Below are 70,079 nucleotides of genomic sequence, written 5' to 3' on the forward strand. Positions count from 1 at the left end.
CAAGGGGGTGAGGCGAATAACCTTGGCCGAGGCACCCTTGGTCAGGTTTGGGGGACCCTTGGTGGCAGGTACCAGAAACCCTCCTCTTCCCTTAGGCCCAATCTGGACAGCAGCTGGGCTACCCCTACTGCCCCCTCCTCCCACCCACTAGCAAGAACCTATGCACAAAACCGTGCCACCAGCACAGGGGAGGTGTTTCTGGCCCCAAGAGCTGGAGATTATGAAAAGGGAAGCAGCTGGCCGGCTGGGGGAACACCCACTGTGGGGGCCGGGGTCATACCCACTTCATTCATAGGAGGCTCTCACCCTGGCAACTGGATTGAGTCTCTGAGTCCCAACAGGGCATTAAGAGAACACCAGGAAGTAAGATAGCTCAAAGCTTCCCTGGTGGCTCAACCAGTAAATCTGATCACAATGTGGGAGATCCAGGTTTGACCCCTGGGTCGGGAAAATTCCCTTGAGAAGGGCATGGTAACCCATTCTAGTATTCTTGCCTGGAGAATTTCATGGACAGAGAAGCCTTGTGGGCTACAGTCTATGGGGTCACAAAGAGCTGGACATGACTGAGGGACTAACACACACATAGGAAGTAAGAACAGGGGTCCTCCAGCCCCACTGCCAGTGAGCCACTGGATGCCTTCCTGGTCCTTGGCTGCCATGCTGGCTCTCGCCTGTCCCCAGACAACCCCTGGGATGTACGGCTCCAGCTGGCTCCTTCCACACTCCCACCAGGCTTTCTTCATTTCTGCCTCCCCACCTAGGGCTCCTCAGTACAAATCCGGTCTCTTCCCTCCCTCCTTCTCAGTCCCAAGCTGCTCCAAGCATAGCAGTGGAGGGTGTGAAGACTGTACCAGGCTGAAGAATGGATCCTCCCGTTCCGGGCGGAAGTTCACACGGGCAAAAGCCAGGAGCATGTTGCACAGGTGTGGCAGAGTGATGCTCTGGGCTCTGTCCAGGACATGCTAGGCCGATCAGGGAGGACAGAAAGGCAGGATGAGAGGGGCCCGGTGGTACGCAGACCTGGCCCTCCCCCAGAACCCATGAGCTCCCAGCCCAAAGGGGTAATTTACACAGGGCGATGGGCAGAGGGCTAGCCCCTGTCCATTGCCACAGGGCAATCATACACACACAAAAGGCCCCTGACAACAGCTTCAGATACTCTTCAGCCTATAGACACAGCTGCAACCTGCTGCACCTAAACCTCAACGCAAACATCCTCTTTCTTCACAACTCCCATTTTGCAGCTCTTGGAAGTTTAGGGAGAGTTTTGAGTGGATTCTAGGCCTAGCTCCCTGCACAGTCACCCAAAGACACACACAGTCTGTCACCTACAAAGTTTGGTGAGAGAATGAAAGGGTTTCAACTATGCTTTCTTTCACAACTGAGTCATACTGCTTCTCTCCAAAGAAACTGGAGTAAGGACTCCATTATCTGCCACTAGCAAGTGTTCTAGACTGGCCGGGCCTCCCGTCTGAAATGCCCATGGAGTGTGCCTAAGCAGGGGGTCAGGCAAAGAGGGCCCTCAGAACCCAGGCCTCATGCCTGTGCCCCAGCTCACCTGGACGAAGGCCTCAAACAGGGGCAGGTTGAGCCACTTAAGGAAGGCGAAGGACTTGGTGCAGCGGGCTACCTCGCTGGACGTCATGCTTGGCGTGTGGGGCAGCAAATCGGCTGCCAGGCGCTGGAACACCTGGGTCTGGTGGAAGCCGAGTTTGCCTTGGGGACAGAGCCTGAGATTTAACTGGTGAGAAGTGGCAGGCCGCCCTCAGGGCCACCCCACCACCCACCCCGGTCTTAAGGAGTAAGAGCTTGGTGTCTGTAACCAAATTTATCCCTGAGGCCTAGCACAGAGGATCAGGGCCCATGAGTCACAGTATTTCTGTAGCAGCCTTTTGGGCCAGTGCCTGCCATGGGTGAGGTAGGCAGTGAATTTGACACAGCTGCAGCCAGAACCCTCCCCCTCCCAGCCTCACTCCCCGTGCACAGGGCTCACCATAGGCATAGGCCAGGTCCAGGAGGATGCTTTTAGTCAGGGGGAAGGGCTTCTGGACCAGGTGGTAAGAGATGGCCCGCAGCAAGGGCACTGATCTCCGGTTCTGAGCTGCCAACGTCACCAGCACCTTCCGCAGCTCCTCAGGGCCAAACTGCTCCACCAGCTCCAGGCACTGTCAACCACAGCCCGCAGGGGTCAGCTTGATGGCCCGAGGGCCAGGGGTCCCATGCAGTGCAGGCCCTGTGAGACAGCAACTAGGCCTGAGCTTACTAAACATATGTCCCATCTGGGCAGGGCCTGCCTCTGTTCCCACCCCAGCGAGTCCCTAGACCGGGCATACCATGTCCGAAGCCAAACTTATCCCCAGGTCCCAGGGCAGGGGACCCAGGGCCCATGAGCTGCGGAGTTTGCTGTGGCAGTCATCCGGGCCAGCCCCTGCTACCACGGGAACAGGGCTGAATTTGACTTGACTGCAGGACTGAGGCAGGGGTAGAGCAGGGGCGGCAGGCGTGATGTCTCTAGGAAGCACTAACTAACGCTGAGCCAGTGGGGCAGCGAAGGCCACACTTCAGGAGCTGCTGGCCGTGCTGTTTCCAGGTCACGTTCAAGATGCAATTTTGGAGGAACTCCAATTTTGTTCAGGCTCTGCAACCCCCTGGATCCTTGAAGGAACCAGTGGGCACAAAGTACTGCCTGCAGCTACCTGAAGTGCCAGTCCTGCCAGTGCCATGCCCCGGACTATGGACAGAAGCCACAAGGCTCTTGTCCCTTAGTACCTTGTCCTCCAGGCGGTTCATCAGAGACTCCGAAAGGTGCCCAGTTTTCATCATCATGGCCACCACCATGCGTCTGTCTTCAATTTCTGCCCAGCGCCGCTCAAGGTGCACAAGCAACTCAGCCAGCAGCTCCCGGGAGCCCTGCTCCTGCATGTAGGTGGCGCTGGACTCGGCCAGGAAGGCCAGATGCTTGTACTTGAGCCTGCGCATGCGCCAGCGAACCTCCTGCTCCACAGACCGCAGGTCCTTGGAGGTGGCGGGGAGCCCCAGTGTGTAGAGGCTCCGGAGCAGCTTCACGAGGGTCCCATGCCAGACTACAGTTATCTAGGTGGGGGGTGGGGCGGGGCGGGAGAGACACAGAGGCAAAGTCACACCTGGGACCTTATTGATCCTGACCCTCAGGGAAGGCAGTATGTGGTAAATGAGAATGGCTCTGCTGTCTGCTATGCTAAGGCTGTTAACTCTGCCTTAACTCTGTTAACTCTTAACTGCTGTTAACTGTTAACTCTTTTAGTCTCCAGACTCTTCTGTGAAATGGGGCTGCATTGCCAAGAAAGGGAACTGAAATCATACACACGAGGTGAGGGGCAAACAGAAAAGCAGCTGTGTGAAGGGCTGGGCAGAAGGAGAAAAGTATGGGGGATTCCCCGGCAGGACAGTGGTTAGGACTCCAGGCTTTTACTGCCTGGGTCCTGGGTCCAATCCCTGGTGGGGGATCAACAATCCTAAAAGCCAAGGTGCGGGGGGAAAAAAGTATGAGTTTGATCTCAGCATCACATGAGCCTTCAGTGACTTCTGCTGCTTCTGCAGAATTCCCAGACAGTAGGGCTCTTTAAAAGAAAGCTTGAACAGTTTATATTTCTAAATCCTGGTTCATTATTGGCTTGTAATTTTGCTACAATATGTTTGCTGCTACTGCAGCTAAGTCGCTTCAGTCGTGTCCGACTCTGTGCGACCCCAGAGACGGCAGCACAGCAGGCTCACCTGTCCCTGGGATTCTCCAGGCAAGAACACTGGAATGGGTTCCCATTTCCTTCTCCAGACAATATGTTTAGTCTGTCTCTAAAGCTTTTGGGTAAAAGGTTTAATAAATAATGAGTAGAATGATAGTCTTAGAACAAGAAGGGATCTAATTAAGATAATTTTATATGAGCTCTATTCTCAGTAAGAAAAAAATCTGTACCATGACCCCAACACACGGGCTCACAGTACAGATGTGTCTTTCAACTGAAGACAAAAACTTCCATGAAACAATACTTCTCTTACTATCTGTGAATGGTTTCCAATATTACTCTATTTCTACATCTACTATACTCTCATAACCTGCAGCTGAAAAAACTCATTTAACTCAACCCCTCCCTTGAGCTGTGAGTCTCCTCATCATCCCTGACAAGCGGACATGGCCTTGCCTTTCCAGAGCAGCCGGGGTGAGGGTCTGTACCTCTCTTCTGTGTCACAGGCCCTTTGGTTCCAGCAGACCCCAGGGTGCCTGAAGTCTGCATGGAGTCCTTCTTCACGCTGAACAGGAACTGGGTTGAGTTCTTCCTGCACCCACCCCTGCCACACACAAGTCCCTTCTCTCCATGTTTCTCCTCTAAGGATCTGACTGGCTGGGATAACACCCATGGTCAGTTCAAGTTTCTGAGACTCTCCTAGTCACCCTTCATCTCCTCCAGTTTCAAGAGTGTGTCCCCTGTCAGCCAGACACAGAGGAGGGGCCACATCAGTCAAGACTGCACGGTGAGGGGGAGGCCCCCGATGCACTGAGAAAAACCAGGCTCAATCCTTTTGTTTGCATTTACTGTGTCTGGGATGCCTGTAAGATGAGGACAGCAATATGCACCTAACAGAGCTGTCAGGAGGATTAACAGAAGTGAAAGCACATTACAGTATTCTGGAATCTATAAAATGAAAAAACAGCACAGGATGTGGATGGACGAAGCACACAGCAGAGTTTCTGTCTATACTGGGAAAGTGACTGGATCCTTTGGATTCCGTGGCCTCTGCTACGTTCTGCTTGCCGAACCTACAGAAAAGGCTCCAGAACCCACCTGGCTGTTGACAAGATGGAGAAGTTGCCAAAAGCGAGCATCCTGTATGAGCGCGGCTTTGTCTTTTGGCTTTTCAGAGAGCAGGCGAGAGAGCTGGATAAGCGCGAGGGCGGCATGGTTCTGCTGCAGACAGTGACCACTGCCCAGGAGCTCCAGGAGCTCCTCAGGCTGGGTGGCCTTCTCAATGAGCTGCTCCACCTCCTGGCGCCCAGTATAGGGAGTAAACACCTGTTCCTTCTCCACAAACTCTGACAAGAGACCTGGGAGGCGGGAGCTGGGCGAGGTAGCTGAGGAAGTCAGCGGCTTCTGGGTTCCCTGGGGGAGTCTCAGCTGGCCGACGGGGGACACAGCAGGGGCCAGGCGGGCGGCCTCCCTTAGGAGGCATGTGCATCGCCTCACCAGCCGAGTGGCCATGGTGGCCCGAGCAGCGGGGAGGGGAGCCTCCTAGCAAGTGACTCCAGAGCCCTGAAGAGAAAAAGGAGAGAGAAAGGGGTGGTGCAGGGGCAGTTCCTGGTTCACAAACACAACAGAAGAACCTGACAAACCAAGGAAGCCACAGCCACATTCTCCATAGGGCAGCCCAAACTCCTCCTTTCTGACTGACCACCCATAGGCAAAGGCGTGTTCTGAAGCAAAAATCTCAGAGGGCTTTTGTTTCAGTACAGAATGTAACCCAATACTGAAACTCAGGAGCATTACAGTCTGGGCTGGAGGGCTTCTAGTCCTGGTTGTGGAATTACCTTGGAATGGTTCAACACTTCAGAACCCCAGCCTGGTCCAAGACCTCTTGAGTAGGAGTTTCTGCAAGCAGGGTTTGAATAGCATTCCACCCACTCCCCCCAACTCCCTTTTAAGTTTTAAAAGTACCCAGGATTAAAAAATTATTGGCTTACAGAGAAAATGAGACAGAATATTTTAAATTAGACTACTCCTAGAAAACCCTGGATATATAATCCGTATATACATCCCACAGCTTCTGTGGATGTATTTTTAATAACTTTATGTGAGTGAGCCTTCCCAAACCAACTCGCACTATTACATCACTAACCTACTAAACACACATACACCCCTTCTGAGAGCAAAATCCCTGAACCAATCATAAAAAGCAGTTCACAACATGGCGCGGAATTATTTTCCCAGTTTTACCTTTTCTTCCTCCCTGGAGCACACTCCCTTATTCTCCAGGCCTTCTCAAAGGCCTTGCACTTTCATTACACCTGGGCAGGGCAGGGCAGGGGAAGGCCTGCTGGCTCATTTTTTTTTACCCGCCATCATAGGGCTCAGGAAATCACCCTCCATCTTTCCTCACTCAGATAAAACATTACCTCCTCCCAAAATGTTACATACCCGATGCTACTGCTTTTTAACAACTCTGTCTCGCGCACTAGCGTGATTAAACGACCTAGGGAAGGCAGACCATCGGCACACGATAAAAGGTTAACCCGGGCTCCCTTCTGCCAAAGCAGAGAGCGTGTTTGACCTTAGATTTCCCAGAACTTGGTCCGGAACATTTTAACATGAGCTGATTGTTGCAGCTGTAAAAAGTTTAGACTCACTGTACACAAAACAAGAGGCTCAGGAAGGAGAAATACTGGCCCAAGGGCAACATCCACATACATCCACAAAGCCCCAGCAGCGGGGAAGCACTGGAAACGATCCCTACTAAAGACAGTCCTACGAGCTAGTGAGGAAACGAGTTCAACTCAAATGGACTTAAGGATCCTTAACACCAACCCGGAAGTTCGGCCCTCATACGCAGAAAAGAGAATCACCTTTACAAAGAGCACGCAGCGACCGCGCCGAGGGTCAGCGCGGGGATCGTAGGCTGTCACGCGGGACCTCAGAAAAGGGGCGCGTGCGCACGAGCGGGCAGTGCTTTACACCGGCCCCGGCCCCTGCCACCCACCCCGATCCACTGCGTCCCAGTGCGCGCTCCAGGTCTCCTCTCTCAGCCATGACCCCAGGTTTTCAGGACCCCCTTTCTCCCCTGGTCCCGATACGTACGGCGCCCCCGCCGCCGCCGCTACCGCGAGCTCCGCCGCTGACCTCCATGCGCCCCAGTACAGACCTCGGTCCACGCTGCGCGGCGCGCTCGTTTACGTCACTTGGAGCGCCGCAGGAAGCGAGGCTCGCCGCCTGCCGCCCGGCCGGAAGTCATTGCCGGTTCCTATATCCGGCCGGGTGCCATCTTTGCTGAGATCGGGAACTAGGTGGTGGTACGGAGAAGGCAATGGCACCCCACTCCAGTACTTTTGCCTAGAAAATCCCATGGACGGAGGAGCCTGGTGGGCTGCAGTCCATGGGGTCGCGAAGAGTCGGACATGACTGAACGACTTCATTTTCACTTTTCACTTTCATGCATTGGAGAAGGAAATGGCAACCCACTCCAGTGTTCTTGCCTGGAGAAACCCAGGGACGGGGGAGCCTGGTGGGCTGCTGTCTATGGGGTCTCACAGAGTCGGACACGACTGAAGCGACTTAGCAGCAGCAGCAGCAGGTGGTGGGAAGTGAATTAGATGTGTTGAGCGATTTAGGAAAAAATGGAAGGGAGAAAAAACAGAAAAGTGTCTAGAAACTGAGGCTGGGGGTCTTGAGCGCCAGCCTCTGGTTAGTACCTAGTTTTCATAAGGCGTATAGGAAGCGACCCTTTGTCGTCAATCGGCCCCCGCGGCCCACCGCCGCGCCTTCCCTGTCGGCCTCTATGTCTCTATAAAGAAGTCCTGGCTGTAGACTGTCCAGGAGTGGGCTGGGCAGTGACTCGCTGGGGAGGCCTCTCAGCCTAGGTCAGCGGAAATGTAGGGCACCATTTGCCGAGATCTTCCAGTTTTTCCAAAAAAGAATGTGGGATTATGGAACTGTATGTGCAATCTCTTGGTTTTTAAGTGTTTACCTTTAATTACAAAAGCAACTGCGGGGTAAGCCAAGCAAGATATATTTGAGATCTGTATGTGGACTTGATTAATTTTTTTTCTTGCACAAATTTCAGTTTCCATGAAATTAACTGCTTTTTTGGGGTTTGATTAAGATTCCATGTATTTATCACAAATTCTCCAAATCCTTCACAGCTTCAGAGTCTAAATCTCTCAAGATGTTCTGACACTTAAGATAGGTCACCAGGTTAATCTTACCGAAGGAGTCTCTTTTTTGAGGCATATGACCTCCAGTGTGGATTATCACCTCTATGCTCTCGGCGCAGGTGTCATCCTGGGATCTGTCTCCCTTTACCATGTGCTCGGTTCCTTTTCCTTCCCATGATGCTTGCTCTCTTATTTCCTGTCCTTTACCTTATTTCCTGGTTTATGCCCTTGTTTGGATGGAGCACATCCTCCAGTACTTCTACGAGAAATGATGCCAAGGAGGTTATGTTTCTAAAGGCCTTGCAGGTCTAAAATGCATTTTTTTGTATCCTGCCTGATTGGTAGTTTGACTGGGTACTGTATTTTAGAAATCATTTTCTGATTTTGTAGGCTTAGTCTGTGAGCTTCTAGCTTTCATGCTTCTGGTGTTTGTGAGGAGTCTAGAAATTGTATGTGAGATTTTTGTTCACCTGCCCTCCTTTCCTTCTTCCTTCCTGTCTTGTCCTTCCATCCGTTTTTTATTTTTCCCTCAAATTTCTAAAAGTTTGTATCTTCTCATTATGCCTAGGGTTATGATATTTCACAGTGATGTTACTCGGTGTGAGTCTATGTCTTATTGACTGAGCACAAGAAGAGCCTTCAATCTAAAAACTCATTTTCTCAGCAGTGAAACTTGCTATATATTTTGTTGAATATTTCCTTTCCTCTGCCTTCTCTGTTCTCTCTTTCTGAAACACCTAGATTTGAATATTGGCTTTTCTGGGCTGATACCTGATTTTCTCTAGCTTTCCCATTTTACTTCTTCTACTCTTTATCTTTTTATGTGTTGATGCTCTACTTTCTTGGAGATTTCCTCAACTTTGGCTTGCAGCTCTTCTGAAAATTTGATTTCTGCTGTCATACTTTTACTTTCCAAAAGCTCCTTTTTGGCTGTTGAATGTTCCTTTTTTATGATATGTATCTTTTTTTGTTCTTTCATGATTGAAGTATTTTATCTCTGAGGATTTTTGTGATAAAGATTTTTTCTCTAAGCTTTTCTTCTCTCTGTAGAATTGCTGTTCTTTTTTCCTTTTGTTGGTATTCATATTTGGTTTTTATCCTCAGATATCTACTTATATTTAAATATGGTAAGAAGGAACTCATCTTTTGCTGGTGGGAGTGCAAAAACGTACAGCTACTTTCAAAGACAGTTTAGTAGTTTCTTAAAAAACAAAACATACTCTTAAACCGTGTTCTGTGAACTGAATGTTTATGTTCCCCAACACTCCCCCCCCACCCCGCCTCCCCACCCCCCGCAAATTCATTGAAACCTATTGCCCACGGTGATAGTATTAGGAGGTTGGGCCTTTGGGAGGTAATTAGGTAATGAGAGTGGTGGCTTTGTATTGGGATTAAGTTCTCTTATGAAAGAGACCTCAGAGAGCTCCCTTGCTCCTTCCACTGTGGAGAACATTGTGTGTGTGTGTGTTTATGTATGCACAGGTGCTCAGCTATGTCTGACTATTTGTAACCCTATGGACTGTGTGTGTGTGTGTGTGTGTTTGTGTATGTGTATGTATATGCACAGGTACTGTTATGTCTGACTCTTTGCAACCCTATGGACTTTAGCCCTCTAAACTCCTCTGTCCTTAAGATTTTCCAGGCAAGAATATTGGAGTGGGATGTCATTTCCTCCTGAGGGGATCTTCCTGGCCTAGGGACTAAACCCACTTCTCCCACATTGCCAGTGGATTCTTTACTGCTGAGCCATTGGGGAAGCCCAGAAGAACACAGTAAGTCTATAATACAGAAGAGAGCACTCACCCAACTGTGCTGATGCCTAATCTTGAACCTGCAGCCTCCAGAACTATGAGAAATAAATTCTTGTTGTTTTTGGGCCACAGAATGTATGGTATTTTTGTTACAGTGGCCCTAATGGACTAATACTATCCAGAAGCCGTGCTCCTTGTTATTTATGCAAAGGAGTGGAATACTTACATCCACACAGAAACCTGCACATAGATGTTTATAGCAAATTTATTCATAATTGTCCAAACTTGGAAGCAATCACGATGTCCTTCAAGGACCTCTTTGGTGGTCCAGTGGCTAAGATTCTGCCCTCCCAATGTGGGGGGCCCCAGTTCGATCCCTGGTCTGGGAACTATATTGCACATGCTGCAACCAAGACCTGGTGCAAATAACTGTTTTTTTAAAGTGAAGTGAAGTCGCTCAGTCTTGTCTGACTCTTTGCGACCCCATGGACTGTAGCCTACCAGGTTCCTCTGTCCATGGAATTTTCCAGGCAAGAGTATGGTGTGGGCTGCCATTTCCTTCTCCAGAGGATCTTCTCAACCCAGGAATTGAACCCGGGTCTCCCGCATTGCAGGCAGACACTTTACTGTCTGAGCCACCAAAAAGATATCCTAAATAAATTGTGATAAATTCAGACAGTGGAATATTTTTCAGTGTTAAAAAGAAATGGAGGAAACTTAACATGTCAGTTACTAAGTGAAAGAAGCCAATCTGAAAAGGCTGTGTGCTGTATGATCCCAACTATAAGACATTCTGGGAAAGGCAGAATTATGGAGACAGTAAAAAGGTCAGCGGTTGAGGGGAAGGAGGGATAAATAGGTGGAGCACAGATTTTTAGGGCCCTCCAAATTGTATGATACAATAATGGTGGATACGTGTTACATACTTGCCTAACCCATAGAGTGACTCCTAATGTAAACTGTGGTCTTTGAATGATAATAATGTGTCAATGTAGATTCATTGATAATACATGTGTCACTCAAGAGGGTATGTGTGTGCATGTGTTTGAGGGCTATATGGGAACTCCTGTACTTTTCATTCAATTTTGCTATGAAGTTAAAACTTCTCTAAAAGAAAACAAAGAATACTAATTAGAAAAAAGAAATGAAAATCCGATTCACGTAAGGACATACATGAATCTCAAGTATGTCGAATAAAAAAACTCATAACAATAAAATGCAATAACCCAGTTTAAATATGGCCAAAAAATTTGAATTGACATTTCTCCAAAGAAAATACATGAATATCCATGAACAAATGAAAAGATTAGGAAATGCAAATGAAACAGCTACTTCATATCCATGTAGGATGGCAGAAGTTAAAAGCCCAGAAAATAAGTTTTGGTGAAGGTATGGAGAAATTGGAATATGCATACATTGTTGGTGGGTGTAGAAGTGGTGCAGCTTTGGGAAACAGTTTGGCATTTTCTCAAAACAGAATTACTGTGTGACTCCTTAGTATGTAGGAAATGGAAAACGTTAACACCAAAACTTGTATGCAAATGTTCATATGAGTATTACTCATAAAACCCCCAAAAGTATAAACAGCCCATATGATAACCAATGGATGAGTGAACAAAATATGGTATATTCATAAAATGGAATATTAGCCAAAATTAATATAGATGAAACTTTAAAACATTATGTTATGTGAAAGAAGTGTGAATGAAGAATGTTCCCTGCTGTATCAGTGAACAAAGGAGTTTGCAGCCATCAAGCCACTACAGCTGTGTGCCTCCCACCCCACCTTCATCCTCAAGGAACTCAAGTTGGAGACAAATGGGCTGCCCTGGGCTGCCTGGCCCTCAGCTGCTAATAGCCACCCCTCAGTGATGCACCCTAAGGGGACTCAGAATGGGAAAGACTGGGATACTGGCCCTAGGTAACTAAGGTGCATATCAAAGGAGTGATTTCAATGAGCCCAGACTCTTGCATCTTCCCATACACAGAATCTAGCGCTAAACTAATTAACTTGAGATGCCAGGTTTTCTTTGATTAACAGTAACCTTTTGATGGTCTGACTACATAGTTTTTGTCACAAAACTCCTACATATCCTGACTCCTCTTTTACCTCTTCAGAGTCATCCTCAGAGCAATCTGAGAGTCTGCTCCCCTAGTCTTGAAGTCCTCAGAAAGTCCACCAAATAAAACAGAATTCTCATCTTTTAGGCTGTGCATTTTTTTTTTTCAGTCAACAGAAGCCAGTCAGATGAGACTATATATTATGTCTTCATTTATATGTAATGTCCTAAAGAGGCAAGTCCATAGACTCAAAAGTAGATGAATGATTTCCAGGGGCTGGGGAGATGGTGGAGGTGGTGATCTGGGTGGTGGTTGGGGAGTGGTGGTGATGTAAAAAGGGGAGTGATGGGTATGGGATTTCTTTTTGGCGTGGTGAAAATAATCTGGAATTAACTGAATATATAACAAGTCACTGAGTTCACATTAAAGAATGAACTTTATGTTAGGTGAATTATACCTCAATAAAGCTGTTATGTTAAGAAAAAAAGAAGAGTGGGCTAAAAGGAAGGAACTCTAGCACATGAGTAGAACAGATTGGAAAAATAGTAGAATAACCTTGCCATCAGGTCATTTTGTTGGGTCATCTGCTGTCATCTTTTTAGGTCTTCCCTCTTGGGCTGGTGAGATTTTGCAGAGGCGTTTCCAGAGTTGCCAACATTTTGGGAGCCTGGTTGAGGAGGACAGTAGGCTAATGAGCCTTCTGCCCTCGTGAATCCTGAACACTGCCAGCTGCTATGGCCCCACACCCCACAGAATGACTTGTCCAACCTTCCCTTTTGCCCTTCTTTCCACCATGTTCATTGTACCTTTCCATCCCCCCACCCCTTGCCCACTCCCCCACCTCCGGCAGCCTTCCACCTTGTCCAGCAGCAAGTCCTGCAGAGCCCTCCTGGTGCGGGGTGGAGAGGTGCGCAGTACAGCATGCAGTACGGGGCCTGGGGGTGGCAGCCCGTGGGCCAGGTGCTGAGCTGCACTAATGGGGCCCTTCTTACATTCTTTCCTGGCTTCCACTTGGGCTCCTGCTCTGGGGGCTGTTGGCACTGAGGACCTGTGTAGCAGGGGACAGCCTCTCCAGGCAATATTGGGGTGCTGAAACTGTGGGAGGGCCAGGGGATCAGCCTAGTAGGGAGCTCTGGGGTGGGCTGCTGTGAGCAAACCTTGAGAGGTGGTGGATGGGGAGAGAATCCCCTCACAGCCTCTGGTTCTCTCTGGGAAGGACGTCTAGCTCCCAAAGTGACTGTATTAAAATACAATGTGTTAATAGAAAATCTGAGATGACTCCCAGTGAAGATAGTTTATTACAGTTCCCAAGAGAAGGAGACACATCACTCCACGAAGGACCACAGGGGGAAGTGAGGGTCTGCCAGGAGATGGGGGGTGGAGTCCAGGAGAGGGGAGAAACTGGCAGGAGCCTTTACTGTGGTTTCCTTGGGAGGAGCGGGAGAGTCAGGATGAGCAGGCTTAGGACTGGCTTGTGTGAATAATGTCAGTGTGTTCTGGGGTGTGGGGGCTGTCCCCAGTCGTCTGGTCCCTGGCCTTGCACTGGGAAAGTGACCTGGAGTATAAGACCTCCATAGAGGAGGTGGTGGTCTCTGGGTTGGTTAATTTGCACACCCAAGGAGGGAGGTGGGGGAGGCAGGAGGGAGCCGGCATATCATCGAGGTGTCCAGTATATGCCTGTAGGGCAGGTGTTAAAGGTTATAGAAGCTGGACACGTGGTTACTGAAAGGACTGGGGTGTGATGAGTGTTCTCTACAGGGAAGGAGTCTCCAGCATGGAGATGGGAGGCTGGTTTAATGTGGGAGACCTGGGTTTGATCCCTGGGTTGGCAAGATCACCTGGAGAAGGGAAAGCCTCCAGTATTCTAGCCTGGAGAATTCCGTGAACTGACTAGTCCATGGCGGTCACAAGGAATCGGACGCGACTGAGCGACTTTCACTCTAAACACAAGTCAGGGTGGGCTGGGTACTGTCTAGGTTGGGCTCAGTATCCTCCAGAGATCATTCAGGGCTCACCTCTCTTCCCAGAAGCTCTTCCAGCACCTTCCCAGCACAGGCAGGGGTGGGGGAGTATGTGCCCGCTGTCCTCTAGCTCCTGGAAGGGGCTTCCAAGAGGCGCAGTGTCACTGCACTGTGAGGCCCTTTGCGTGGTGGGTGTGGCTCCCCCAGGACCTGCAGTCCCATTTCTCAAATGGTGGAGTGGCCCTTTACCTGCCCAGCATTCAGGCCTCCCTCTGTGCATCCTTCTATAGCACCTCCTCAGAGAGGGTCTCCTCTCCTCTCCCGAGCTGTGCTCCCGGTTGTGCGTTACCCAACTGGAGAGCTTCCAACGTGGCCTCCTGTGCAGTCCTCCTACCACCTGGCCTCCGATGCACCCCTGACTTGGGAAGGCCAGCCGCCTTTCTTTTTCACTTCCCCTGGGAGCAGAAACACAGAATTCCAGACCTTTGGAATCAGAGTCTGCATTTTGGTAAGATTACTGGAAATCAGGAAGCCCTGCAGCCTCACCTTCTTGACTTCCCGGAGCTGGTGGAGGGCCCCACTGGCCTTTCTGACCCAGTAGGTCTGGGTGGAGCTAACACCCCAGGTGATGGTGCTGCCTTTTTGGGACCGCACTTTGGGAACCGCCCTAAATTGGCTGTGCTTTAAGCCACCTGAGGTAGCAAACTGGTCTAGATATTTACCCTGACTGGACAGACAGAAAGGGGCTCACAGGGAGGTGCCGAAAACTAGGCTGCACACGTAGAAACTAAATCTGGTCTTTGGCCCTGGCACACGGTTTCAAAAATTCTTCACATTTCTTGAGTGAAAGAGATAGAAGTCTTTTGTTTGTAAAGAGCCCCCTTTCTGTATCTGTGTGTGTGCGTGCTGGGCCGTGTCCGACTCTTTGCGACCCCATGGACTGTAGCTCGCCAGGCTTCTCTGTCTGTGGGATTTTCCAAGCAAGAACGCTGGAGTGGGTTGCCGTTTCCTCTTCCAGGGGACCTTCCCAACCCAAGGATTGAACCCGAGTCTCCTGTGTCTCCTTCATTGGCAGATGAATTCTTTACCACTGAGCCACTGGGGAAGCCCTTTCTGTACCTGAGTTTACGCTAATGAGGTGACTCCTGGCGTGGGGGTGCCTAGGTAGCTTGGGAGTGGGGCTGGTGGCCGGAAGAAACAACTGTGTGATTCGAGGACTCGGGCTTGAGTTAATCACTGATTGCTGGTGATTTTCTCATAATGTTTTTAATAAACTTTATGAGAATAAACACATTAAAATAATAAACATTATTTTTAATAAACAGACGCCTTGAGGGAAACTCTGGATGCAGAAGCTCAGGGGTCATCTGGGTTGGTGATGGTTAATGTGCTGGGACAGAGGCTCCTGTACCCTCTCCCCTCCTCACCTTACATGTCTCTTCATTTGGCTCTTCCTGGTCTGTATCCTCTGCTGCTGCTAAGTCGCTTCAGTCTGTCCAACTCTGTGCAACCCCATAGACCGCAGCCCACCAGGCCCCGCCGTCCCTGGGATTCTCCAGGCAAGAACACTGGAGTGGGTTGCCATTTCCTTCTCCAATGCATGACAGTGAAAAGTGAAAGTGAAGTCGCTAGTCGTGTCCGACTCTTAGCGACCCCATGGACTGCAGCCTACCAGGATCCCCTGTCCATGGGATTTTCCAGGCAAGAGTACTGGAGTGGGGTGCCATTGCCTTCTCCCCTGTATCCTCTATAACAGAACTAAAACAAGCATTGTACTTTCAGAGTTCTGTGGGTCTTTCTAGCAATTTATTCTGTACCTGAGTTTACTCTAGTGAGGTGACTCTTGGCGTTCTAGCAATTTATTCTGTGGTGGGTGTGGGAATCCCCTGAATTTACAGCCTTGTGGGATGAGCCCTTAATTGTGGGGCCTGACTTGAACCTTGGGTGGTTTTCCCTTTTTATTTTTTATTTTTTTTTGGCTGACCCGCACAGCTTCTGAGATTTTAGTTCCCAGACCTGGGACCTTGGCAGTGAAATTGAGGAGTCCAGTCGGACACGACTGAGCAACTTCACTTTCACTTTTCACTTTCATGCATTGGAGAAGGAAATGGCAACCCACTCCAGTGTTCTTGCCTGGAGAATCCCAGGGATGGAGGAGGCTGGTGGGCTGCCGTCTATGGGGTCGCACAGAGTCAGACACGACTGAAGCGACTTAGCAGCAGCAGCAGCAACCACTGGACTGCCAGTAAATTCCCCTCTGGGTGGGTTTGTCAGAACTGAAATGAATTACCGGGCACTCATCAGGTGTGGAGTGTACATACTTCACTGGAGGTTCTAAAGCAGGCTGCCAGGGACTTCTCTGTAGCCCCGTGGTTAAGACTCTGTGCTCCCAATGCAGTGGCCTGGGTTTGATACCTAGTCAGGGAACTAAGATCCTGCATGCTGCAACTAAGGCCCAGTGCAGCCAAAAATATAAACTCCAAAAACCCAGGCTGCCTGGGGAATGGCCTGTAACCCTTTGCCCTCCATGTGCCCCCTGAGCAAGTCAAGGCTAGTGAAATCTGGTGACTTCTACACCCCAAGCCCTCCATGCAAGCTCTGTTCCTGTTCCCCAACCCGAGCCCAGAAACACTTCCACAAGGGGTCAGACCAAAAGCCTGGTGGACAAGTCCCTCCCAGCCCAGAGCCCCAGCTCCCAGCTCCTGGCTCTGCCTCCATACACACTCATCACCAGGTGGAACTGCCTGTTTCCAGGAGCTTCCAGGCAGGCCTGCTGGGGAGCTCCTGGAGGCAAGGCCTGTGTGCTTCATCCCTCCCAGCAGGTGCCAAGGACAGACAGAGGATGGAGAGTAATGAGGCTGAGTGTGGGTTTTATTAGCAGCAGGTAGGAGGCATCTTGAGCTGTCTGGATCCGAGAGAGAAGGTTCCGGTTGAGCGGACTCAGACTGTCACTCCTGGCAGCCAGGGGCTCTCAGAGCTGTCCCTCACTGCAGAGGGTCCCCTGCAGGGGACACGGAGGCCTCAGAGGAGGAGGAACACAGCCACGGTGGAGGCAGGGGAGGGAAGGATGCTGTGGGAGGGCCAGTGAGCCCTCCACACCCACCATCCGAGACCCTCACCATCGCCTGGCAGCTCACAGCTGGTAGGGACTGTTATTTGGGAACCATGACTCTGGACTCCTAACGCAGAGCTCCTTTCCAGACTAAGTGGCATAGGAACAGACGTTGCTGGCGGGCCTAGCTGAACCATGTACCACCAGGCATGTCTCTCGGTTCCTCTGAGCCCCCTTGGCTGGTTTGAGACCCACTGTGTAACCCAGTGGCGTGAAGGCTTTGCAGAAACCTGCAGCTGGTGCAACTCTGGTCACTGCCATCTGAGCCCCTGCCCTCTTCTGTATCGTACTCCTCTTGGGGCCCTGTGGAGGCCCCCAGGTCAGGGGAGGCAGAGAGAGGAGCCAAGCCCACCAGCCTCAGGGTGGTGTCTCAGGGTGCTCACCTGTGGTGGGGATCATACACCTCATGGCACATGAGCTGAAGCAGCACTTCAGGTTGTCCCTACATTGGTCGTCCCTGGAGCACTCACTTCTTTCCAAGCAGAGCTTTGGGGCCAGTGGCGCCTGCACTCAGGGGCAGTGGCCAGCCTTCAGGACAGGTGCTGGTGGAGAGATGGGCCAGGGGTCACTGCCTGCTGGCTCACTGGGTCTGCTCAGCTGCTGGTCACCGGGAGACACCCCCATCCCCCACCACCACACACCCCCTTGGTGGCCTGGAGCCTGCAGGGCCCAGGCTAGGAGAGAGACAGCACTCACTCGTACATCGTACATTGCTGGGCAGGGCCCTGGTGATGCTGGGAGGAGGAGGGGGAGCCTCAGCTGGGCCTCAGGTCAGTCCAGCTAGTGAAGTCCTGTTATGGGCGGGCTGAGTTCACGGGGCTGCTAGGGGGTTCACTGAGAGAAGGGTGTGGAGTGCAGGGCTGAGGGGACTCTTGACAAAGCTGGCCCCTCCCTTCCTCCAGTTTATGGGGCTCCGCTGCGGTGCAGGGTCGGAGGCCTTACCCATGAGGGGGACCACATAGGACTGGCCGCAGGGACTCTTGGCACAGCACTTGGTTCCCTGGGGACAGCTCTCATGGTTGACACAGGAGGCAGTGCAGGAATCTTTCTCTGAGGAGCTGAGCTCTGGGCACACAGCCTGTTCTGCACACAGGATGGGCCGGGGGTGGGGGGTGGGGTGGCTGGGTCCCTCCTCCCATCTCCCCTTGGCTTCTCAGGGAAAAGGAAGATGGGGCAAAGACAAAAACCATGGGGAACCCAGTCCCCAGCACCCCAATGCTCTGCTTCTAGGAAGGAAAAAACTCTCCCAGAAATATGATCCGGCTGGCAAAGTGTAAGTCAGCTGTGAAAATTAGGAAACAAGGCTGCAGGCCCATGGCAGGGGGTAGAGTTAAGCCTCTGAGGGGCCAGGACAGGCTCTCTCCATGCCCAGTTAAGTGCCCAGTCACATTTCGCCCCAGGACATGGCCTCGGCCCTGCAGTTCTAGGCCTCCAGCTCATGGGCATTTCTGGGCAGCACCCTGTTCTGCCATAGTTACTGGCCCTCCCCAGGGTGACCTTCCCCGTTCTTTCCTCTGGTCTCAATCACCAAACTGCCAGGTCTGGAAGTGTTTCAGGGGCACACCTGCAGTGGAGGGAGATCAGGATGACCCTCCTGGGCCTACCTGCGAGCTGAGGGCAGGGGCCAGGGCGAGGGCAGGCTCCAGGGTGATTAGGGTCAGAGCCAGGGTGGCAAGACACCGCATGTTGGCGGGTGGCAGGCAGGTGGCAGGTGGTGGCTTGTGGCCCTGGGGCACTTTTAAAGGATGTGGCGGGGGGAGGACCATGGCAGGGCTGGCGCTGGCCCAGTGGGGCTGAAGGGCTTCCGGTTTGGAGAGACCTTAGGCTGGGCAATCGCTGCCTTGGGCCACATTTGTAAACAAAAAAAGAATTCCTAATACAGTGTACCATTTTTTTTTTCCACTTTGAAAGTAACGCATGCTTACTGTAAGAATTAAGAAAATGAAGGGCAGAAGGAGTAAGAAATATCCACCATGACCCAACATGGTGTTGTTTTCCATGGTCACAGAAGGGCCCTTCAGGGACAGGGAGGGACCGGCCCAGTTCAGTACGTGGTCCACAGGTAACGGAGAAGGAGAAGGAGCCCAGGGATGGGGTTATCTGGGAGGGCGTTGTCTTTCTCCCATGGTGTCTTTTTTTCTTTTCCTGAATGTTCTACAGCAAGAAGGACAGACAGAAGGAAGAAACACGACCTTGTGTTTATAGGCTGCATGCTCTGTGAGAAGAATGTTAGGGATCCGAGAAAGGGAGGGGCAAGTTCAGTGTCGGGGCCATTTCCTCGCAGCGTGGACACTGGGAAGGCCTCTTCCCAGAAGGGCCCCTCCTGTGCCCTGAGAGCGGGGCCCGGGTAGGGCGGGATGAACACCCAGGTGACGTGCCCCTCCTTCTCTGGGGAAACTTCCTCCATTCTTCTGCCCTGAGGGCCTGGACAGGAAAGGTGGCCTTGGCGTGACCACATGTGTTGAAGGCCAGTGCCCACCCCTGGTCCAGACTGCACTCCTCTGCCTGGCCCACGGCCTCTTGACCTTTAACACAGAGCCCCTCAATGCTTCTTGGGTGCTCACATTTCCAGACGTTCTAGCCCAGAACACCCTGCCACTTTGACAAGCAGCTCAGGTCCCCATGGCTCTCCCTGCCCCCGGCCTTGTGTAGCACTGTCTTGGTCCCTATGACCCCTCAGCAGGGTTCTTGGACCTCTCCGCCCAGGCTCTTCCTGCGGTGACCAGCGCCAGTCTTCAGGGATGGGGGTCTGAGGTCCTGGCCACTGGTGACTTGCTACTTCCTGGTGCCTCTCGACGCTGCAGCTCACAAAATGTTTCCCTTTCAGCTGTTTCCCTCCTGCAGCCTGAGAAGAATGAAGTGCACAGGCCAGAGGGGGCTCTGAGGTTCAGAGAAGTGAGGGGTGGCCAGGCCAGGGCCACTCGCTGCCTGGCCCTGCTGGCCTTTCTCTCCCTGTTCTCTATCCCTCCCTGTACACCACGGCTGGGAGGATTCAAGCTCCTCCTTGCTCAGGTACTGGGTCTGAGGCCAGGCTGATGACACCAGGAGCTCAGGCCACGGGGCCATGTCCTCACACTGAGTCGCCAGCCTCTGACTCCCTGGGACAGTCTATGAGACCTGCGGTCATAGGTTTACAAGGCCTGGCGCCTTCCTCCCTGACCATAGGACTGGCCACATACTGTGTGGGGTGTTTTGTTCAACAAGCGAGAAAAAAGTGTTGGTAAAGATACTAAACACAAAGTGAAAGTCGCTCAGTCGTGTCCAACTCTTTTCGACCCCATGGGCTATACAGCCATGGAATTCTCCAGGCCAGAATCCTGGAGTGGGTAGCCTTTCTCTTCTCCAGGAGATCTTCCCAATCCGGGGGTTGAACCCAGGTCTCCTGCAGTGCAGGTGGATTCTTTACCAGCTGAGCCACAAGAGAAGGTTTTCCTTTTTTCCATGTCTTTCTTTTGTTTTTAAAAATAGTGTTTTAAAAATTGTCACTCTAGGGACTTCCCTGGCGGTCCAGTGGTTAAGAATCTGCCTTGCAGTGCAGGGGACACAGGTTCTATCCCTGGTCCAGGAACTAGGATCCCACATGCCTTGGAGCAACTCAGCAGGCACGCTTAGTTGAGCTACTGAGCCCACGAACCACAGCTAGAGTCCACACACAGCAACAAAGATTTGCATGCTGCTGCCAAGACCCAAGGTGGTCAAATAAATATTAAAAATGTTACTCCAGTTAAACCACAATTAAATGTTTGTTTATTATTATTATTAGTGTTATTAGTGTGAATATTATTAGTGTGAATATTACCACTCCTCTTTATATTGTGCAATGCCAGTTTAAATGCGAACACAAGAGCATTTGACTCTTATGTGGAATCACCAAAATCACACCCTTCATGTTCCTGGCTGGGATGGGCATGTGTATTCCATTCGGCACAAAACTCACACTGCTTTGTCTTCCCATTTTTTTTCCCTTTTATTTTCAGATTCACTCTTGTTCTGAGGAATCCATTTCCTTGGAAGCATTATTATTTTCCTGACACAATGAACTGGTTGACTGCTTTTGTCAGACTAGACTCTCCATCAACAAAACCACTTGAACTCTTGATGGTCCTGACCACCCCCGAAGGCAGGAGGCCAGACGCTGCCTAGAGGTCTGGTTTGCTTCGATGGCCACTCATTTCTGTGTGTATTTTTATACTAGTGAGGATCAATTTTTTTTATTTTTATAAAAATATAAATTCTCTGTTTTTATCTTATTTTTATTTGTGTGTGTGTGTTAGTTGCTCAGTCATGTCCAACTCTTTGCAACCCTATGGAAAGTAGCCTACCAGGCTCCTCTGTCAATGGAATTCTCCAGGCAAGAATACTGGAGTGGGAAGCCTTTCCCTTCTCCAGGGGATGGTCCTGATCTAGGGATCGAACCTGGGTCTCCTGCATTGCTGGCAGATTCTTTTCTGTCTGAGCCACCAGGGAAGACCCATTTTTATTTTTCACTAAGATTTACTCCCCATGTGATATAATTCACCCTTTTAAGTGGTTTTTATGTATTAACAGAGTTTTGCAACCAACTCTTTAATTCTAGAACATTTCATAATTCCTAAAAGAAACCCTGTCCTCACTAGCAGTTATTTCCTATCCCTCCTCCCCCAAACCCAGCAACTGGCAACCACCAATCCACTTTCTGTCTCTGTGGATTTGCCTATTTTGGACATTTAGTGTATATGGAATCATACACTATGTGTCCTTTGGTGTCTGGCCTCTTTCAGTGAGCAAACGATCTTCCAGATGCATGCACACTGCAGTGTGTGGCAGTGCTTTCTTCCTTTTTACGGCTACATGATATTCCACCATGTGGATGGACCACATTTTATATAACCTTTCACCCCACCAATGGACGCTTGGGCTGTTTCTGCTTTTTGGCCTTGTGAGTAATACTGCTGTGAGTATTCATTATTTTACTTCATATGTTCACAGTCTGCCCACATGCCACCTGGCCGACTGGGAGTCTGCCAATCTGAAGGAGAAGTAGCTCCTTCCGTCTCTCCCTTTCCTCCTCTGTCATCATTTTCTGAGTAACTGTTGGGTCCTATGGGGAAGAAGCTAGTTAGAAAGAGAAGGTGGGGTTCCTTGATCTCTTGATTTTCTTAGAAGCCCCTGCCCTCTCTCAGCATCTGAGGTCTTCCAGGGCCCGGGGTGGCCTCTCACCTCCATCTGGGGTCCTGTGGGACATCATGAATGCCGTGTGCACGCGGGGTGGCTGGGCACGGAGGACACACGCATCTCCCTGCCTTCATGCAGGCTCTGTGTCTTATCAAGTATTCCACTGAGTATGAGGTTAGAAAACCTGGGGACACTTTAAAAAAAACATTTTCAAAACCTGAAGTATAGTTAATTTACAATGTTGTAAGGCACCCAGGAGAGGAAAGTGAAAAAAGTTGCCTTAAAACTCAACATTCAGAAAACTAAGATCATAGCATCCGGTCCCATCACTTTATGGCAGATAGATGGGGAAACAATGGAAACAGTGACAAACTTTATTTTTGGGGGCTCCAAAAGCACTGCAGATGGTGACTGCAGCCAAGAAATTAAAAGACACTTGCTCCTTGGAAGGAAAGTTATGACCAACCTAGACAGCATAATAAAAAGCAGAGACATTACTTTGCTAACAAAGGTCCGTCTAGTCAAAGCTATGGTTTTTCCAGTAATCATGTATGGATGTGAGAGTTGGACTATAAAGAAAGCTGAGCACTGAAGAATTGATGCTTTTAAACTGTGGTGTTGGAGAAGACTCTTGAGAGTCCTTTGGATTGCAAGGAGATCCAACCAGTCCATCCTAAAGGAAATCAGTCCTGAATAATCACTGGAAGGACTGATGCTGAAGCTGAAATTCCAATACTTTGGCCACCTGATGCAAAGAACCGACTCATTTGAAAAGACCCTGATGCTGGGAAAGATTGAAGGTGGGAGAAAGGGATAACAGATGAAATGGCTGGATGGCATCACGGACTCCTTGGACATGAATTTGAGTAAGCTCTTGGAGTTGGTGATGGACAGGGAGGCCTGGTGTGCTGCAGTCCAGGGAGTCTCAAAGAGTCGGACATGACTGAACTTAACTGACGAAGGCACCCAGAGCTCCTGGGTGCCTGAATTTCTTCTATTGGAGAACAGCCTCCCCAGAACTTGTTAGTTTTAGAGGAAAGTGATTTAGTTAGTTAGTTTAAGTGTAGAGGAAAGTGATTCATTTATACTCACATCCATATTCTTTTTATAGAGAAGGCAATGACACCCCACTCCAGTACTCTTGCCTGGAAAATCCCATGGACGGAGGAGCCTGGTGGGCTGTAGTCCATGGGGTTGCTAAGAGTTGGACACGACTGAGTGACTTCACTTTCACTTTCCACTTTAATGCACTGGAGGAGGAAATGGCAACCCACTCCAGTATTCTTGCCTGGAGAATCCCAGGGATGGGGGAGCCTGGTGGGCTGCCATCTACGGGGTCACACAGAGTCGGACACGACTGAAGCGACTTAGCAGCAGCAGCAGCAGCATATTCTTTTTAAGATTCATTTACTTTATAGATTATTACAAGATATTGAGTATACTTTCTTGTGTTATATAGTAGGTCCTTGTTTATCTTTTTTATATATAGTAGCACGTATATGGAGAAGGCAATGGCACCCCACTCCAGTACTCTTGCCTGGAAAATCCCATGGACGGAGGAGCCTGGTGGGCTGCAGTCCATGGGGTCTCTAAGAGTTGGCACAAGTGAGCGACTTCCCTTTCACTTTTCACTTTCATGCACTGGAGAAGGAAATGGCAACCCACTCCAGTGTTCTTGCCTGGAGAATCCCAGGGACGGGGGAGCCTGGTGGGCTGCCGTCTATGGGGTCCCACAGAGTCGGACAGACTGAAGTGACTTAGCAGCAGCAGCAGCAGCACTATCCACTTTGGTGACCCTAAGTTTGCTTTCAATGTCTGTGAGTCTAATTTCTGCTTTGTAAACAGGTTTACTTGTGCTGTTTGTTTGAATTCCACAAATAAGTGATATCATATGATATTTGTCTTTGACTTAATTCACTTAATGCGATAATCTCTAGGTCCATTCATATTGTTACAAATGGTGTTATTTCATTCCCTGGGGACACTTTCATACACATTATATTCTCCTAAGGGTTTGGGAGTCTGTCCTGTCTCCTTTTTGGGTGAGATGAGTGACCTCTGTGGGTTGGAAGGCTTCTTTCTGTCTTTTTCTCCCTCTGTCTCTGGCTGCTGTGGTCTCACCCTCTCCACCAAGTCTGGCCCCCTGTGAAAATGCGCCCCTTGATCCCCCTCTGTCCCCCTTCCCTTCTCTCTTCAGCCCTAACTCCTCCAGTCTCCCCACCCCCGCCAGCCCGTCCTGGTGGGCCACTTGCCTCCCCACCCTGCTCCTACTGCTCTGCCTTTTTTGGGGTCACATGTTCACCTGACCCCCAGCCTCTCTGCCTCCCAGGTGCGGCAGCCTCTCCTGGGATGGGCAGAGGCCAGTTGCTGGCTTCTCAGGACTCCTGGGCGCCCGAATCTCTTCTGTTGGGGAACAGCACCCCTCCGCACTCCCAGAGCTTGAAGCCTGGAGCCAGCCCTGCCTCTTCCCTTCTGCCCTCCGAAACCCGCATCCCTGCTGCTGCCCATCTCCCGGGCTGGTGCCCCGGGAAGGCTCTCACAGTGCTGGGGTTCTGATGACTGCCTGACTACATTCGTCTAATTAGAGATGATCTTAGTTATTTGTTGGTTTTTCTGTTCACTTTCTGCTCCTCCTCAGTGTAAGCCTCCTGTGCTCGGGCTCCTTTCTGTTTCACTGATCAAGTGTCCCAGCGTCTGGGACAGCATCCTTTATTCTAGGGGAGCTTCGAGGACATGTGGGTGTAGGAGAGGGCTGCAACAGGGCTCCCCTTTCCAGGGAGTTGCCCACGCTGATCTTCCCCACCAGCTGAGCTTTCACACGATCCTATCACCACCCCGCCCTGACCCCATCTGAAACTCTTCCCATACAGCCTGGAGGGCTGGTGAAGTCCAAACACAGAGTGTGGTTTGAATGCCCTTCCTATGAGTGGCTGAAAGGGAGGTTTGAATGTTTGAGTGGATTGGTGCAGCCCTAGTGACCTTGAACTATTTACTGTTTTCTCACCTGTGCCTTGGCATGAGGATGATACCTAGGGGACTGGCTTGTTGTGAAAGCATTTGACGCCCACTTCATAGCACATTAGCAGATATTCCTGTCCTTGACCTCCTCTTATCTTCATCGTCTAAGTTGGGACTTTTGGGGCCGTGAGGGCTGTTAGCAGATCACATCTCAGAATGTCTTTTTTAATCAACACGAAGCACTGGCTACAATAAGTCTTGGCTAAGATTTGAAGGCTCAGGATTTAAGGCCCCCAGGCAAACCCATCATGGGAGGAGTCTGTCCTTGGGAGTCAGGCTGTGGTCTCATTAGCTGTGTGACCTGAGAGAGGTCGTTTCCCTTCACATGTTCCTCAGTTCTCCCATCTATGAAACGGAGACAATGACGCTGTCTCTCCTTATGGATGGGCATAGGCGTGAGGGTTACGTGATGTGCTAAGGTAACGAAGGTGCCTCTGAATCTAAAAAACTGTCTACAGATTTCAACTGAGATGATTTAGAAGCTAATATAAAAAAATTTAAATTGGAAAAATAACAGATACATGTTGTAGAAAACTTGGACAATTCAGAAAAGCATAAAGAAGAAAGAGAAAATCGCAGGTGATCTGTGTCCCAGTGCTTCCCTGTTAATGTCTTGGTTCACCTTCATTTTTTTTTCCCTCTGTAAGCACCTGTGTATGTACCACATCCTCCCATATATACACAGACTGTCCACCACCCCTTCCCCCTGCAGACAATCTCGTGTCCCTGGGGCCGGGCTGCAGGCATGATGTGGTCACACTTTACCCAGAGCACTCCCATGCCCTCAAGATTTCTGGAAGGCATTGTGGTCAGTGGCAGGGAACCAGGTCACTTTACTAGCAGGCCACCACCATTAACCCATTTCTTCAGCTTCTAAGAGAACCCTTTACTCAGCAGCCATGGGATTGGGACTGCGCTTCTCACCTGGAGGGGAAGTGGAGGCTTGCTGTATCTGCTGGGGGCCGGGGAGGCCAGGCCAGGAGGGGTTGGGGGCCAGGGGGAGAAGTGGGAGGTGTTGGCAGGTCTGGCCTTCAGGCAGGTGCTCGGCCCAAGGGCCGGACAGAGAAACCAGAAGTTTCCAAGAACCATGTTCCCTGGGCTCACCTGCCCCAAGGCAGGGTCGTGGGGTTTCTGGGGCCCTGGGCGTGTTCACTGGCCCCTCTGGCCTGGCCTCAGCCCATCTTCTTCCAAGACCTTCAGGCCTTTTCTCTCCACACATCTCCTATGTGCTTGGATGGATGGGGAAACTGAGGCCCAGCTGCGGTCTCCCGGAGCATCAGTCACATGATGGGCCAAGTGCATAGGGTCCCCACTGGTCCTGTGGGGTCAGCTGGGTCAGAGTTTCCTTCACACTCTCATGCCCCTGGTTGGGAGCTCTGTCCTCAGCCTTCCTCGCAGCCAGTGGGACACTTTCCACCACTTTCAGGGGTTACGAGTCCTTTTGTTTGTTTCCCGGTAGGTGGCGCTATCTCACGTGTTTTTGGTTTCTCTTAGCCGAGCTGCCTCTGGTTCTATCTCAGCGCACTTTCCAACTTCACCATCCCTCTATGAAGTCCACCTCTGTGCCTTTATTGTCGCTTCTTGTGTCTCTGGGGTCATTGCTGCCTTGCTTCTGCCAGAGCTGCTGTCATCCCTAGGGTGGTATGGCTCTTTCCTTACATCTGGGATCCCTTGAGACACAGGCTCCACTGTGGGGGGTGGGATGTCTGAAGGGGAGCCGGGGTCCACAGGCACCTCTCCTGTGTGTGGTGTTGTTAGGTTCCCGGACTCCACTACTGCAGACAGGAGGGTGCGTGGGCACCTTGGAATCTGGAAGGATGGTACCCCAGGCCCACTGCCGTTTGCTACTACCCAGTTACCTGTGGCCACAGGCGCAAGTGCAGCTGGAGACCTGAGTTGTGTGTGCGACTGCTCCTGGGTTGTCTGTGGCTGTGGGCTCAGCTGCTGCGGTCAGAAGGCCGGGACTGCGGACACCCACTCCACCGTTTCCACAATTCTGTCTTCCCTATTCCAATCCACCCACCTTTAGATGTACTGTTGTGTGGAATTTTCTCTGTCCTGTTGTTTTGCGGGGAGGAACCTTTGTTGAGTTGTGGATGTTTTATTGGGTGTAGACTGAAGGGGAAGGACAAAGGTAGTTTTTCACTCAGCCATGTTTCTGATGTCACTCTTTAACTTTTAAAAAAGAGTTTTACAATTACTGCTTGGCAGGTGGTGCTAGTGGTAAAGAACCAACCTGCCAATGCAGGAAATGCAAGAGATGCAGGTTTGATCCCTGGGTGGGGAAGATCCCCTGGAGGAGGGCATGGCAACTCACTCTAGTATTCTTGTTTGGAGAATCCCATTGACAGAGGAATCTGGTGGGTACATCCCGGGGAACCAGTCCATGGGTCGCAAAGAGTTAGACACAACTGAAGTGACTTAGCATGCTCTCAGAATGATCATAACAAATTTAAAAAAAATTTTTGACATCTTCCATGTTCTATTATTTTATATTAATTAAAAATTTAAAAAGCTGTTTGCACAGCAAAAGAAGAAACCATGCAGTGGGAAGCATGCAGCAAGACCAGAGGAAGGACCAGCATTTGGGCTCTGTCTCTCTGCAGACTCGTGTTCTCCACGGGTCATGCCGCCTGGCAGTTTCATTAAGTTCAGCAAAGACTGTCTGTTCCAGGCATTCAATGGCAAAATGCATTTCCCTAAGTGCAGAGGGAGTGGCTTGGGGCCACCAGATGTGACAGCTGTGACCACAGAGCATCCTGAGCCCAGAAGTCAGGGTGTTGAGGAAGGATCCAGGGATGGATGCTCAGAGAAGGTAACTCAGGGGCTGGATCTTGGTGGATGAAATTGGGGGCTGAGCCAGGTGGAGACAGAGCACATCAGGTCAGGGGGCAGACCCAGAGGACGGCCCCAGAGGCTAAGTGTGAAGGAAATGGTGGTTTCAAAGAGTAAGAAAAGTCAGCATGCTAAGTGTCCAATAATAGCACAGAGAAACCCAGACAGGAGCAGAGGCCCCTTCCTGCTAGAGAGGACACCACAGCTCTCCCCACCAGGCTCAGTGCAGAACAGACCTGGCAGCCTCTGAAGCCACTCCTGCCAAGGTTCTGGTCACATCTGTGGCGTCCCTGGGCCTCATCCTCCTGGCCCTTTTGATGTGTGGTCTTCCGGTGCCCACTGTGACACCAGGTGCTTCTGGTTTTCCTCCCATCCTTGGTGAACCCTTCTGTGTGCCTTGCTGGCTTAACCTCCTTCTTGCTTAACCGTGTCTGACTCTATGCGACCTCACAGACTGTAACCCGCCAGGCTCCTCTGTCCATGGGATTTCCCAGGCAAGAATACTGGAATGGGTTGCCATTTCCTTCTCCAGGGGATCGAACCCACATCTTCTGCATTGGCAGGCAGATTCTTCACCACTGAGCCATCTGGGAAGCCCTGAATTCAACCTCTAAATGTTGAGGTTCTGAAGGCACATGGCTGAGCGCTCCGCTCAGAGAAGGTAACTCTGGAGCTGGATTGGGTTTCTGCATGATCCACCCCCAGGCAGTCCCGTCTCTCTTCTGAGCTCTGGGTAGTCTCTTGAGCCTGGCCAGTACCCTGGGGGTTTAATTCCATTTTAATTTTGTGTCTCTAACTACTAGCAAGGTGACTACAGTTTATGTTACCTGCATTTCACTGCCTCTCGTACTCTGCTTGTTCATACTCTGGGGCCCAGCCACTTTCCATCAAGTTGCCTCTGACTTTTAGGTATTCCTCTTACCTTTTGGGTATGAATTCTGTGTGTTGCAAATATTTCCTTTCATTAGATTGTTTTTATTTCCACTTTATGGTATTCTTTTGTCTTGTGAAAGATGTAAAATTTTATGTGGTCAAAATTATCTGCTACTGGGACTTCCCTGGTGGTCAGTGGCTAAGATTCCGCACTCCCAATGCAAGGGGGCTGGGGTTGATCCCTGGCCAGGGAACTAGATCCTATATGCCGCAACTAAGAGTTCATATGTTGCAAAAGATCCCGCCTGCTGCAATGAAGATGGAAGAACCTGCATGCTACGACTGAGACCTGGCACAGGAAAAGAAATTTAAAAATTATCTTAAACTACATGTCTTCTTGCAATAACCCAGATGAACCTAGCCCAGAGATATAACCACATCTTTCTGTAGTTTTAATAATACTCTGATGGATTTTTTACCTAAAGTTCTTCCTTTTAAAACATCTCTTGGCTGCTCTGCACTACATATGGAATTTTAGTTCCCTAAACAGGGATTGAACCTGTGCCCTCTGCAGTGGTAGCTTGGAGCCCTAATCACTAGCCCACCAGGGAAGTCCCTGGGCAGCCATCTTTGACTCCTCACTTTCTCACACTCCATCCATCCTTTCCTGGATCCCGCCAGTATCTGACAGCTGTGCTCTCCCCTTGGCCAGAGGGGCCTATGGAAAGCACCAGCTAATTAGCTCTGCAGAACAGACTGATCTCACACAGAGTAAAGCAGACATTCCCTGTGTTCCCCGGGGGTCTCCCTCCTTTTGGCTGGGCCCACACTCCTCTGAGGTTGGACGTCCTCCACCTCCCCTGTGCCCTCTCCTGCTTCTCCCGTCTCAAGTGCACCCCACTCCCCTGTGCCTCCCCAGTAACCACTTGTGTGGGGCTCACGCTGGTTCCTGGTGTCAGGATCTCCTTTGGGGAGCCCAAGTGGTGACATGAGCTCTGTATTTGTTTTAGGGTGATGTGAGCTCTGTGTCTGTGTTAGGGTGATGTGAGCTCTGTGTCTGTTTTAGGGTGCTCTGTATTTGTTTTAGCTCTGTATTTGTATCTTTTGCAACATGTGAACTCTTTGTTGCAGCATATAGAATCTAGCTCTGTATAGGTTATCTGGGGCTGCCATGACATTGACTACAAATGCAGCAGCTTGAAAGCACCCACATATCATATTACAGTTCTGTAGATCAGAAGTCCAGATCAGGCCCCCTGGGCTGCAGGGGAGGCTCCGTTTCCTTGTTTGGTCATGTCACTGGCAGAATTATCTTCCTTGAGGCTGTAGGACCAAGGTCCTTCTTCCTCGATGGCTCTCAGCTTCTGAAGTGTGTTTTCCTCAAAACATTTTCTGACAGATTTTACAAAAATGAAATCAAATGAAAGTTAACTTGTTTTGTTCACTTAAAGAGGAAATGGGTGACAATGAATAGATAAACGAAATGTGTATATACACAGAGCAGAATATTATTTAGCCTCAAAAAGGAAGGAATTCTGACACCTGTTGCAATATGGATGAACCTGAAAAACATTATGTGAGGTAAAATAAGCCAGACATGAAGGACAAAGGTTGTGAATTCTCTTGTGAGGTGGTCAGATTCATAGAGACAGAAAGTAAAACGGTGAGTGCCAGGGGCTGGGGGAGGGGGCAGGAGGAGCTAGTGTTTAATGAAGGCAGAATTAAGTTCTAGAGATGGATGCTCGTCCTGGCTACACGGTATGTGAGTTTGCTTACTGCCCCTGAACGGTGCTTTGAAAAGTGGTTAGAGTGGTAGATTTTATGTGGTGTGTGTTTTACAACACCACCACCAACAACATAGAGAGTTGAGTCCTGGGCCCTGGGAAACAGCGGAGGGTCAGAATCCCACTCTCACAGAGGGTTATCTCCCTGCCGCCCCTTCCTAGACAGACCCTCTGGCTCATTACATGCAAGTCTCAGGCCCCGAGCTTCACTGAGGATGGAGGGACAATGTTTTACCGGCAGGGGGCGCCAAGCACCCGCGTCCCGGCCCCGCCACGCAGATCTCTGCAGCCAAGTCTCCCAAGGCTTTGCAGGTTAATCTCCCATTTGCCTGCCCTAAACTTCAGCTCCTCTCATGCTGGCTCCTAGACTAGATGTGTGGAGCCGAGCCGTGTTTCTCTGATTGCATTTGCTCACAAAACCTGCATTTAGAAAAGAGGCTCCTTTATTGTCGAGAGAACTTGCTTTTAAAACCATTATAAGAAAAATTACCGAATAAATATCTTGATAATTCTGCCTCGGTCAGGGCTGGATTAGGAGAGAGAAGCCACATGGTAATTGGCACTGGTGCGTGCTAAGTTGCTTCAGTCCTGTCTGACTCTTTGCAACCCTATGGACTGTAGCCCACTGGGCTCCTCTGTCTATGAGATTCTCCAGGCAAGTATACTGGAGTGGGCTGCCATGCCCTCCTCCAGGAGATCTTCCTGATCCAGGGATCAAACCCAAGTGTCTTATGTCTTCAGAACTGGCAGGTGGGTTCTTTACCACTAGTACCAACTGGCACCAGAAAGCTTGATACAGAGATGGGGTGGCCTACCAAGGAACGCAGGACGGCAACTGTAGGGACGCCTGGTTAGCAGACCCCTGCAGGGGCAGGGGAGGGGAGGTGCACCCTTGAAAGGGGCGGGTCAGGGTCACGCACTGCCTGGGCACATTATACATGGGGGTGGTAACCGAGCAATCCTGGGTCCCAGGTGATGGGGCAGCTGCGTCCTCTCTGGGGTTTCAGACCCTGCGGTCCAGCAGTATAGACTGGCAGCAGCCCCTGTGGGATGCAGCAGTGGGCCCTGTTCTCTCCTCTTGGGGCAGGGGGGTCTCCTCACCCCATGACACCTTCTGAACTAGTTTCTGGGTGGCAGTGGCTCCCAGGCCACTCACAGAGGAGCAAGACCCCTCGGGTTCCTCCTTGAGGGCTCCGCTTACTCCAGGGGCCCTGAGCCTACTGAGAGTCACAGGGGAGGGCCTGTCTTATGGTGAGGGCTGGGGTGGGGGGTGGGAGTCTCATGCTCATCCAGTCCCTGTGTTTCCTAGAGGAGCCTGCAGGGGCCTCTGGTTAATCAACACATCTGCTCAGTCTCCTACCCGTGGCTAAGCAGGGGTGAGGAGAGTACCCTCAGGGGTCCTGCAGGCCTGCTACAGAAGGAGGAGTCTGATGGCCTTGCTTTCCCAATGCGGAAGTCACCTGCTCAGAGTGACGGGGCTGCAAGGAGGAGCCAGACAAGGCTGCCAGGCATGATGACTACTCTGGGACTGCCTCGGCCATCTGGTGCCTCTACCGTCTTCACCTCCACCATCTCCATTGCTCAGGACCTGTGGATCTCAGCACAGAGAAGCTCCTTTGGTGTCAGTCCTCACCGCTGATCTGAGAAAGAGGCTGTTATCCTCTTCAGTTTCAGATGGAAAATGTGAGGCTCCCTGAGTGTCTTGTGTTGGGGAGACAATGGAGCTTGGCTGGACCTATGTCTGTGCATCTCCCCCACTCCTCTGCTCTGAGACCCAGATCAGAGCTGCTGATCTGGGCCAACATGTGGGGAGGGGGCCATGCTGGTGGTGTCGAATGGAGGGGCCAACACCAGGACTTGGACCAGATTTGTCATTTCAAGGGGAAGTTTTCAAGCTTGGGGCAAGTTCCTGTAAAAGCTGATTTGACCTGTTGTTCTCAAGGATGTGTGGGTTTAACCGAGGGCATCTGGGACAACAGGGGAGCAAGAGGAGGGCTGGAGGAGACCCCAGATGGGTTCCCAGATCCAAGGAGCGACTCTGGGATTCCATGCTTGGCAATGGAGAGTTGGGTTGCAGGGATGCCACCTCCCAGGGCAGATAGCCCTGGGAGGAGCTAGAGGAGCTCGCCTTTGGATGCCCACTAACCAACTGGGCTGAGTCCTGTGCTGTTTGGGATTCTGAGGTAGAGGAGAGTTGCCAGAGAAGAAGGAGGAGCAGACAGTTAGCGGGGATTTCAGAGACTGGGCTGAGGCTTGGCAGAAAGGACCCGACCGCCCCTGAGGAGTGGCTGGAGGACAAGGGCGGACAGAGGTGGGGGGCCAGGCCAAAGAGGAGGCCTGGAGGGTGAGCTGGGGGCCAAGCAGGTGTGAAGTCCTCTCTGTGGGCAGGGTGACTGGTTCTTCTAAAAGCAAAGCCTATGAGCCCAGGGAAGGAGCCAGACAGCAGCACAGCCCCTGGGCCTGTCCTGTCCTCTCTGCCCTGAGGCCTGCGGATGGCCACTGGCCTTCCAGACCTCGCCAGCTTGGCCCAGAGGAGCTGGTTGTCTTGTGAGTGGGGGCTTCTGTCCTTTCAGGGATCCAGGCTACATCCTCTCCTCCTCTTAAGGGCAGGCTGCTTGTGGATCAAACAGTGTCATCCTCGGGTAGCCCCCAGGGTCAGTCAGCATCCGTTGTCATGAGCACTGACCCTCACCCACCTGCCCAGGGTGTCCTATTACCCAGCCTCCACTGCCCCATGTTCCCTTCTCAAGCTCATCTTTCCACAGGGACAGCCCCTCCTGTCTGCCTGGAAGGTCCCATGCTCACACTCCTGCTCCCAGACCTAGCGGTGTACACAGCACACTCGTGTCCTTCCTCACTAGCCTGGGGTGACCGGCTTTGACTCAGCCAGGACCTCAGGGAAGCCAGAGGAATGTCAGGGTGAGCTCTCAGCCCAGGGCCGCCACGTGGCGGCTCCTTGTCCAACAGGCAGCAGCTTCGAATAGCATTGAGCCACAGCCTCAAGTCCTAGCCCTGGAGTTTCCAAAATGTCTCTTCTTCTGCCGTCCAGAGGCCACAGCAACCACTAATGCCAGTGGTTTGGATTGGATGGTGGGGGGCAGTCTAGAGTCTCTGATGACCTTTGAATCATCTCTCTAGAGTGGGGAGGACCAGCTGACTCAGGGCAGAGGAGACAGTTCTGCACTGGGGTGGGAGTGTTGGGGGGTGAGGCGGTGGAGGAGGTCAAGGGGAAGAAGCAGCAGGGCGAGGCCACAGCAGGAAGGCCCCTCTGGGCCTCCCCCAGCCCACTTCTCACCACCGGAGTGAAACCCCCTGCCCCAGCAGAGATGTGCTCTGGCAGGGCCATGGCACAGGGCATAGGGAGCAGAAGTCAGGGCCCTACCACTCATGGACTTCCTCTAGTGGGGACAATGGGACGGTCTGTGGGCCTTGGGAGTTTGCCGTGGGACACAGAGGAGCTCCATGGGAGTGGAGTGCGGGGACCTGAGTCTGCAGGATGGGGGAGGGAAGGGCATCCCAGACCGGGAAACAGCTTCATCTGGGGCCCTGCCTCCCAGGATGCTGGGCAAGTTAGTACTGGTCAGCAAGTCACAGCCCCAGGCTGGAATGGGCTTGAGGGTACTGTCTGGTCTGCCCCCCATCTGATGACCTGTCCCCGCCTGCTAGCTGTGTGCTAGTTGCCTGCGGGGTCTGGCCTAGCCTCTCCCGGGGAGTGGTGTTGCCCTCAGTGAGTCTGCAGTCTCCAGGGGACACTGGCAGACACTGGGACTGTGCTGTTGGCTCATCTCCCTTGGTGCAGGGCATCTGAGAAGCGGTGGCTGGCAGGAAGCACTGAGCTGAGGGGTAGCCCCTACATCTGCGCCCCCCACCACCTTGGGCAGAAGGCAAGCAGGAAGGGTGGTCAATTTTAATTAGCTTTAAGTCTCCCTTGAAATAATTCTGGTTCTAATCAGAAAAAGAACAGAAAACTTTGGTCCCTTATTAAGGGGGCTGAAGAGTTGACTCATTGGAAAAGACCCTGATGCTGGGAGGATTGGGGGCAGGAGGAGAAGGGGACGACAGAGGATGAGATGGCTGGATGGCATCACCAACTCGATGGACGTGAGTCTGAGTGAACTCCGGGAGTTGGTGATGGACAGGGAGGCCTGGCGTGCTGCGATTCATGGGGTCGCAAAGAGTCGGACACGACTGAGCGACTGAACTGAACGGAACTGAACTGATAATGCAGGAAAGGTCAGTTTGGCTCCTCTATTTTGGATGCCTACACTAGAATTCTCCAGCACCATCTGTCTTCGGGGCAGGCCCATTACCTTCCTCTTACCGCTCAGAGGGCAGAGGTCTTGTCCAGGTGGGGAGCCCACTTGCTCCATTCCTCTGACATGGGAAAGGCCCAGGCTGAGAGTAATTAATCCCTAGGCCTTCCTAGTGCTGCTTTCCTGAGCCCTGAGATGAGGCATGGCTGGTGGGGGGTGGCGGACTATGGGCCTCAAAGGGCAGGGGCTCTTCATCAGTGACAATGTGACTGGGTGTCCGTGGGGCCAGGGTCTGTGCTAGGGGCTGAGGGGGACAGAGGTGACCAAACCAAGGGAGGTCATCTGTGGTTGAAGTACCCTGAGGCCCTTTCTCCTTCCCCTGGGAGCCCATAACACTTCACGAAGTCAGGCCCTGAGGGGTACCCAGTCACTCTCTTGGCCCTCATTTTGTCCCCTGAGGCCTCCAGAGGGCACAGGGTATGGACTGGGGCCTGAGGACTCAGTTCTAGCCATGGGCAGTGGGGTGTGTGTCAGTGTAGGTGTGTGCATGCCCCACCCTCTCTGGTCCAGAGGGGTGCAAAGGTTCTTGGCAGAGGGAAGACCCCAGGAAGGTATCCTAGGGCTTGAGGCCCATAAGTACTTGGGGTTCTACCCAGAAGTCCCCACTTCTCACCCCCTCACAGAGATGCCTCCACTCACACCCAGCTTTCTCCGAGGGGGTTGCCCCCTGCACCCACTTGCTCCCTCCCCGGTCTCCCATGGCACCGAATCCCACAGCTATCTTTCTCCAGACACCTTCCCAGGCTCCTTTGTGGTCTGGGTTGAGGGTGGGTGCACCTGCTGGGTCCACCCCACTCCCCGCCAGGCTCCCACCTGCCCCCAAGCCTGCTCCCCAGCCCAGCTGGACACCAGGTCTTCTAGGACTGCACCCTTAGGGCAGAAGGAAGAGGATATGCGCTGGGGAGGGGATGCGTCCTAGGGGAAGGACCAGTCAGTGAGGGGAGGCACGTCCTGGGGGGTAGGACGAGTCCTTGGCGGGGCTCGTCATAGGGATGGGAGCGTCCTGAGGGGCAGCACGTCCTGGGAGAGCGCGACCTGCTGGAGGGCACCTGTTGCGGGGAGGGAGGCGCATCCCAGAGGGCGGAGAGCACAGCCTAGGGGCAGGCACCTCCTGGGGGCGGGCTCTTTGCGGCCCCTCCCCGGCCTGGGCTCCGTCCCCGGGCGCCCCCAGCGGGGACGCATCTGCACCGCGCGCCGCCGCTGGACTGTGCGTCACAGCTGGACCGCGCGCGACAGCTGGCCAGCCATGGGGACAAGAGCGCTGCGGCGCCCCTACTTTTTTCCACTACTGCTGCTGCTGCTGCTCTGCGGTAAGGGGGCGCTGAGTCCGGCGCCGGGGCGCCCCGACCTCCTTGGGGGTCGTGGGATCCTCGCGGCCTTTGGCATCCTGCCTCTGCACCTGGCTGCTCCTCCTCCTCAGCACCGACCTGGGCCAGCCCGGCGCGCCGGGCTCTGGAGGCGCGGACCCCAGGATGCTCCAGCTGATGGTGACGGGCCGGGCTTGGAAGGAAGGCGAAGGGTCTCCTGCAGGCTGTGCTTCGGCAGCGGGCTCGGCCAGAGCCCGCTCCTCCCTGCTGTGATGTCTCCGGCCTCGCTGTTCTGGGGCTGGGGACTGGCGGGCGTGTCCATCTCCCTCCTCCCTGTGAGGTAGTGTGCTCCACGTCCGGGGCTCCTGCGTGCACAGCCGGCGCAGGGGTGTGGATGAGAGGAAACCAGAAGTGGGAGTGCTAGATCTTCCCTGCTGTGTCTGTCCTCCGAAGACAGTGTTTCAGTGTGAGTGTGTATGCCTGTGTCTGGAGCAACTGGCTGGAGGGGACAGAGGGCGGCTTTCTGAGGTTTCCCCTCCCAGATCCCTTCTCCACCGAGAAAACATGGGGCTCCTGGGAAGACACATTGCTCACAAACTGGGAATGGATTGAATGAAATGCTTGTTTTGAAAAATCCTTCTAAGGAAATCATCCAAGAACCAGTGATAGGGTACCCGTGTTTGGGGAGGGTTTCCGTGGGAGAGCCTTCCTGAGCCTGGCCAGCTCTGAGAAGGGGAAGCCCTGGCCTGGGGGTCCACAGTCCCCTGGGTCCTTTGGGATGCTCCCTTATTCTCACTGGCCTCAGTTTCCCTGAGTGTAAGATGTAAAATTGGGCTTGTTTGCATTGCCACTGTCAGCTTCGATGACCTGGAATTTGGAAAAAGCTGCTTAGGCCCATTGGCATCTTGAACTCCAGGTTATCTTTCCACTGGTGATGTCTGGGGTGGATAAAGTATGACTTCATTTAATGTTCAGGGGTTAGAGCCGTAGGGTTAGCTGGGTTTTTGTGTTAGAGGAAAGAGTGATTGGTGGCTTCCGGAAGTCAGGAGATCAGGAGCACACTGATACAGGATTTCAGCAAGCTTCAAATGCAAAGCCCTTGGATGAAGTTTTTTTTATTTTAATTTTTTAATTGGAAGATAGTTACTTTAAAATGTGTTGGTTCCTGCCATACAACAACACGAATCCATCATAATTACATGTATATCCCCTCCCTCTCCCCGCTTCCATGCCACCCCTCTAGGTCATCACAGGGCACCAGGCTGGGCTCCCTCTGTTACACAGCAGCTTCCCACTCATTATCTGTTTACACATGGTAGTGTATATGTGTCAGCGCTGCTTTCTCAGTTCGTCCTACCCTCTTCTTCCCCTGCTGTGTACACAAGTCCGTTCTCTACGTCTGGATGGAGATTTTGGTTCTTGTAATGGGAGAAGACTCTGATTCATTATGATGGAAACTGAGGCTCTCCTTGCCCACCTATAGCCTGGAGGTGAGAAGGACCAAAGGCAGGCCCTGTGGAGAAACCTTCCATGTTAATAGCCTTGAGCTCATGTTGGTGTGGTTCTGGGAGCCACCTCATCTTGTCTCATTGGACCCGGTGTCCCTCGCCCACGGAACCTGGGCTCAGGCTCCCCAGCCAGGGTCAGGGTCCAGGTCAGCTCCTCAGCAGACGCAGTCCAGTGCTGGCCTCATCAGAGTGAGGACCTCAGAAACTGACTCCTGACTGAGTCAAGGAGATGCACAGAGAGACAGACCTGCTCATGTGCTCACACTGCTTTGTCATACATGGGACGGGGGCCATATCAGCCCTGGAGGCAGCTGCATCTTGAAGGAGGGTGCCAGGGCTGCTCTGGATGCTGACACCCTGCCATCGCTGAGCTGTCTCTGGGTGGTACAAAGTGGGTACAGGGAGCTGGGCTAGCAAGGGGGCTGTTCCTAGTGATCATCAGGTTCCGCTGAGGACAGGCTCTGAAGGACCCATCAGGGAAGGTGCTTTGAGAATTACAAACCCTAATTCAGAAGCAGGTGCTGCTGTGCAGGGCCCTGGGGTCGTGAGGTCCAGCAGAAGTCCACTCAGCTGGTGCCTGTTACTGATTGGGGCCGAAACTGCACTCAGGTTTGACTGCTCAATGCTCAAAAATCAGTCTTCAAGACACAAGGGTTAGTGGGGGGAAAATGCTTTATTCAGGAAGCCAGCAACCTAGGAAGATGGCAGACCACCCAAATCAACTCCAACTTGCCAACCAAAGGGCAAGAGCTTTTACAATTTTTTTACAATGATTTTATGTTTTTTTTTTAATGTGGACCATTTTAAAAGTCTTTATTGAATTTGTTGACCAACCTAGATAGCATATTAAAAAGCAGAAACATTACTTTGCCACCAAAGGTCCATCTAGTCAAAGCTATGGTTTTTCCAGTAGTCTTGTATGGATGTGAGAGTTGGACCATAAAGAAAGCTGAGTGCAGAAGAACTGAGACTTTTGAACTGTGGTGTTGGAGAAGACTCTTGAGAGTCCCTTGGACTGCAAGGAGATCAAACCAGTCAATCCTAAAGGAAATCAGTCCTGAATATTCATTGGAAGGACTGATGCTGAAGCTGAAGCTCCAGTACTTTGGCCACATGATGTGAAGAGCTGACTCTTTAGAAAAGACCCTGATGCTGGGAAAGATTGAAGGCAGGAGGAGAAGGGGACAACAGAAGATGAGATGGTTGGATGGCATCACCGACTCTATGGACATGAGTTTGAGCAAGCTCTGGGAGTTGGTAATGGACAGGGAAGCCTGGCCTGCTGCAGTCCATGGAGTCACAAAGAGTTGGATACAACTGAGTGACTGAACTGAACTGATTGAATTTGTTACAATATTGCTTCTGTTTTACATTTTGGTTGTTTGGCTTCAAGGCATGTGGGATCTTAGCTCCCTGACCAGGGACCCAACCTGTACCCTCTGCCCTGGAAGGCAAGATCTTAACCACTGGACTGCCAGGGAAGTCCCAGGGCAAGAGCTTTTAAGGGAAAGCTTCAAGGATGTGCAGGTGGGGGCTATGTGCAGAACAGCACTGCTCAAATTGGAGCAGCTTGTATTACGGCTGCAGTTTGATCATCAGGCAGTTAGCTCTTTCTCCGTGGTGGTTTTAGATTCTGTAAGACAACTCAGAAATAGGTATTGGACAGTGTTATCTAAGTTCTTCAGGGAGGAGCTACAGATTCTGAGACTGCTGTAAGGCCTAACTGCTACTTTTGTCACTCCATGTCTACAACCTTTCAGTCATTAATTCTTTTAAAAATATTTATTTCTTTTATTTATTTATTCAGCTGTGCTGGGTCTTAGTTGCAGCATGCAGTCTTTTAGTTGTGGCATGTGAACTTTAGTTGCGACTTGTGGGATCTAGTTCCCCGACAAGGGATGGAACCCAGGTCCCTTGCATTGGGAGCATGGAGTCTTAGCCACTGGACCACCAGGGAAGCCCTACAATGTGTGTTAAATAGGCCACAAACAAGCTCTTTTAAATTAGCGTAAAATTTGAGTTAAATCATATAAATCAGAATGACTTCCACATACCTCAGTATGTGAAAATTTCTTCTATCGTTTTCCCCTTTTGATGGCAAGTCTTTCAGTAGAAAGCATTGATGATAAAAATATTTGTCCCTTGATCATGTTTGCTGCTTGCCCTGGGTCTATCCTCTGCCTTGGTGCTAGTCCTACTTTTCGCTTATATGAAAAGTAGTTATTTTTTCATATAAACAAAAATTTTTTTCAGTTTTTTTTTTCATTTATATGAAAAGCCTAGTTATCCATGTTGGAGGAAAACTAATCAGACATAACAAAGGACTACAAAGGTATGTTGACAGTGGGACCTTTTATAGGTTATGTGTGTGTGTTAAGTTGCCTCAGTCATGTCTGACTCTTTGCAACCCTGTGGACTATTGCCTGCCAGGCTCTCTGTCCATGGGATTCTCCAGACAAGAATACTAGAGTGGGTTGCTGTGCTCTACTCCAGGGGATCTTCCCACCCAGGGATTGAACCCATGTCTTTTATGTCTTCTTCATTGACAGACTGTCCTTTGCCATGAGTGCCACTTGGGAAGCCCTTTATAGGTTACACATCTTATCAGCTATATCCAGTTGTCACACAAATGTTGTACATGCACTAACTTAAAGCAAGCAGTGATACATGTCATGAGTAGTTATACTCTGACAACTTCACTAGGTCAATTTTTCATTTAATGCTCTCCATAAAGTTTAATAAACCAAATAATCTTGATTAGTTTAATATTTCTTTCAGAGATGCTTCAGGGGCCATTTGGAGAACTCAGTTAGCTAGAGAAGGAAACCTAAAATCTCTTATCAAAAACAGCTCAATATTCCAGGAAACATTGCTCTTTTAACAGAGTGAGAAAACCAAACTCCAGTCTTGTATTAGTTTACTTTTGATAATAAAATTCATCTATTTTATTAACTTCAATCTAATCTTATTCAATCCTGACCATGCATAAAACTTTTCTTAAGATTCCTTTTACATAAACCTCCACGATTTCTGTATTCACGTAAGTTTGTCCCTTATCCTTTCCCCATCTAGAAACGATGAGCTCTAGGGCAAATTTTTTTTCTTTTTTCTTTAACACAACTATCTCCATTCTTTTGTTTTTTTTAATTATTTATTTAGCTGTGCCAGGTCTTAGTTGCGACACAGGATCTTTGATCTTTGTCAGGCATGCAAACTCTTAGTTGTGGCATGCGGGATCTTTGTTCCAGCCTGCATATGCTTAGTTGCAGCATATGGGATCTAGTTTCTTGACCAGGGTTTGAACCTTGGCCCCCTGCATTGGGAGTGCGGAGTCTTAGCCATTGGCTACCTAACTTTAGTGTTCTTGCCTGAAGAATTCCATGGACGGAGGAGCCTGGAAGGCTACAGTCTATGGGGTTGCACAGAATCGGACACAACTGACTTATTTTTGGCAGTTTTAATTACATATTTATTATAATTTTCATCCTTAAAAATCCTAATCTCTAGCAAAAACCAAAAGGCAAGTAATTGAACTGTTTGTTATACTAACATTTTCTAATTGACAAACTTATAAACATGTTCTATAACCTCTAAAAACATACATTTTTATAGCTTAATTTCTCTCTTTAAAGTGATACAAACATCTTTAGTTTTTTCTCTCCTAAGAAGACAAAAGATTGCTAGACTTGTATAACAATCAATGTTCCAGTATTTTATCTTAAAAAAAGACCTAGACCTTCAATGGATTTTTATCATTTAACTTAATTTAGCAAAACTTTTAAGTTTCAAGTTACTGAGGATCTAAAAAAATTAAAACATATAATCATTTCTAAAGAGTTCATCTAAAAACTTCTATACCATTTTTCTGTATTTTACTACTTATGACAATATCATCATGGCAAATCAGTTTTTTGTTGATAATTTTTTCAATAGATATAACATGAATTTACTGACTTCAGTAAACCTTTGTACAAGAGAAGTATCATACGTAGTACTGATGACTCTGAAGACATATCTGTATTAATTAACAAATCTTAATACTGGATATTAATTTAATACTTAATATTCTGCAGAGCACATGAACCTGAAATTCATTTTGGTTTAGTTCAGTTCAGTTCAGTCGCTCAGTCGTGTCCGACTCTTTGCGACCCCATGAATCGCAGCACACCAGGCCTCCCTGTTCATCACCAACTCCCGGAGTTCACTCAGACTCACGTCCATCGAGTCAGTGATGCCATCCAGCCATCTCATCCTCTGTCGTCCCCTTCTCCTCTTGCCCCCAATCCATCCCAGCATCAGAGTCTTTTCCAATGAGTCAACTCTTCAGATGAGGTGGCCAAAGTACTGGAGTTTCAGCTTTAGCATCATTCCTTCCAAAGAAATCCCAAGGCTTATCTCCTTCAGAATGGACTGGTTGGATCTCCTTGCATTTTGGTTAGTTTTTGTTGTATTTAGAAATGTTTGATTTGTAAGTGCTCACTTTTCTTTAAGACAGTTAAATAGAGATCATAGATTAATTTTGGTAATTTATAGATTAATTTTGGTAATATTATCCAAAGATAAGACACAATTATGATGTGGCTTCCTGGTGGCTCAGACAGTAAGGAGTCTGCCTGAAGTACAGGAGACCTGGGTTCAATCCCTGGGTTGGGAAGATCCCCTGGAGAAGAGAATGGCAACCCACTCCAATATTCTTGTCTGGAGAATTTCATGGACAGAGGAGCCTGGCAGGCCATGGCTCACCAGTCCATGGGGTCCTAAACTTACTTGCATTTAAAAAACCTTCCCCTGCCCCCCACCTTTTTTTTTTTTCTTTTGGCTTGAAGTTTTACTAATTAACCCAAGGCCTACTGGCTCAGTTTCATGCCTTGCTCTTGACCAAACCGTTGGGTTTGGATATTACTCCTGGGGCGCCTCTCTCTTTGCAGCAGTTGTTCCCCATGATCATAAAACATTTAGTGGCACTTAGTCTCAGCTTTTCCCACTCTAGCAACCTAGAAAGGGCTGTTGTGACTGCCAGTTGGGCTTTCCTGGTGACTTAGCAGTAAAGAATCCGCCTGCAATGCAGGAGCTACAGGACACATGAGTTCGATCTCTGGGTTGGGAAGATCCCCTTGGAGGAGGGCATGGCAACCCACTCCAGTGTCTTGCCTGGGAAATCCCATGGACAGAGGAGCCTGGAGGGCTGCAGTCCATGGGATCCCAGAGAGTCAGACACGACTGAAGCGACTAAGCATGCACGCATGCATGTGACTGTCAGTTGGATTCAGTCAGTTGAGGCCCTGTAACCCTGTGTGGGGACCTAGGAGTGTGGAGTGAAGGATTGCATGTATGGGAAGCTCCTGCCAGTGCCTGGCACACATTCTGTGAACACTTGAGTTTGCTAGCATCTGTGGCTCCCAGGGGCTCACTTACAGCACCACCAGACAGAGTGCCTGTGCCAGTGTGTCTGTGTATAAACACGGCACTGTCACTGTTTTTGTCACTGGTGGGAGTAATGTCCTGCCGTCGAGCCGTCTCCTGTCGCATTGGATTCTGTGCACTCAAGTGGGCCCAGGTGCAGTGCTGGATATCAGGTACCCCAGTGATTGCAAGGAGGTGCTTGGCTCAGAGGTGCCTTGGAGGTCCTCTGATGTCACTATATGGAAACTGAGGTCCAGGATGGGGAAGAACTCGCCAGACCACAAGGGCTGAGGGCAGAACCTTCCAGACACCACAGTGTCCCAGAGCCATACTGGCCACGCCCCGTCACTGCTGAGCCCACCGAGGCCACGGCCTGCTTGCTGCTTGTTTGCCCTGGAGGAGAATGAGAGCTCCTGTTTTTCATTTCCAAATGACTGGCCATAAAAGCCTTTTCTCTCGGAAATGCATCTGTTTGGCTGTTTATCACTTCCCAGAGTCTGAAAGTCCCCTAGACAAAAGAAACACAGTCCTGCCTGCCTTTTCTTTGTTTCCCTGATGAAACCGCTGAAATGGTTTTCTATTCCAAGTTAATTCCTGAGACCTTTACTAATGCAGCTGGTAGCCTGAGTGGGTGGCAGCCATCTACCTTCTTGGTGTTGTCAGGAATCTGCATCTTTACCTCTCTTTTTTTTTTTTTTTTGTTTTTCTTTTTAATTTATTGTTTTACTGAAGGATAATTGCTTTATAGAATTTTGTTGTTTTCTCTCAAACATGAATCAGACATAGGTATACATATATCCTCTCCCTTTTGAACCTCCCTCCCATTTCTCTTCCCATCCCACTGCTCTAGGTTGATATGGAGCCCCTGTTTGAGTTTCCTGAGACACACAGCAAATTCCCGTTGGCTATCTATTTTACATATGGTAATATAAGTTTCCATGTTACTCTTTCCATACATCTCACCCTCTCCTCCCCTCTCCCCATGCCCATAAGTCTATTCTCTATGTCTGTTTCTCCACTGCTGCCCTGTAAATAAGTTCTTCAGTACCATTCTTCTAGATTCCATATATGTGTATTAGAATATGATATTTATCTTTCTCTTTCTGACTCACTTCACTCTGTATAATAGGTTCTAGGTTCATCCACCGCATCAGAACTGACTAAAATGCGTTCCTTTTTATGGCTGAGTAATATTTCGTTGTGTATATGTACCACAACTTCTTCATCCACTCAACTGTTGATGGACATCTAGGTTGCTTCCATGTTCTAGCTATTGTAAAAAGTGCTGCAATGAACAATGGGATACATGTGCCTTTTTCAATTTTGGTTTCCTCAGGGTATATGTCTAGGAGTGGGATTGCTGGGTCATACGGTGATTTTATTCCTAGTTTTTTTAAGGACTCCCCATACTGTCTTCCATAGTGGCTGTATCAATTTACATTCCATCAACAGTGCAAGAGTGTTCCCTTTTCTCCACAGCCTCTCCAGCATTTATTGTTTGTAGACTTTTTGATGAGGGCCATTCTGCCTGGTGTGAGGTGATTGTAGTTTTGATTTGCATTTCTCTAATAATGAGCGATGTTGACCATCTTTTCATGTGTTTGTTAGCCATCTGTATGTCTTCTTTGGAGAAATGTCTGTTTAGGTCTTTTTTCCACTTTTCGATTGGGTTTTTTGTTTTTCTGGCGTTGAGTTGTATGAACTGCTTGTATATTTTGGAAATTAATCCTTTGTCAATTGTTTCATTTGCTATTATTTTCTCCCATTCTGAAGGTTGTCTTTTCACCTTGCTTATAGTTTCCTTTGCTGTGCAAAAGCTTTTAAGTTTAATCAGGTCCCACTTGTTTGCTTTTGTTTTTATTTCCATTACTCTAGGAGGTGGGTCATAGAGGATCTTGCTTTGATTTATGTCATCAAGTGCTCTGCCTATGTTTTCCTCTAAGAGTTTTATAGATTCTGCTCTTACATTTAAGTCTTTAATCCATTTTGAGTTTATCTTTGTGTGTGGTGTTAGGAAGTGTTCTAATTTCATTCTTTTACATGTAGCTGTCCAGTTTTCCCAGCACCATTTATTGAAGAGGCTGTCTTTTCCCCATTGTATATTCTTGCCTCCTTTGTCAAAAATAAGGTACCCATAGGTACATGGGTTTATCTCTGGGCTTTCTATCTTGGTCCATTGATCTATATTTCTGTTTTTGTGCCAGTACCATACTGTCTTGATGACTGTAGCTTTGTAGTATAAATTGAAGTCAGGAAGTTTGATTCCTCCAGCTCCATTCTTCTTTCTCAAGACTGCTTTGGCTATTTGGGATCTTTTGTGTTTCCATGTGAATTGTGAAATTTTTGTTCTATTTCTGTGAAAAATGCCATTGGTAATTTGATAAGGATTGCATTGAATCTGGTAGATTGCATTTGATAGTATATTCATTTTCACAATATTGATTCTTCCTACCCAAGAACATGGAATATATCTCCATCTGTTTATGTCATCTTTGATTTCTTTCATTAGTGTCATAATTTTCTGTGTACAGTTCTTTTGTCTCCTTAGGTAAGTTTATTCCTAGATATTTAATTCTTTTTGTTGCAGTGGTGAATGGGATTGATTCCTTAATTTCTCTTTTTGATTTTTCATTATTAGTATATAGAAATGCAAGTGATTTCTGTGTATTGATTTTGTATCCTGTAACTTTGCTAAATTCACTGATTAGCACTAGTAATTTTCTGATACTGTCTTTAGGGTTTTCTATGTACAGTATCATGTCATCTGCAAACAGTGAGAGCTTTACTTCTTTTCCAATCTAGATTCCTTTTATTTCTCTTTCTTCTCTGATTGCTATAGCTAGGATTTCCAGAACTATGTTGAATAATAGTGGTGAAAGTGGACAACCTTGTCTTGTTCCTGATCTTAGGGGAATGCTTTCGGTTTTTCACCATTGAGAATGTTTGCTATAGGCTTATCATATACGGCCTTTACTATGTTGAGGTAGGTTCCTTCTATGGCCATTTTTTGAAGAGTTTTAATCATAAATGGGTGCTGAATTTTGTCAAAGGCTTTTTCTGCATCTATTGAGATTATCATATGATTTTTATCTTTCAGTTTGTTAATACGGTGTATCACATTGATTGATTTTCATATATTAAAGAATCCTTGCATTCCTGGAATAAACCCAACTTGATCATGGTGTATGAGCTTTTTTATGTGTTGCTAAAATTTTGTTGAGGATTTTTGCATCTAAATTCATCAGTGATATTGGCCTGTAGTTTTCTTTTTTTGTGTTGTCTTTGTCTTGTTTTGGTATCAGGGTGATGGTGGCCTCATAGAATGAGTTTGGAAGTGTTCCTTCCTCTGCAATTTTTTGAAAGAGTTTTACAAGAATAGGCATTAGCTCTTCTCTAAATGTTTGATAGAATTCTCCTGTGAAGCCATCTGGTCCTGGGCTTTTGTTTTTTGGGAGATTTTTGATCACAGCTTCAATTTTAGTGGTTGTAATTGGGTTATTCATAATTTCTATTTCTTCCTGGTTCAGTCTTGGAAGATTGAACTTTTCTAAGAATCTGTTTATTTCTTCCAGGTTATCCATTTTATTGTCATATAGTTGTTCATAATAGTCTCTTATAATCCTTTGTATTTCTGCATTGTCTGTTGTAACCTCTCCTTTTTCATTTCTAATTTTGTTGATTTGTTCTTCTCTCTTTTTTTCTTGATGGGTCTGGCTAAAGGTTTGTAATTTTGTTTATCTTCTCAAAGAGCCAGGTTTTAGTTTTATTAATCTTTGCTATTGTTTCTCTCATTTCTTTTTATTTATTTCTGCTCGGATCTTTATGACTTCTTTCCTTCTACTAAGTTTGGGGTTTTTTTGTTCTTCTTTTTCCAATTGTTTTAGGTGTAAAGTTAGGTTGTCTAGTTGATGTTTTTCGTGTTTCTTGAGGTAGGATTGTATTGCTATAAACTTCACTCTTAGAACTGCTTTTGCTGCATCCCATAGGTTTTGAGTTGTCATGTTTTCATTGTAATTTATTTCTAGTGATTTTTTAATTTATATTTTGCTTTATTCAGTAACTTGTTGGTTATTTAGAAATGTGTTGTTTAATCTCCATGTGTTTGTGTTTCTTACGGTTTTTTTCTTGTAATTGATATCTAGTCTCATAGCATTGTGGTCAGAGAAGATGCTTGATACGATTTCAATTTTCTTAAATTTACTGAGGTTTGATTTGTGACCCAAGATATGATCTATCCTGGAGAATGTTCCACGTGCACTTGAGAAGAAGGTGTATTCTTCTGCATTTGGATGGAATGTCCTGAAGATATCAATAAGATCCATCTCATCTAATGCATCATTTAAGACTTGTGTTTCCTTGTTAATTTTCTGTTTTGATGATTTGTGCATTGGTGTGAGTGGGGGTGTTAAAGTCTCCTACTATTATTGTGTTACTGTCAATTTCTCCTTTTATGTCTGTTGGTGTTTGTCTTATTGAGGTGCTCCTATATTGGGTGCATAGATATTTATAATTGTTATGTCTTCGTCTTGGATTGATCCCTTGATCATTATGTAGTGTCCTTCCTTATTTCTCGTAATATTCTTTATTTTAAGGTCTATTTTGTCCAATATAAGGATTGCTACTCCAGCTTTATTTTGCTTCCCATTTTCATGGAATATATTTTCCCATCCTTTCACTTTCAGTCTATATGTGTCTTTAGGTCTGAAGTGGGTTTCTTGTAGACATCATATATATGGGTCTTGTTTTTGCATACATTCAGCCAGTCTGTGCCTTTTGGTTGGAGCATTTAATCCATTTACATTTAAAGTAATTATTGATATATATCTTCCTATCACCATTTTCTTAATTGTTTGGGATTGATTTTGTAGATCTTTGTTCTTCTCTTGTATTTCTTGACTATATAAGTCCCTTTTACATTTGTTGTAAAGCTAGTTTGGTGGTACTGAATTCTCTTCACTTTTGCTTGTCTGAAAAGCTTTTATTTCTCCATCAATTTTAAATGAGATCCTTGCCAGGTACAGTAATCTTGGTTGTAGATTTTTCCCTTTCAGTACTTTAAATATACCCTTCTGGCTTGGAGAGTTTCTGCTGAAAGATCAGCTGTTAAGAATATGGGATTTCCCTTGTATGTTACTTGTTGCTTCTTCCTTGCTGCTTTTAATATTCTTTCTTTGTGTTTAGTCTTTGTTATCTTGATTAGTATGTGTCTTGGCATGTTTCTCCTTGGGTTTATCCTGTATGGGACTCTTTGTGCCTCTTGGACTTGATTGACTATTTCCTTTTCCATGTTGGGGAAATTTCCAACTATAATCTCTTCAAAAAATTTCTCATACCCTTTCTTTTTCTCTTCTTCTTCTGGGACCCCTATAATTCGAATGTTGGTGCTTTTGATATTGTCTCAGTTGTCTTTGAGACTAGCCTCAGTTCTTTTCATTCTTTTTACTTTATTCTGCTCTTCAGAAGTTATTTCCACCATTTTATCTTCCAGCTCTCTGATTCGTTCTTCTGCTTCAGATATTCTGCTATTAATTCCTTCTAGAGTATTTTTAATTTCAGTAATTGTGTTGTTTGTCTCTGTGTGTTTATTCCTTAATTCTTCTAGGTCTTTGTTAATTGATTCTTGCATTTTCTCCATTTTGTTTTCAAGGTTTTTGATCATCTTTACTATCATTATTCTGAATTCTTTTTCAGGGAGTTTGCCTATTTCCTCTTCATTTATTTGGACTTCAGTGTTTCTAGTTTGTTCCTTCATTTGTATAGTATTTATCTGCCTTTTCATTATTTATTTTTTTTAATATTGTGTTTGAGATCTCCTTTTCCCAGGCTTCAAGGTTAAATTCTTTTTTCCTTTTGGTTTCTGCCCTCCCAAGGTTGGTGCAGTGGTTTGTGTGAGCTTGTATAAGGTGAGATTTGTGCTGAGTTTTTGTTTGTTTGTTTGTTTTTTCTCTGATGGGCAAGGCTGAGTGAAGTGGTGATCCTGTCTGCTGATGACTGGGTTTGTATTTTTGCTTTGTTTGTTTAGATGAGGCATCCTGCACTGTGTGCTACTGGTGGTTGGTGATGTGGGGCTTATATTCAAGTGGTTTCCTTTGTGTGAGTTCTCACTATTTGATACTTCCTAGGGTTAGTTCTCTGGTAGTCTAGGGTCTTGGAGTCAGTGCTCCCACTCCAAAGGCTCAGGACTTGATCTCTAAAATTCAGTGAAGAAACAGCATGAACTTTCCAAAACCATCTATTTTCTTTTCTTTGAAACGGCAGTCAATTCTGGCATTTAAAGACTTTCCAAGTGTTTCGTTCAGGGACTTGTAAATCTCACTTATCTTCTCACAGGCAAACCTCAAGCTCACCAAAGAGAAAAGTTTTACTTCCAAGTCCCAGTCTTGGTACCACTGAGCCCAGCCCCACATCCCTCTTCTCTCCTTGGTGTTGGACTTTAGACAGATACCTCACTACCTCCCATTCCGGTACCAGAAACTTTACCTCAGTCTTATAATGCTGGATGGATTGTTGGGTTTTGCTGGGAGTTCCTTAAGCCTGTGCGTCAGAAATGGTGCTCTACTTAACTGTCCCTCCATCCCCTCATGGAGGTCACTTGACAGGTGTCCCATGGTGCCTGTCCTGTGCATCCTCATAGCACACTGCCCACTCCCACCATGGGCAGGAGAAGTTATCCCAGGAAACTCGCCTCAGGATGTCACGTGGTCCTTGATGGCATATCCTCAACCTGCTCTGGCCAGGCCCCTGCCATGTTGGTGTGTGGCGATCCTGGGACATATGGAGATTCTGGTCTATGAGGAATCAGAAAGGGAGAGGAGGAAGGAGTTCCAAGAGGGAGGATGTGCAGGGGGAAGGAGGAGAATGAGATGGAGGAGGAGGAAGCACTGAACTGGGTCTCAGTGATCTGACAGGTGGTGGCTGGGTTAGGCTGAGGAGGTCCAGATCATCCAGGTCCGTGGATCCAGGTCCAGCTGGGTTTTGATGGTGGTCCAGGGGGTCTAGATGGCCCGGTCTAGTTGGGCTGCAGCTGGGAGGAGTGGCAGTACCAGTAGGGGCAAACCACAGTATGAGCCCTGCCTGGCTCGTGCCCATGGGTGGAGGGTGGCACTCAGGAGACCCATGTAGGATACCCTGCAGAGACTGTCAGCCAGACCCAGGAATGGGCACATGGCTGGATGTGGAGGACATTAAGTGGACTGGAGCCTGTGTTGGGCTATCAATGAGCTGCAAGGAAAAACTGCCTGTGCAACAGGGCGGCTGGGGGTGGGGTGGGGGAATGGAGCACAGGTGGCCTTCTCAGCTGCCTCCACATAGCCCAAGAGCCTGTGCCTCCCAGAGTCACTAACTCCAGGCCTGCACGGCCTGGAGCCAGGGCTGCATGTGGGTTTGGCCCCCCACCCTGTTACTGAGCAAGTGGTCACAGCGACCCTGTCTTTTTGGGCTGTTGCGGGGCTCAGCAAGTTGGACCACACTTAGGACAGGGCACTCAGTGGACATTGGTCAGTACTGAAGCTGAGGGAAGCCTGGCAAGGGGCAGCCAGGCCAGCGTTCATTTCCAGAAGGGGAAACTGAGGCTTAGAGAGTAGAGTGAGTGCATCTGGTCTGGGAATAGAGTCATGGTGAACATGAGGGGCTTTTCGACCACTTCTGACTCCTCAGCTCTCCCATTGTCTCTTAACTCTGCAGAGTGTGGGCAGGGCCTCTCAGCACCAGGAACTTGTCAGAGATTAGCATCTTGGTGCTGGAGGCCTACTGGCTCAGAATCTTCATTGCACAAGATCTCCGTGCCTGTATGCATGTAATTGTGAGCTTTCCCTGCTTGTTTGCAGCTCTGGCAGTACATTGGAATCACACAGGGGTGGGTTTTTTTTTTGTTCGTTTGTTTTTTTTTAACAAATACGAATGTTTGGTCCCAATCTCAGAGTCACCCTTGCCATGGGCCAGGGCTGTGGCCTCAGGGACTGTGGATGTACAGCCAAGTCAGACACCTTTGTTCCACCTCACGTGGTCATCCTGAGAGACTGAGTGCTGAGAGGGGCTGGGAGGGAGGCCCCTAGCCCCAGAGATCTCCAGGTGGGCTCGGGTATGGTGGTCTGTACCAGCCTCAGAGGGGAATGGCTTTGTTCTGCCTTCAGAAGAATTGTATTACAATAGATTGCTTCCATCAAGGACTTCAGATTCGAGAGCTGTGTTAAAATAGAACTGGATCGACAGGCTGGGAGCACATAATCCAGACCTGCTACAGCCTGGGAAGGGGGCTAGGTGGCTGGGGGTCCAGGCAGAGTGGTGTGTGGGTGGGGCAGTTGTGGCCAGATGGAGACAAGTTGAAAAAGATGCATGACTATTAACTAGTGAAAACACCCAGAATCAGTACCACTCTCTTTTATAGAGGAGGAGACACAGGCCCAGCAAGGTGAAGGGTCTGTCCAGAGTCACACAGCAAACCAGTGACTCCAAGGGGGTGGGGCTGGGCATCTGGTGGTGGTGGTTAACTTCAGAAGGGTACCCTCTTCCTGCAGAGATGGCAAGGCTCCTCTTTGAGGGGTGTCAGCTTCTGGCTTGGCTGCTGCCTGCCTGGGACCCCATGATGTGAAGGTTCTGAGGCTCAGGGTGGGTTCAGTGGGGGAGTGTGAAGTTTGAAAACCCACCTCTGCTTTCTGTTAGGCTTTAGATAAACTGGGAAGGCCTGAACACCTGCACTAGTCTGCCTTTGGGTCCAGCCTCCAACGTCACTTCTTCCCCTTTCATCCAACTACTGTTAATGAATTGAGTCTTTAATTATTATGGAAAGACTCATCTCTAGTGATACTCTTGGCTCTGAAATATACTTTGTCCAGTATTAATGTAGCCACTCCACCTTTCTTTTGATTAGTGGTAGCATGGCATATCGGAGAAGGCGATGGCACCCCACTCCAGTACTCTTGCCTGGAAAAATCCCATGGATGGAGGAGCCTGGTGGGCTGCAGTCCATGGGGTCGCGAAGAGTCAGACACGACTGAGCGAATTCACTTTCACTTTTCACTTTCACGCATTGGAGAAGGAAATGGCAACCCACTCCAGTGTTCTTGCCTGGAGACTCCCAGGGACGGGGAAGCCTGGTGGGCTGCCGTCTATGGGGTCGCACAGTCATACACGACTGAAGTAACTTAGCAGCAGCAGCAGCATGGCATATTGTTCCCCACCTTTTACTCTGAATCTATTTGAGTCATTTTAAGGTAGGGTACGTATAAATAGCCTGTGATTGGATTTTTGATTTTGCCTTTTGATTTCATCTAATAATCCTTGTTTCAGTTTTTGAATTTTGGCTATGCCCTGTGGCATGTGGCATGTGGATCTTAGCTCCCTGACTAGGGGTCAAACCTGCACCCCCTGGAGTCGAAGCTTGGAGTCTTAACCACTGGACTGCCAAGAAAGTCCTAACAATTTTTATTTCTCTATTGAGGTGCTAAGACCATTTACTTTCAATGGGATAATTTATTGATATGGTTAGTTTTAAATCTACCATGGTACCATCAGTTCGTGCCCCCACTTCTCTCTTTTTCTGCCTTTTTTTAGACTTTGTATTTTTTTTCCACTTTTTTATTTCTCCTTCTTCTTCCCCTTCACTAATTGGCAGTAATTATTATTGATTACTTTAGTGGTTGCTTTAGGATTTGTAGTATCTTTAACTTATCACAGTCTAAGTGATATTATATCAATTCATGTATAGAATAAGAACCTTCCAAACCTTTCATTCCTTCCCCTACCCCCCTCCGTCCACCTTGGCTGTGCCGCATGACTTGTGGGATCTTAGTTCCCCAACCAGGGATTGAACCCAGGTCCTGGCAGGGAAAGCACTGGGTCCTAACCACTGGAACACCAGGGAATTCCCCTTTTTCCTATTTTTAAATGAGTCATTGCTCTTGTTTAATAGCCATAAGAGTTCTTTATATATTTTAGACACAAACCCTGTATCAGAGATATGATTTTCATATATTTGCTTTCATTCTGTGGGATGCCTTCACTCTTTCGATGGTATCTTTTGAAGCACAAAAGTCTAAAAATTTGATATAGTTCAATTTCTATATTTTTCTTTTGTTTGTATTTTTAGTGCCATATGAGAAGTCTTCATCTTATACAAGGACACAGTGACTTTCTCCTATATATTTATTCTATTTAAATATTTTATTTGTTTATTTTTGGCTCTGTTGGGTCTTTGTTGCTTCATGCAGGCTTTCTCTAGTTGCAGAGAGCAATGAGAGCCACTCTCTAGTTGCAACATGCGGACTTCTCATTGCAGTGGCTTCTCTTGTTGCAGACCATGGGCTCTAGGTGCTTGGGCTTCAGTAGTTGTGGTGTATGGACTTATTTGCCCCCGTGACGTGTGGATCTTCCCAGACCAGAGATTGAACCCATGTCCCCAGCATTGGCAGGTAGATTCTTAACCACTGGACCACCAGGGGAGTCCTCTCCTATATTTTATCCCACTGGAACCCATCTTCCCTCAGCCTCTCCACTCCCAAGACCCCCATCTCTCTGCATGCTGCCCTCCCTTGCCTGCTTCTTTCCATGCCTCACTAGAGGACTTCTTTCTATGACCCCTCTGGGTCCTGTCTTGGTGACATCTCAATGTGGGTTCCGTTTTCTGCACTGGCTTCAACCTTCTTGAGTTACATGGAGGCCAAGGTGATGGAAGAAGACCCCAGGGGGCAGACCTTGAGGGGCATCAGCACGAACCTTCAAGGGTCATGACAGCACCTAGCCTTCCTAATGATGCTCACAACTCTCTCCTCTCTAGGGGAGTCTCCCCCGGTGGGTGGCTGCAATGAGAAGCGTATGTTGGCCATGCTGCCCCGCTGTGGCAAGACCTTCGCCGAAAAGATGAAGAAGGTAGAGGTCTGGAAGTGGTGCAACCTCTCGGAGTTCATCGTGTGAGTGTCCCTGCCCATGCCCTGCCCTTGCCCTGCCCACAGCGCCTGTGCTCCTCAAGTTCCGAGGTTCATTCCAAGCCTCCCAGCCCCTCACTCCCCTCACTGACCACACAGGCTGCTCCAAATTGAACACTCCAGGTTGTGCATCCCCCACTCTTCTGAGTGTGGTCATTTCTCTAGGAACCACCGACACCCACTCCCCTTCCTGAATGTGGTTGGTGCCCTGCCCTGGGGTGCCTGCCTCTCTTCATGGTCCATGCTGGGTGGAGTTGTCATTTTGGGTTTTCTTCACAGCACCAGCCAGGGCTGGGTGGGTAGTCAGGACCATTGGACCACAGAGAAACTGAGTCCCATTGGTTTCTACCTGGTGTGGTGGGGGCCCCACCACAGAGGGCCCGACTTTCTAGAAGCTTCTGAGATATTTTTCATCTCCTGTGATCACACCCAGCATCAGGTGTCTAGGTACACCTTTCACTTCCTCGGAAATCACTGATGGCCTGTGCCTACCTTCCCCCACTTCTCACTTAGAAGTCTCTGTCTGGCACAGTACTGGTGGCTGCTGCATTCAATCTGTCCTGTGGGCCATGCCTGCCTGGGACCCCTGGATTTCTATCAGTTGCATCAGCCCTTTCCACCCCAAGACCCTGGCTCCTGTGCTGTCTGTTCCCAGTGGTTGTTCTATGGGCTTCCATGGCCATCTCCCTAGGGGACAGTGGCTCCTTGTGGGCACATCCACAGCCCCCTCGTGGACTCCACACATAGCTGTTCACTGAACCAAATGGAACACAATTTCTGTGTCTGCTGGGAAAGGGGAGGGGGATGTTCAGGAAGGGCCTTGGCCAGGCTTCTTATTGTCCTTGGAACCTGAATGCCAAGCCCAGAGTGGACACACAGGGGTGGAGGTTTAGGGAGGAGGTGTGAGTTTCCTGTCCTGGGCTTCTGTCACCTGCTAAAGCCTCAGTGAGATTAAACAGACATCCAGCCCCAGGGCTGGAGAACAGTAGAGGGGTCAGCCCGGAGGGGGTCTTGGAGGAGAGAGGGGCCGATGTCTACTGGACTAGGGAAAAGTTTGCTGGCGGAAGAGGGAACCTGCCAGGGGCAGTTTGCCTGCCTTCTGGGTTCCACATCCCAACTTTCCCCTCTGGCCCATGGCTGTGTTTTTGCTCATTGTGAGAGCACCCCCAGGGGCTGGAGGGAGGGTGCTCTGGGAGACAGACTGAAGGGAGGGCATGGAAAGGGGTGACCAGAGTAGCTTGGGAAGAACAGAGCTTGTCGTGACCCTGGTTCCATGATGTCACACAAATGGCAGCTTCCTTGGGAAGAACACCGTGATTTTATCTCCAGTTTGAACGCAGGCTGATGAGTTAACAGCACCTGGGACTGTGTGTGGAAAGGCGTGCATCCCTGCCTCATCTGCCTCCCCAGCCCTGGGAACGGCGGGGTGCTGGCTGTGGGGGTGGCCTCCTGCAACTGTTGCCTCGTGCCTGAGCGCCTGACCTTTGCTGTCTTTTATTGTAACAACATTTTCTGTCACAATAAGGAGTCAGTTCCCAGTGATCTTGAGAAGGAGCAAGCGTGGGTAGTCTGCCCAAACCCTAGCCTTTGGGACTCACCTGTGACCTCACTGAGAACCTACTATATGCCAGGCACTTACCAGAAGTGTATTCACAGCACTTAATTTGGTCTTTTCACCAAGGTGGGGGCTTTCACCTAATAAGGTCCATTACCTTATTGGGCTGAGAATTATGAACCCCATTTACAGGTGGAGAAACTGAGGCTCATGGAGGCTAAGCAATGTGGGCAAAGTCAGGAAGATGGTCAGCCAAGCTGAGATGGGAAGATATCGGTTCCACATCCTGAGCCCTAAGCTGCTATCTCGTGCTGTTTTCTGTGCATGGGGGTCACACGGGCCTCAAATCACCCTCCGCCTCCTGCTTCTTGTACCTTGGCTCAGTTGCTCTGAGCTCTGGGGCAGGTGGGGGCTCTGCAGGTGTCGGGTTAGAAGCTCTGGGGTGGCAGGCCACTCATAGGGCCCAGTGGGAGGGGTGGGTCTTGGGGGTGATGGTTTGCCTGAGGACCTGGTTAGTGAGGCGACCCAGAGCCTGGACCCATCCCAAGGACCACATCAGGGCTCTGCACATGGATTCCAGGCTGTAGCCTTTGTTTCCTGCTCTCTTTTGCCTTGTGCGGCTCTTCCTTGCCTGCGTTACCTGAGGGGTGTGGGCAGATGTGTGCCTGACCAACCAGCCAAATGTTTGGGCTGGGAAACCGGTTGCCCCAGGGCCACCAGGAGGGGTGGCGAAGGGTCTGGCTGAATGGATCCGCTGCCCTGTTTCCCACTGCCTTTCCAGGCAGAGATAAGGTTGTGTACAGGAAGCTCCTGCAGGAAGCGGATCCTTCCTGTTGCTCAGGCCACCCTTCCTGGGTCAGTACCGGAAGGAGGAGTGTGGTTGCAAAGCCTCGTTCCCACAGGGAGCTGAGGCAGGAACCCCTTCCTGCCCCAAGCCTGTCCTGTGTGAAGCACTTTGCCAGGTGGGCAGTGGTCGGAGCTGGCACACTGAGGCAGATATTCAACCAGTCTTCTGACCAGAGCATCTTGAACAATGGCTCCAGTCTAGGTCAGCAGCCCCAGAGGCCAGTAATCCTCGGTCAGTGGGCTTTGGGGTTGAATTCTGGGGACTGCTAGTGGTAACACTTGGTTGGCCACATGGACCATCAGGAGCCTGGCTGTTTGATGGATGTGGCTCCTCATTCGCGGCTTGCTAAGTGCCTTTCCAGGTTTGGTCAACACAGACAGGAAGACCCTGGGCAGAGGGGGTCCCATGTCCTGTCAGGTGAGGGCTGAAGAAGGTAACTTTGGAGAGGAAGACAGGTTGGGGCTGGGCTCACGGGTGGGATGCCCCCCCCACCTCCCCGCACCACCCAGTCAGGTAAATGAAGGCAGGTTAACTTGACTGGGAGGCAGCCGGCCCTTGGCCTCAGGGAGATTTCTTCCCCTGCTGCTGCTAAGTCACTTCAGTCGTGTCCGACTCTGTGTGACCCCATAGACGGCAGCCCACCAGGCTCCCCCGTCCCTGGGATTTTCCAGGCAAGAACACTGGAGTGGGTTGCCATTTCCTTCTCCAATGCATGAAAGTGAAAAGTGAAAGTGAAGTCGCTTAGTCATGTCCGACTTTTAGCGACCCCATGGGAGGCCTATGTAGTGGTCCTAGGTGAGAAGGGCCTTGCAGGTCAAGGGGCTGTGACCTTTGGCCTTGGAGAAAGAGCCCAGCCTCAGAGTGTCCTCTGGGAAGACCTGGGGGTGCTGGCACCCTGGGGGCTGAGTCCAGACCTGGGGTGTTGGGAATTCCTTTCCTTGTAGGGAGGAGGTGACAGTGTGGATGACCACGATGAGGGCAGGGATGATGTACGAGATGCAGACGGGGGCATGGGGTATATTTTGGGGAGTTTATGGCCTCAGAGTTTCTTGCAGGGTATGGGGCCACCACGCAAAAGAACCTCAGGGCAAGGACACCAGGGGGATGGATACTGCCAGACCAGCAGGCCCAAGAGAGATTGTAGCATGAGGCCACTGTTCCCATGTGGCCTGGGGCCATGCTGAGAACCGGTGGCCACACAGCACTGCCTCCCACTTTCCTGTAAGTCAGGGCCAAAGTTAGAAGGGGTGGGGGAGCTGAATGGTCAAACTCTCTGCTTTCATAGGTACTACGAGAGCTTCACCAACTGCACGGAGGTGGAGACCAACGTGGTGGGTTGCTACTGGCCCAACCCCTTGGCTGAGAGCTTCATCGCCAGCGTCCATAGGCAGTTCTTCCAAAACTGCTCGGTGGACAGGCAAGACTGGGAGGACCCCCCAGACGAAATTCTTATCCCGCTGATCACCGTGCCCGTCCTGCTGACCATCGCCATGACTGGTGTGGTGGTGTGGCGCAGCAAACACACTGAACAGGTGTTGTGAGGGCCTGGTGAGCCCGAGGGGCCATGCCTGGAGAGATGGAAGAAAGTTCTGCAGGGCTGATTGAGCTGGTGCTTCAGCTGCCCCCGAACCTTGCCCCGGTGGTCTTGGGCTGGTGATAGAGAAAACGTGCTGTGGCTGGAGCTTGTGTGCTGGGCACAGATCACCGCTGCTTCACCTGCGCTGTCCCAGGCTGGGCTGGGGCCTCTGGTGTTCCCAGTACCAAGTCCCTTAGGGTCCTGCCCTGGCCTGACCTTGACCCCACTTCCCAACTGACTCTACCCCTGACCCCGTCTCCCACTCTGACCCCACCCCTGGTCCTGGCCCCACCTCCTACTCTGACTCCACCCCCAGCCTTGGTCCCACCTCCTATTCTGATTCCACCTCCTACTCTGACCCCACCTCCTATTCTGACTCCACCTCCCACTCTGACTCCACCCCAGCCCTGACCCTACCTCCTACTCTGATACCACCCCCAGCCTTGGCCCTACCACAGTGTCTCTGCTCTGAAAAGGTGTGCCTATTCCCACCCCACTCCAGTACTCTTGCCTGGAAAATTCCATGGACGGAGGAGCCTGGTCGGCTTCAGTCCAGGCGGTCGCAAAGAGTCGGACACGACTGAGTGACTTCACTTTCTTTCATTCCCACCTGTCTGGGGGTGGGGCAGTAAAGAGTGTGGGAGGGGGCTTTTGTGGGTCCTCGCTTTGCAGGCCTTGAGTCCTCTTGATGGGGAGCCCACTTAGAGAGAATCTGGAAGACAGAATTGAACTGGGAGCTCCAAGGAACCACAGGATAGCTTGCGACGTCCGGTCTGTGGCCGCAGCTGGTGTGGGCCTCCTTGGTAATGGACCCCTCTGTGAGCAAGGCCTCGGAGTAGGGGCCTTGTGCGCTCTACTGGCTGAGCTCTGTCTGCTGTGCCTTTGCTTTCTGTGAGTAAAGAGACATGCTACTTCTGGGGTTTCCAGTTTTATTTCAGGGAATTCACAGAGACTCTGCCCGGCCTCTTAGAACTGGCAAGTCCCCCAGGCTCATTTTACAGACGGAGTGATTGAGGCTCCAGGAGGTCAGAGGTCAGAGCAGCAAAGAGAGCCTCAAACCAGGGGAGTGTGGGCAGGTGGGAGGGATCCGCTATCCAGCTCTCAGAGGTTTTGTGCTTCCCACTGGCTCCCTGCGCTTTGAGGATGGAGGGGAGACTTCATCTTTCCGGCATTTCGAGGTTGCATCGGGCTTGCCAGGACCCCCGCCTGGTCCTGGGGACCAGGGAGCAGCTGGTGGAGGCGCTTTGTCTGCAAGCTTCTCTCTGGTCCCCGGTGGCGTTCCAGTTCCCTAGCCGATGCTTTCGAATGTGGGCGGTTTACTTCAGCACCGTCTTGCTGGGGCCCAGAAGTGGAACCGTGGCTGTGAGTGGATGTGGAGGGAACCTAGCAGGGCAGTCTCTATGTCCTTCAGAGGCCCTGCTCCTCTTCCTGCCCAGAGGTGCAGGGGGTCCCCTGAGCTTGCTGGTTCCCTGCAGGTGCCCATGGGTGCAGATGCCCACAGGTGCAGGGACGGGATGGGAATCTCCTGGCACTTCCGGTTCCTGAGGTAGCTTCAGCCAAGGAACAGAGGCTGTGATCTCAACGTGTATCCACAGTGCCTCTGGAGCATCGCCCACCATGCAGGTCTCTGCGGGTCATCTGTGAGCTGGACGTCTGCTGATGAGATAACCTGTGGAGGCCCGGAGGGGCAGTGCTTTTGGGTTTCAGACCATCTCAAGCCTTTAAAATGTTGGTTCTCTTCTCAGATGGTTCCCTGGGGGGGCCCTGCAGCTGCGGAGGGAGTGCAGCCCAGCCCTTGGCTGGCCCTGGCCACACCCTGTGTGGGGAGCCCCTGGAGGTTGTGTGTGTCTCCCCTGCCCCAGGGATTCTCACTTCTCAGGTCCCCTGAGAGCCCCAGCAGCCAGAGCTGCACCGAGAGGCTACTCTTGTGTGCACATGGCTGTCCAATGATGCTTCTTGGCTGAAGACCCCACTCTTACCAAGACTGGAGAACCTCGTAATTGTGGGCCTGGCACTGGGCCGCTTGGCCGCCCTTTTAGCTCTCCAGCATGCTTTCTTCACTATGCTAACTTTAGTTTAGTTTAACTTTAGTGATCCACTGGCCCCACTGAGACCTCTGACCTTCAGGCTAGTCCTGTCCAGCCCTGGCTTGCTGCCTCCCTCCCGCCCAGCCTGGCCTGCTGGTCACAGCTTTGCAGGCTCTGTCAGTCCTTTGGCCCCACATTTTCACTTATTCATGAGTTTTTCTAGGACATGGAGGGTCCTGGGTACCAGACCACACAAGGAATGTGTGTGTGTATGTTTGTGTGTATATGTGTGTGCCTTTCTGTCCCTCTTCCCCCAGCTCCATACAAGGGGATGCCATGTCTCTCTACTTTCTAGACAAGGAATCTAGATATAGTGTTTTCCTGGGAGGGCCAGACTTCTCATCCCCTCCACTCCAAGCTCTGTGTTACAGAGACTAAATTCCAGGTATGAACGGCTGAGATGTCAGGCCTCCCTCTCCCTGGCCAGACCTCACTGAGGGAGCTCTACCCCAGGCTCAGTGCGCTCTCACTTCAGTTCACCTGTACAGTGGAAGCTCCTGCCAGGAGAGGTGAGTGGAGAAGACCAGAAGCTGCTGCCCACACCCAATATGCTGTTCATAAAGTGAGAGTGTTACACTACTGTCCACAACCCCAGCTCCAGGAGAGTGGGTCAGAGATCTTCCCAAGGGCAGAGGCAACTGTAAGGACAGGCAGCTCTGAAGCTCTCTCCATAGGAACTGACTTGATTTAGAAGATAGTGTAGGGAAGTCCACGCCTAAGGGAGCTCTCGAGAACCATGAGAATTTTGGTGGTGAGCAGTGACAAGCGACTGGCAGCTCTACATTGGAGGTGAGCGTGAAAGGGCGCTGGCAGCTCCATGAGAGCACAAGTTAAACCACAGGCAGTTGGATTTCCCACCAGAGATAAGTGGGTGCAGAGACACTTACAAGAGCCCTCGTGGGGTCAGAGAAAACCTCACAGCGTGTGCGTGCTGTGTGCTCAGTTGCTTCAGTTGTGTCCGACTCTTTGCCACCCCATGGACTGTAGTCTCCCAGGCTCCTCTGTCCATGGGATTCTCCAGGCAAGAATATCGGAGTGGGTTGCCATGCCCTCCTCCAGGAGATCTTCCTGACCCAGGGATCAAACCTCATAGACTGGCCTTAAAATCACCCCACCAAGGAGCTCAGATTTAATTGGGTTAGAATGTGGAGCATTGATGTCCCAGGTCATCGTCAACACAACAGAGCAGTCAGCTGGACACCAGTGGAGTCTGACAGCTGACAGTGATACCCACAGAGACAACAGATTCACAGAGATCAGACACAAGGACATCAAAAGCAGCCCCAGCAGAGCCTCTGTGGTCTTGGGTATGTGTGGTAAGCTGAGGGCTATGCTCTCTGAGAACGACACTTGAGCTCATGCTGACATTCCAGCCAGTCCATCCATGACCAGCATGCAAGCTTCAGTGTCTGTCCCAAATGTGTCCCTCGTCCTCCAGTACCCATCACAGACGTGCCTCCATCTTACTCACGCATGCAGATCAGCCCAGGTCATGTCCCCTGGAGGGCGTTGGTGCAGACCTTGACCGGGGTGTGCTCTGTGTGGGCTTCTGCACAGTGAAGGGGTGCTGGCGCTGCAGGGGGCCACCTGGGTCCAATCCCAGCATAGTCACTTGTGACGTGACCTTCGACAAGTATGTGGCCTCTGCACAGGTAGGTTCCTGGTCTACACAGGGCCTTGGGAGGATGGGATGAGATCATCCACACAGCTTCCCAAGCCCGGCACACAGTGGATATGGTCAGTGTTACTATGGAAAGTCTGGTCTGGGTTCTGGATGGGGGAGCCCCCGGCATGTCCCTTCACGGAGGGTGACACTGTGGGAGTGGAAGATGGTCCCGGGGATGTGTTGAGTGGGGAGCAAAGAGAGCTTAGGACAAAGCCACCCCAAGAGTTCTAACCTGAGGAAGGAGGACCCCAGGGAACAGCGAGGGAGTGAGAGAACCAGTTTCCAGAAGACATCAAGTGCTGCTGAGGGATCCAGTTCACAGAAACCAAAAAGAATCCCTGGGGTGTGGTCAGGTGGGAATCCTTGGACCCCTCCCAGAACCATCTCCTGTCTTGGAAAGCAACAGGATCAAGAATATGTCACCCACGGTGGGAAGATTTAAGTGGATTTGGTTGGGTCCTCATGGAGGGAGGGGCACTCCTGACCTCTTGATGTCCCCCCCACCCCAGACAGCAGGCTGTGACTGCACAGGGAAAGCTTTTGGGAGACTGATCCTGCTGGGTGTTGAAGATTCCAGAAAGCAGAGCCGGTGGACGACCGGTGGGCCAGTGGGCTGGGGTATTGGGTGGTCATGAAGGGTGTGGGAAGGGTGTTGAGGAGCAGGCGGGCAGCCACCAGCTCAGGACACTACAAAAATCCAATCAGAGATCTCAGAAAGGTATTAAACAGAGAGGCAGTCCCTTGGCAGGAGACTTGGGACAAATTTGAGGGATGGAGTAAGGAGTGTTGTCAATGAAGAGGCTCCCCCCACATCCCTGTCCCCTTCGTGGCTGGTCTAGCCTCTGGCAACACAGACCCATCCTTTCCCCATGAGCAGAGTTCTGAGTGGAGTGAAGTTGGGTGTCCTGTTGTGAAGCAGGAGTTCCCGACAGGGAGGCAGAGATGGGCAGGGGGAAGGGGGCCATTGAGATGTGTGAGAAGTAGCCAGGAGGCCGGAGTTAGCCTGATAGAGGGATGGAGGACTTGAGGGGAGAGCAGTGGAGGGTGGAGGTGGACAGACCCTGTGGAGCTGGGTGGGACAAGGTGAGGATTTGGTTTTCATGCTGAGTCATTATAGCACATATAGGTGGAGCACACTAGAGGTGGAGCCAAGGTACCGAGTAGCATTGAAATGATAAAGGCATGCTCCAGTTATCATGGTTAAAATCACTCCTTCATATTTACTGTTATTTAATGAGAAGGAGTGGGACTTTCTGAATGATGCAGCTGTCTATAAGGCTTTTAAATGTAATTTTTAACCACAAGGCTTATACTATTTATACAAATTGTACATGTGATTTCTTAGAGCTTTTTAAATGGTTAAAACTTACTAATGGAGGGAAAAAAAAGTGGATGCATTTGGGACTTCCCTGGTGGGCCAGTGGTTAAGAATCCACCTGCCAGTGCAGGGGACATGGCTATGATCCCTGGTCTGGGAAGATTCTACATGTCTCAGGGCAATTAAACCTCTGCATCACAATGACTGAGCTCAGGCTATATAGCCTGCAAGCTGCAACTGCTGAGCCTGTGTGCTGCAACTGCTGAGGCCCTAGCACCTGAACCTATGCTCTGAAACAAGAGAAGCCATGTAACGAAGCTTGTGCACTGCAGGAAGAGTAGCCCCTGCTTGTCACAACCAGAGAAAGCCCATGTGTAGCAATGAAGATCCAGTACAGCCAAAAATAAATAAAGAAGCAAAATAAAAAAAGTGGATGCACTTAACTTGCAAAATTGCTGTTGTTCTGTCGTTCAGTCGTGTCCAAGTCTTGGCGACCCCATGGACTGCAGCACACCAGGCTTACCTGTACATCACCAACTCCCGGAGCTTACTCAAACTCATGTCCATAGAGTCGGTGATGCCATCCAACCATCTCATCTTCTGTTGTCCCCTTCTCCTCCTGCCTTTGATATTTCCCAGCATCAGGGTATTTTCCAAAGAGTCAGCTCTTCCCGCAGGTGGCCAAAGTATTGGACTTTCATCGTCAGCATCAGTCCTTCCAATGAATATTCAGGACTGATTTCCTTTAGGATGGACTGATTTGATCTTGTAGTCCAAGGGACTCTAAAGAGTCTTCTCCAACATCACAGTTCAAAAGCATCAATTCTTCAGTACTCAGCTTTCTCTATAGTTCAACTCTCACATTCATTGGTCTTCCCTCATAGCTCAGTTGATAAAGAATTCGCCTGCGTTGCAAGAGACCCCAGTTCAATTCCTGGGTCAGGAAAAGCCACTGGAGAAGGGATGGGCTATCCACTTCAGTATTCTTGGGCTTCTCTGGTGGCTCAGCTGGTGAAGAATCCACCTGCAATGCGGGATACCTAGGTTCGATCCCTGGGTTGGGAAGATCCCCTGGAGAAGGGAAAGGCTACCCACTCCAGTATTCTGGCCTGGAGAATTCCACAGATAGTATAATCCGTGGGATGGCAAAGAGTCGGACATGACGGAGCGACTTTCACTTTCACTCCAATCCATAAATGACTACTAGAAAAACCATAGCTTTGATTAGACGGAGCTTTGTTGCAAAGTAATGTCTCGGCTTTTGAATATGCTATCTAGGTTGGTCATAGCTTTTCTTCCAAGGAGCAAGGAGCAAGCGTCTTTTAATTTCGTGGCTGCAGTCACCATCTGCAGTGATTTTGGAGCCCCCCCAAATAAAGACTCTCACTGTTTCCACTGTTTCCCCATCTATTCGCCATGAAGTGATGGGACCGGATGCCATGATCTTTGTTTTTTGAATGTTGAGTTTTAAGCCAGCTTTTTCACTCTCCTCTTTCACCTTTATCAAGAGGTTCTTTAATTCCTCTTCATTTTCTGCCATAAGAGTGGTGTCATCTGCATATCTGATGTTATTGATATTTCTCCCAGAAATCTTGATCCCAGCTTGTGCTTCATCTAGCCCAGCATTTTGCATGATGTACACTGCATAGACGTTAAATAAGCAGGGTGACAAAATACACAGCCTTGATGTACTCCTTTCCTGATTTGGAACCAGTCCATTGTTCCTTGTCTGGTTCTAACTGCTGCTTCTTGACCTGCATACAGGTTTCTCAGGAGGCAGGTAAGGTGGTCTGCTTTTCCCATCTCTGAGACTTTTCCACAATTAGTTGTGATCCACAGTCAAAGGCTTTAGCGTAGTCAGTGAAGCAGAAGTAGATGTTTTTCTGGAATCCTCTTGCTTTTTCTGTAGCTGAAGCCAATAGAACCAGGAGGGTGAGGAGGAAGCTGCCAGAGGAAGATGTTCCTCTGAATGGTTCCAGCGTCCATCAGGCAGTTTCCAGGAAGATGAAAGAAGCCCCCAAATGTCAGTCTTCATGTCTTTGACCATAACTGGGTGTCAGCATCTGACAGGCTGACACTGTCCCTGAATCCTGCGGGAGCAGGGTTGTTGAGTGTGGCTGCACATGTGCCCAGGACCAAGGCTCCTCCTGAAGTGATTGATAAGGGAACCCAGGAAAGTCCCTGGTCCAGCCCTCAGTCAGCAGAGGACATAGGATGGCTGCGGGAGAGGACCTACAGAAGCTGCCAGAACCGGGTCACTGGGACTTTGGTGACTGGTCATGGCTGAGAAGGAGCGGAGGGTCAGATTGGGTCAGGACAAGGGAGGCTGGAGGTGGGGTCAGTACAAGGGAGGCTGGAGGGGAGGCCAGGTGAAACACAGGCTTAGACTTGGGAGGCTGTGGGAGGGGGCATTTCCTGAGGAGGAAGGTGGGGGTTGGGGTCCCCCCACACTTGCCTCTCGGTGAGAACCCTTCTTGTCCGGAGGCTTGGCTCTCACTGTCATAGGGTTCTGGACAAAATTCTGATGAACTGCAGAGTTAGTGGGTCCATGTGTCTGGTGCCTGGTGTTACCAGGAAGGCTGTTCTGGCCTTGCTGTGTGCTTGGGGTGAGGGTGGGGTGGCACTGCCCCTTCCCTGCATTGGGTTTGACTAAAGGCCCTAGCAGCTTTGAGCATGGGTGGGTTTCTCCCCATCACTCTGCTCTGCCAACTTCTGCAGTAGATTCTGTGTGGCCACCCCTCCCGCTGGACAGGCTCTCCCTCTGAGTGCGGGTGCCGGCTCCTCCCACCGTGCCCCAAGGACCATGGGGACAATCACAGGATACAGAATACTTATGCGTGGTTCCCAGAACGCAGTGGATATTCAGGAAGGACGTGCTATTGTTTGTTCCTGAAAGGCCAGGTCCCATGTTCCTCCTCTGGTAGCTTTGTTGTTGGGAAACACTCTGATTTCTGGTGAAAGGAGCCACCAAGATTTCAGCCTTCGCATGGCCCCCTCCCTGTCCATGTCCCTCTGTCTTCCTTCCTGCAGGCCCAGGGGCCCGTGCTGCTTCTGTCTCCTGGGTCACCCATTTTTTCTTCTTATGGGAATAGAACACCATCTCCCCAGCTCCCATTCCTGGTGTCCCCGAAATTCGTCCTGTGAATTGAAGAATTCACTGTTAGGAAACAAGCAAAGAAGGGAGAAGAAAGGAGAAATACAGGGTTCAGAATCTCCCAAAATGTTTTCACTTTTGTCCTGGTTCCTGGACCCCTTTCTGAGGTCATTCTGCTTGCAGGCGAGGCTCTCCTGAGTGAAGAGGAGCTAGGATGGGGGGCTAGGATGGGGTTGCAGCCCTGAAGATGGGGGGCTGGGATGGGGGCCTGTCCTGAGGGATGAGGGGCTGTGATGGGGGGCTGTCCTGAGTGATGAGAAATAATGTGACCATTATTTAAAAAATTTTTTTTCTGTCTGCCTCTATACATCCTTTTGTTTTGTTGTTTGTTGTTTTAGGCTCTCAGTCGTGTCTGACTCTTTGTGACCCCCCAGGGACTGTGGCCCACCAAGCCCCTCTGTCCATGGGTTTTCCCAGGCAAGAATACTGGAGTGGGTTGCCATTTCCTCCTCCAGGAGATCTTCCTAACCCGGTGTGGAGGACTCGAATTCCGCAATGATTAGGCCACTTGAAGTTGTTCCCCAGCTCAATGACGTTTTGTTTTTTTCTTTAAAAAAGTTAATTAATTAATGAATCTGGCTGTGCTGGGTCTTTGTTGCTGAGGGGCCTTTTCTCTAGTTGCAGGGAGCAGGGGCTGCTCTCCAGCCGCAGTGCGTGGGCTTCTCCTCGCAGTGGCTTCTCTTGTGGAACACAGGCTCTAGAGCATTTGGGCTTCAGTAGTTGCAGCACACAAGCTCAGCAGATGACTTTTACACACATGAAAAGATATTCAACCTCACCATAATAAGAAATACACAATTTAAGATATATGATGATATCATCATTCTTCACTGATAAGATTGGCAAAAATCTAAAATTGCTAATACACTGTGTGTGGGAGGATTGGAGGAAACAGTTCTCTCCTATGTTGCTGGTGGGGATGTAGATTGGTATAGTCATTGTAGAGGGCACTTCGGCCATATCTGTCAATCAGAACTAGAAATACATATACTTTTTGTCCACAGTCTCACCTCAACAAATTCATCTTCCTGACCTACTTACATGTATATGTATGTGCATATGTGTATGCATACACATTCACTACATTCACTAGAGCAAAAGTTTGGGAGCAACTTGAATGTTCAGGAGCAGAACACTAGTTAATTGCAAGGTGGTACATTTGATGTGTGTGGAGCTTCATGTGAGTTTCATGGTGTGTTGTCAGCTTCAGGGCATTATGCATTTCACGGCTCCTAGTGGACCCAGTCCAGGGATGGACATGAGAAGGAGAGACTGACTTTTCATTTTATACTTTTTTGGTCATCTTTAAATATTGAACATGTGCATGTATTATCAATGATAAAAAGAATATTTAAAATGTGTTGCTGAATCTTGTTGAATTCCTCTTTATTAACCTGACCTCACTGCTACATCTGTCCAATCTCCAGGCCTTATTGATTCTACTATCTAAAGTTTTCTCAAATCTGTTTCCATTTCTATCCATTCCCTTTCCCATTTCTGCCTCTCTCTCTCCTGCAAGGAGAGATACTGGAAGGAATGAAGCACAAGCTGGAATCAATATTTCTGGGAGAATTAGCAATAACCTCAGATATGCAGATGACATCCCCCTTATGGCAGAAAGTGAAGAGGAGCTAAAGAGCCTCTTGATAAAAGTGAAAGAGGAGAGTGAAAAAGCTGGCTTAAAACTCAACATTCAGAAAAGTAAGATCATGGCATCCAGTCCCATCACTTCATGGCAGATAGATGGGGAAACAATGGAAACAGTGAGAGACTTTATTTTGGGGGGCTCCAAAATCACTGCAGATGGTTACCATGAAATTAAAAGACACTTGCTCCTTGCTCCTTGGAAGAAAAGCTATGACCAACCTAGATAGCATATTAAAAAGTAGAGACATTACTTTGCAACAAAGGTCCGTCTAGTCGAAGCTATGGTTTTTCTAGAAGTCATGTATGGATTGGAATGAAAGTGAAAGTCACTCAGTCATGTCCGACTCTTTGCCATCCCACGGATAATACGTCTATGGAATTCTCCAGGCCAGAATACTGGAGTGGGTAGCTTTTCCCTTCTCCAGGGGATCTTCCCAACCCAGGGATGGAACCTAGGTATTCCACATTGCGGGTAGATTCTTTACTAGGTGAGCCATTAGAGAAGCCCAAGAATACTGGAATGGGTGGCCCATCCCTTCTCCAGTGGCTCTTCCTGACTCAGGAATTGAACTGGGGTCTCTTGCAATGCAAGCAGATTCTTTACCAACTGATCTATGAGAGAAGACCAATGGATGTGAGAGTTGGACTATAGAGAAAGCTGAGTACTGAAGAATTGATGCTTTTGAACTGTGGTGTTGGAGAAGACTCTTGAGAGTCCCTTGGACTGCACGGAGATCAAATTAGTCCATCCTAAAGGAAATCAGTCCTGAATATTCATTGGAAGGACTGATGCTGAAGATGAAAGCCCAATACTTTGGTCACCTGATGGGAAGAACTGACTCTTTGGAAAAGACCCCGATGGTGGGAAATATTGAAGGCAGGAGGAGAAGGGGACAACAGAAGATGAGATTGTTGGATGGCATCACTGACTCTATGGACATGAGTTTGAGTGAGCTCTGGGAGTTGGTGATGTATGCGGAAGCCTGGTGTGCTGCAGTCCATGGGGTCGCCAAGACTTGGACACGACTGAGCGACTGAACTGAACTGAACTCCTGCAAAGTGCAATTTAAGGGCCTCACGTCCAGGTGGCGCTAGTGGTAAAGAACCTGCCTGCCAATGCAGGAGACAGAAGAGAAGTGGGTTGAGAAGATCCCTTGGAGGAGGGGATAGCAACCCACGCCAGTATTCTTGCTTGGAGAATCGCTATGGACAGAGAGGCCTGGTGGGCTATAGTCTATAGGGTCACAAAGAGTCAGACACGACTGAAGCAGCTTAGCATGCACACATTGTCTGTGGAGTCTCCCTGACCTTCTTCCCCTGGTATGAGCTCAGTTCTAGATATAGTAGGTTTGGAGTGCTTGGGGTACACATCTGAAACTGGAGCTCAGGAGAGATTTAGATCAAAGACACAGATTTGGGAGTCTAGGTACATTTGTTGTTGTGTTCTTGGGCACGTGAGTTGACTGGTGGTTACCAACCAGAAATGCTAGGGTTTTCATCTAGTACTGAGAATTGGGAATTGCTGTTTCCGGGATGGAATCTGGTTGTCAGGGGTAGTTTCTCCTAGGCCTCCAATTTGATATGGGGCTTCTGAATAGCTACAAGAGCTGTAAAACATAGTGAACTGCATGTAGCAGGATTTCCTCTGCCTGCCCAGGAGACTGCACAGTGTGTGTTTTCCCACAGTTTGGATGCCATCTAGAAGCCCCTCCCATGCCCACAGTGCAGGGCTCAGCAGAGAGAAGGCGTTTCCCTCCATTGTCTCCTGGGACACCCCAGAGAGCTTCCAGTTGAGCAGCACGTCCATTCACGACACAGCTGCTGCGTGATGTCCCTGAGCTCAGCATGGGAGCCAGCCTGGTGGGAAGCATGGGTGACAGGTCTGACCCCAGTGCCTTTGGTTGGTACAGCAAGGCTCTGACATCACCCAGCCTGGACGTGGGAAGCAAGCCTGGCCCTGCTGAGGGCTGACTGACCTGAGAGTCAGGATGGAGCCATGTTGAGTGTGAGCTTTAAACAGGAAACAGGCAGGTCTGTCCTGGAAGCCTCTTGTCCCCTTGCTGAATGGCCATAGTTTTCACCGTCCCAGAGAGGAGAAGCCCTGAACCTGAAGCAGCAGAGCTGAAGGCCATAATGAATGGGCTGGCACAGCAGAGCCACAGGCACATCCCATTCCTCTCGGGCTATATTAACACCTCCAGCCTTCAGTCTGAGTCCCTTATGTCCCTCGAAGATCCGGAAGAGCCAAAATCCCCTGTTACCTGTGCGCACTGTACTGTGAATGATGGTGGTGGCTATTCAAACATCAGACTGAAAGATTGTTGCTGAGC

At 49.7% G+C, this 70,079-nt stretch overlaps 2 protein-coding genes and 2 non-coding genes across 8 annotated transcripts in view; 1 reads left to right on the forward strand and 3 right to left on the reverse strand.

The window, feature by feature from the left end:
- The window catches only part of TBRG4 (transforming growth factor beta regulator 4), a 9,159-nt gene extending 2,236 nt beyond the window's left edge, over positions 1-6,923 (reverse strand). For 3 of the 5 annotated variants that reach the window (XR_015162333.1, XR_015162331.1, XM_086396154.1), the window contains exons 1-6: positions 6,825-6,923; positions 4,821-5,285; positions 2,770-3,093; positions 1,994-2,165; positions 1,559-1,716; positions 852-962 (exon numbers count right to left, since the gene is read on the reverse strand). Coding sequence is in view for 2 of the 5 variants with exons in the window: in XM_086396154.1 (XP_086252280.1) it covers positions 852-962; positions 1,559-1,716; positions 1,994-2,165; positions 2,770-3,093; positions 4,821-5,234 (1,179 nt within the window). In the remaining 3 variants the exon portion in view is untranslated. Of the gene's footprint in view, positions 1-851; positions 963-1,558; positions 1,717-1,993; positions 2,166-2,769; positions 3,094-4,820; positions 5,286-6,592 lie in introns of all 5 variants that reach the window. The other 2 variants (XR_015162332.1, XM_086396155.1) reach the window with 1 other exon arrangement.
- Positions 1,811-1,945, reverse strand: LOC147374022 (small nucleolar RNA SNORA5). Its single transcript, XR_015163313.1, has one exon. It is a non-coding gene; the product is annotated as a small nucleolar RNA SNORA5 (small nucleolar RNA).
- LOC147374023 (small nucleolar RNA SNORA5) lies at positions 2,333-2,468 on the reverse strand. Its single transcript, XR_015163314.1, has one exon. It is a non-coding gene; the product is annotated as a small nucleolar RNA SNORA5 (small nucleolar RNA).
- A 29,043-nt stretch (positions 6,924-35,966) lies between the features above and the next one.
- RAMP3 (receptor activity modifying protein 3) lies at positions 35,967-58,792 on the forward strand. Its single transcript, XM_086396193.1, has 3 exons — positions 35,967-36,069; positions 53,752-53,884; positions 57,587-58,792. Exons 1-3 carry the CDS (start codon positions 36,006-36,008, stop codon positions 57,840-57,842), a joined length of 453 nt encoding a protein of 150 aa, XP_086252319.1. The 5' UTR covers positions 35,967-36,005; the 3' UTR covers positions 57,843-58,792.
- The last annotated feature ends 11,287 nt before the right edge of the window (positions 58,793-70,079 follow it).

The sequence above is a fragment of the Bos grunniens genome, chromosome 4 (genome assembly GCF_055505025.1).
Source record: "Bos grunniens cultivar Pamir isolate PY7600 chromosome 4, Bosgru_T2T1.0, whole genome shotgun sequence".
Lineage (NCBI taxonomy): Eukaryota > Metazoa > Chordata > Mammalia > Artiodactyla > Bovidae > Bos > Bos grunniens.

Coding starts and splice junctions, on each gene's coding strand:
- RAMP3 (XM_086396193.1), top strand. CDS start 36,006: ATGGGGACAAGAGCGCTGCGGCGCCCCTACTTTTTTCCACTACTGCTG. Junction 36,070..53,751: donor GCTGCTGCTGCTGCTCTGCG/GTAAGGGGGCGC, acceptor TCTCCTCTCTAG/GGGAGTCTCCCCCGGTGGGT. Junction 53,885..57,586: donor AACCTCTCGGAGTTCATCGT/GTGAGTGTCCCT, acceptor CTGCTTTCATAG/GTACTACGAGAGCTTCACCA.